Source organism: Eutrema salsugineum, unplaced genomic scaffold, assembly GCF_000478725.1.
Source record: "Eutrema salsugineum unplaced genomic scaffold, Eutsalg1_0 scaffold_12, whole genome shotgun sequence".
NCBI lineage: Eukaryota > Viridiplantae > Streptophyta > Magnoliopsida > Brassicales > Brassicaceae > Eutrema > Eutrema salsugineum.
The window spans coordinates 872,698-936,112 of NW_006256895.1; the positions used below are offsets into that span (position 1 = coordinate 872,698).

At 44.4% G+C, this 63,415-nt stretch overlaps 2 protein-coding genes and 2 non-coding genes across 4 annotated transcripts; 1 reads left to right on the forward strand and 3 right to left on the reverse strand.

Annotated features, from left to right (window-relative positions):
* Positions 1-6,535: 6,535 nt before the first annotated feature.
* On the reverse strand, positions 6,536-6,642 carry LOC112089363. The gene has a single exon (XR_002901000.1). It is a non-coding gene; the product is annotated as a small nucleolar RNA R71 (small nucleolar RNA).
* A 28,761-nt stretch (positions 6,643-35,403) lies between these two features.
* On the forward strand, positions 35,404-38,027 carry LOC112089278. Its single transcript, XM_024160348.1, has 3 exons — positions 35,404-35,565; positions 35,705-37,284; positions 37,433-38,027. Exons 1-3 carry the CDS (start codon positions 35,404-35,406, stop codon positions 38,025-38,027), a joined length of 2,337 nt encoding a protein of 778 aa, XP_024016116.1.
* A 1,368-nt stretch (positions 38,028-39,395) lies between these two features.
* Positions 39,396-42,006, reverse strand: LOC112089279 (uncharacterized protein At3g60930, chloroplastic-like). The gene is made up of 3 exons (XM_024160349.1): positions 41,076-42,006; positions 40,239-41,026; positions 39,396-40,166 (listed from the first exon to the last, which is right to left on the reverse strand). The coding sequence occupies exons 1-3, from the start codon at positions 42,004-42,006 to the stop codon at positions 39,396-39,398; spliced, it is 2,490 nt and encodes an 829-aa protein (XP_024016117.1).
* A 2,375-nt stretch (positions 42,007-44,381) lies between these two features.
* Positions 44,382-44,487, reverse strand: LOC112089524. The gene has a single exon (XR_002901162.1). It is a non-coding gene; the product is annotated as a small nucleolar RNA R71 (small nucleolar RNA).
* Between the last annotated feature and the right edge of the window lie 18,928 nt (positions 44,488-63,415).

Here is a 63,415-nt window from a genome sequence, read left to right on the forward strand (position 1 = left end):
ATCCTTCCTCCTTTGTTGTAAACAGTTATTCTCCCAAACTTAGATTCTTTCTGGGAATCAGAAAACAATCTCCAAAACTCCATAAAATTCGAACTCCAGTTGCCTTGGGACTTAGAATTCGACTTCTCTAGACTCTCTAAGGCTTTTATTTCCTTTCTTTTCTTATTTTCGGTTTTTTTTTTTTTGAAAAGGAAATGCCTTTTAAAGAGAGAGAGACTAGAGGACGAGAATGTACCAAAATTTGAGTTTTTTCTAAGGCAAACTGAGCTTCCTCTTGTGTTGAATCCTTCCGGGAACTTTTCCGGCAAATCGCAGGTCTCTGTCCTTGGTGACTGAAAACTGCGTCGTTCCTCTTTCTCTCCAACGTTTTTGCACTTATCTGCATATAAGACAATAGAAAACAAGAGTGCATGTGGGTTGGAAGAGGATTGGTTAAGGTGGGGAACTAGCTAAAGATGAACTAGCCATTCATGATCAACAGAGAGTGGTAAAAGGATAAAGGAGTCCTGAATGTATGATTCGTTTCCTTGGTCTAATGCTTCAATGAGAAAATTAAGTCCAAATTAAGTCCAAATAAAACAGAGCTAGTGTATCCCTTCATCTAAATCGAAATCATTCAAATTCCTCTGGGGTATTTCGTTTCAAATGTGCTTAGCTACCGCCTAGTCTAGTCCTAAGTCATGAATGAGCATGTCACTAGGAATAGTCTAAAGAACACAGTCAACTATCATTGATTCATGTTCACCATTCCCTTTAAAACATATTTTGTTTTGAAAACCGATTTTGAAAAATTTCAAGGAAAATGCAAAAAGTGTAGATAATGCAAGACTCATGAAAGAAAAGTGGATAGAAAGGGGTGAAATCCTCCCCAGACTTAAATCACACTGTCCTCAGTGTGAAACAAGTCGAGATTGGATGAGAAAAATGCATAGATAATCGAATTGGTAAGGCTAAGGAGAACTTACCTGGATCCGGGATGCTGGTGGATTGAACCGGATTCATTCGAAGAGGTTTGGGAAGGTGATTAGGTGGTGATGAAGGTGGTGGAGGGTGATGAATGAGGTGGAGTGGTGATTGGTGAGGTGAAATGAGGTGAAATGGGTGGTTTGGGGTCGGGTTTGATCTCAACGACCAATTGCCGCTGTCAAGAGCCACGCGACCGCGGTAAACAGGTGCTTGGCCGTGGTCAGAATCACGCGACCGCGGTCAAAGAGGCGTTTCCCGCGGTCAGAACGTCTGCGACCGCGGGGGCTTATTTCGCGGCCTCTTCCTGCTTCTTCTTGGTTCCTGCTGGGCCGAGCAGTCAGGGACCATCCTTCTTTTTGGTTTTTTCGGGTTTTTTGATTTTTTTGGCTTTTTTGCTTTATAAGAAACACCTGAAACTAAGAAAAAGAAAAAGATCAAAAGAAAAAGAAAGAAAAATCCTAAAGAAAATAATACCTAAATGGGTTGCCTCCCATTAAGCTCTTTTGTTTTAAGTCGTTTAGCTCGACTTTTGGTGTTGGACGTTGCTTAGTCTGATGAAGAAGACCTTGTCCTGAGACAAGTCTTTTTCGACATCTCCTTGCTTTGCCTAGCAGGTTCTTCGTCACTCCAAAGTTCTTCTTCAAACTCTTCTGTTGCAGAACGTTTTCCTGCTTTGCTGTTGTATGGGACCGCTTCTGTGAAGACATCTTTGTCGATATTAGCAAATGAAATCCTCCGGTTTGGCCAGTCCATTATAGCTCCGGAAGTTGCTAGAAAAGACCATCCGAGAATCACTGGATATGTTGCATCTCTCGTCTCGACAATGTAGAAGTCGACAGGCACTATGCAATCTCCTATTCTCAAAGGAATTTCATGAGCTATTCCTTGAGGTGTTGCATTGGAATCATCAGCTAGACTAATCTTTGCTCTAGTCCTGCGCAGGTGTTTAATACCAAGTCTCAAAGCAATTGCCTTGGACATCATGTTAAGACAAGCTCCAGAATCACATAACACGTTTTTAAACATTTCTCCTCTAATAGAACAAGAGATAAGAAACTGACCTGTAGTCTTGACCTTATGGAGAATTCGAACTTGCCTTTCTCTGTAGGTGTTGGCTGGTGTCTCGAACGCAGAATAGGATTCACAAAAGAAAGCTGCAGCGTCATATTCAATGATTATCTCGCTGCATGTCTGGTCTTCTTGGATTGAAGAATCAGCTGAATCTTCAACACATTCTTTTGCCATCATACAAGGTAATGATTCCTGCCAATCTGTTTCTTCATCTGAAACTTGGTTTTCTTCTTCCTGAGTTGCTTTTTTAGGTGCTGGAGGCTGAAGTTGGGACAGGAGATGTATTATTTTCCTCTCAAAACCCGGAGGTGCATCTGAACGACCAACTCCCGCGGTCAGAGGAGTCGCGACCGCGGGGAACAGGGCCTTGGCCGCGGTCGGAACGCTCGGACCCGCGGCCCCGGATGTAAACTGCTCATAGTCCATCTCTTCCTTCTTGTACTTGAAACGAACCTCTCCAGCTGCTTTATTGGGTAGACTAGCATCATATGAACTCATACCAGGGCGTTGTTGTGCATCTTCATCAGGATCTTTGGGAGATTTCTTAGAAAACCTCTCAATTTGCTCAATGTTGGGCATCTGTTCCATTCTTGCATCAATCTCCCGTGCTTTGAGCTCGAGTCTGTTCAGCCTGTGCTCGATCTCTTGCAACTCTTCGTCTGTCTTCTCTCTATACCAGGAGGCGGATTCTCTGACTTCTTTAATCTCCTGTTTTGATTCGACAATATCACTTGAGTTTTGTATGATGTCATACCCTTGTCTTGTCTGCTCTGTTGCGACTTGGTGGATCATCCCAGCTAGTGTTTGTGAGTCCTTGTGGGTTTGTTCTTCCAAAACTCGAACACGATTGGCCATATCATCAAATTTTTTGTTGAACTCTTCAGAGATTGAATCAATTTTCTTGAGCAGGGTGTTTTCGGTGAGAATCTGCTGATCAAGGAACTGGTTTATCATCCCTTCGAGGCGTCCCAAACGTCTGCTGATCCTCAAGTTGTCCTCTTGCTGACTAGGGTTCTGCAGTGGAGGATTATAGGTGTGTGGCTCGAAGTAGGTTGGAGGAGGACCATAAGGATCTTCCCGGCGTCGAACAGTCTCTCTGCGCCGGTGGTATGGATGGTTTGGCTGGCTGTATCGATCCATGTAGCTAAGATTTCCGGCTTGGTGTTCTTCACTGCGTCTGGTGGCTTGAGGATTGTTATAGAAACCTTCCTCATAGTGTGGATTTCGATTTATAGGATCCAATATCTTCTGAAATGGAAACAAAATAACCAAAAAATGGAAATATGCAGAAAAGGGGATTCTAGAGTCGATTTACCAACCTTTCTCGGGGTTTTGCAGAAAAGGAATGATATGTCTATATTTTACATCATTTAGATTGCATTATAGAGTCCTCATCATGTGCTTTCTCATGTAAATTGAGTCTTTAGGCGTCAAAATAAGACTTAGGGCTTGCATTAGGTCCCAAAGAGTTTTGCATGTTTTGAAGTCTTTATCAGGAGCTTTGGAGACCAATTGGAGCCTAAGAAGAGGAACAGAAAAGAAAACGGTGAAGAAAAGGGTCAAAAATGGTGAAAACCGCTTGGAGGAATTTCTCGGCCAAATCTCGTACCGGCTGGTCGGAAACCTCGGCCAAAATGTTTACCGGATGCTCATTACCGGCCAAAAACCTTACCGATCGGCCAGAATCGAGTATCGAGTGCAAAAATACCACGGGACAAGTTTTTGACCGAGGCAAGGATTTTTACGACCAAAAAGCTTACCGCGGTACACAGCCCTCGGCCATTTTCCTTACCGCGGGAAGGTTTTTACGACCAAAAGTTGTCCTTGCCCGCGCAATTCAGAGATCAGCAATCCGGGGAACCTTCCGGTCCGAATCAGTTGGCAAGGTCTTCACCAAAGTTGGAGATAATCAAGCAAAGATTCCAGAACAGTTGGAATCATCCAATTCGGACCAGTGGAGAGAAAGATATGGCTTCCGGAGCATACACCAGCATTGCGCGTACCCGAGAACTGAACGGCGAACTTCAAAGATCATGGCGGACGGAGCTCCTCCTGTCCGAACCAGCTTACCCGGTCTTCACCAAAGTTTGAGCTTATGAGTCATCTTGACTGTGGAACTGGTTCCAGAGCAATTGGAGTCGTGTGCTGAAAGTTACTGCTTCCGGAAGGTGACATGGTCGATACAAGCCTAAATGAGTTGCGATACGCGCTAAGTGTTTTCACAAGCCTCGGTATCTTTACCTTGGCATCACTCAAGTCGAGGCTCATATCTTGGAAGTATTCTGGACTAGACCTCGTGCCAAAGCCTTGGCATGATTAGATCGAGGCATGCATACGTAAGAACTGAAGCTGGAAACGACTAAGTGTTGAAAGTACACCTCAGTGTAATGACCTCGGCGTGCATGCCGGACTGTGTTCTCCCAAGCACCTCGACATCATGACCCCTCGACATTTTATCCCGAGGTCCCTTGTCACGAACCCAGAATCAAGAACAGAATGGCTCAAGAACACACACGTGAGGATGGATCAAAGACTAGGGTTCATGCATGTTCTTGACGTGTTCTTCACGAGATCTTCATCTGGATCCTGACTCACGTGCACACCTCGACATGAAGAACTCGGCTTCACTTTCCGACACACCATGGCACTCACCCATCAACCCAAGGAAGCGGTTCAGTACCCGGTTTGTTCCGGGCTGACCCGCGACACTTTCCCTTTGCTATAAATACATTTTAGGACCAAAAACCTAATCATCTTATCTCTTATCTGTTTTAGCTCTAAGAACTTGCCTCTTTTATGAAAGTTGATTAATCTAATCCGATATCTCGTTTTTGCATCAGAAATCTTGTTCTTTCTTTATTTCTTTTATCATTCAGTATTAAACTCCTTATCATGACAAGCTACACGTCTTGCAAAGGATTTAGTGAGCTCGTTATGATCAGTGAGTAGTCGTTTAAGAGGCTTTAGATAGGTAGATTAGGGTGCTTTCAAGATAGATTAATGGGTTTAGGTGTCTAGTCTTGCATGTTTCATTCCTTAACCGACAAGATCTCTAGGCTGGATCCAAGCACATCACTTGCGGTTCAGATCTTAGACATATCTCGCATCAAAAGTGTTCGTAGAAATGTCTGAACCACTCGGTTAAGGGTTTAAGAGTCTTTCATCGCGAGAGTGATAGTTTGTTCTCTTAAATGGCATTTTTGAACTGAATCTTATTGCTGACTGATTCATGCTTCTCAAAAGGGATTTTGGTATGACGGATCAGTTTAGATGCTTAATACTTTCATGAGAAGATTAACATGCCTTGAGTTCAAAGTCAAATGAAATCGCTTGATAAAATGTTTCATTAGCCCATTAGTTTAGCTTGGAAGCACCCGAGTCAAATATCCTGTCTAAGCTTCTGCCTTTATCATTCATTGTCATCATCCGAATCGTTTATTTGTCATTTGCATCTTAGCTTTGTTTAAATCTCATCATTTGCTTTACTTTTATGCTCATTCGCTTGTTACTTAGCTTAGTAAAAACCTTCATCGATCTGTCTTGACTTAAGTCAACAAATGACATAGATAGTGTCTCCACTACAAGCTTGGATTGATAACCCCTTGTACTACATGGACAGGGGTATTGATAACCTCTATAAAGAGTCAAAACTCTTAGTTATCAATTGGCGCCGTTGCCAACTTGTAGGAGCATTATTCTCTTGTTTGTTCTTAAGATCAAGACTTTACTTTCTTTTGTTTTACTAACTTTTTTGCAAGTTCTTGTTTTGTTTTCAGGTGCATGAATACCAGGTCTCGGAGCACAGGATCGCTTTTCCCATACGACGATAACATCGACAGATTAGAAAGGCGAGCTCGCAAGAGAGAACGGCACTTTGACAGACTTGGAATGGCAGAACAACAGCGAATGGAGCAACAGGCTCAGGCGGCCGAGCACCAGGCTCAGGCGGCCGAGCACCAGGCTCAGGCTAATCAGGCGCAGGCAGGAAGAAATGAACAACAAGCCTATGTTAATCAGCAACAGGCTCAAAGAAACGAACGGCTTGCTCAGCAAAACCAACACCAAGCGAACAGAAATGAGCAACAAGCCCATCATGTTCATCCGCCACCGCCACAAGTTCAGAGACAACATCCTCCAATCTGTGTTGGAGAGAATGACCGAGCTAATGCGCACCAATACCGAGCTGGGATTCAAGCTCCACCAGTTCAAAACAACAACTTTGAAGTTAAAGCTTCCCTGCTCAATATGGTAAAACTCCAAGTTCCACGGTCTGGCTGGAGAAGACCCTCTCGAGCATCTAGATCAATTTGATCGGGTTTGCGACTTAACCAAGATAAATGGCGTCTCCGAAGATAGCTTCAAGCTACGCTTGTTCCCTTTCAGCCTCGGTGATAAAGCACACCAGTGGGAAAAGAATATACCGAGGGGCTCTATACAAACATGGGAGCAGTGTAAACTGGCGTTCTTATCAAAGTTCTTTTCCACATCACGCACGGCTAAGCTCAGGAATCAGATCTCAATTTTCACGCAGCACAACAACGAGAGCTTTAGTGAGGCTTGGGAACGGTTTAGGAGCTATACTAACCAATGCCCACACCACGGCTTCTCAGAGGCATCCCTCTTGAGTACTTTATACCGAGGTGCACTCCCCAAGATCAGAAACCAACTCGACACAGCTTCAAATGGAAATTTTCTTGGGAAAGAGATCAATGCGGCAATGGAACTAGTCGAGAACCTAGCCATGTCCAATGACACGTATGGAGAGGACTTTGATAGAGCAAACCGTACAGAGGGATCTAGTGATGAACAGCGTATGAAAAAGGATATAAGAGAGCTTCAGAGCAAGCTTGACAAGGTTTTGATGGCGACTCAAAAGCCAATACACTTTGTAGGCGAGTTTGATGAGCAAGGGCCAAGTTTTGACAATGTTAATGAAGATGGTCTAACTCAGGAGGAGCTGAACTACATAGGAAATCAGCAAAGGTATCAGCGGTTTAACAACCACGGCAATAACCCAAACCTCTCTTATCGAAACCCGAATGTAGCTAACCCTCAAGACCAAGTGTACCCTGCTCAACAACACCAAAGCTATGCTCCAAAAACCCCTTTTCCGAATAACTTCCAGCCCAAGCAACAGTTCAGCGGGCAGCAGCACGGCTACACTCAGCAGAATCAAGCAGCTCAGGGTAACAACTTCAACAACCAACCGCAGCAACACAAGTTTCCACCAGGGTTCAATCCGCAGCCGATGGGTAATCAACAACAGATTCAGGGAACGGGTCAGAATCATATGGGGAACGATGTCTGTGGGATATTACAGCAACTGTTACAGGGCCAGCAAAGGGTTGAGAGCCGGCACGCGACAATGCAGCAAGATATCAGGGAGCTTAAGCAAAATCAGGCATCTACATCATCAAGAGGCCCGGCTTTACCAGGTATACCGGAGCCGAACCCTAAAGAGTATGTGAAGGCCATCACATTGAGGAGTGGTAAGGAATTACAAACTCCAACGCCTAAGACAAAGCTCATTGAGGCCAATGAGCAACTAGAGGGGGAGGCAGCCTCGGATGATGCGAATAAAGAAGAGGTCTTAGAGAAGGAACCGATCAAGGACAAAGGAAAAGAGGTGGAAAAGACAACCGAGCTTGAGAAGCCCTATGTTCCACCACCACCTTATCAACCCAAGATACCGTTCCCAGGGCGTTTCAAAAAGAAAATCTTAGATAAAGCCAAGGCGGTCTTTGAGAAACACTTGGAGAACACGCAACTCACCTTACCCATTATAGATGCTTTCTTATCTATACCCCAGCTTGGGAAGTTTCCAAAGGACGCGATCCTCAACAAGACAAAGGAGCTCAAGGGTATGGTGATACTGAGTCATGAGTGCAGCGCAATAATACAAAGGAGATCTATACCAAGGAAGTTATCCGATCCGGGCAGCTTTACTTTGCCGTGTGCTTTAGGTCACCTGAAGTTCTCAAACTGTTTATGTGACCTTGGAGCTTCTGTGAGCTTAATGCCTTACACGGTGGCCAAGAGATTGGGATACAAAAGCTACAAGCCGGCCAAGATCTCTCTTGTATTAGCTGATAGATCAGTTAGATTACCGGTGGGGTTGCTTGAGGATCTACCTTTGAGGATCGGTGAGATAGAAATCCCCACGGACTTCATAGTTCTTGAGATGGACGAGGAACCATTAGACCCTATCATCTTGGGCCGACCGTTCTTGGCGACCGCAGGAGCCATAATAGATGTGAGAGGAGGAATGATTGAACTACACATCAGTTCCGAGACTATGAAGTTCAATGTGAAGGAGATGATGAAGAAACCGACCATTGGAGGTCAGGTTTTCTATGTGGAGGTAATGGAGGAGCTAGCTGATGAGCTCCTTGAAGAGTTGAACGCAGAAGATCCGTTACAAGTGGTCTTAACACGGGAACAAAGCGAGCACGGGTACTTGAGCGAGGAAAGCGAGGTGTACAAGCTTCTTTTGGACCAACCGAAGGAACTTGGAGCTGAGGCGAGGTTTTCGGAGCTCAGGAAGAGTGGCCTCGACATTTCAGACAACGAGGGATCCACGGGAACAGAGGAGACACCTCGGGATATCATGGCCATGACAGTTTGTGTCGAGGCCGATGGTATACCGCGCGAGAACAAGGAAAAGGCCGAGGAAGCTGTTCCGGGCCAATGCAGCTTTGATGCCGATTTGAATGAGGCAGACGCACCCCCTGTTGAGCTCAAGCCTCTACCAACAGGGCTCAGGTATACGTACTTAGGTCTAAACTCTACTTTCCCTGTGATCATAAACGATAACTTGCTTGAGCATGAGGAACGTGCATTACTTAGTGAAATAAGGAAATTCAGGAGAGCCATAGGGTATTCCTTGGCTGATATTAGAGGGATCTCTCCTGATATATGAACCCATAGGATCCACCTGGAGGACCAAGCCATGTCTTCTATTGAGCACCAACGTCGACTTAACCCGAACCTCAAAGAGGTGGTTAAGAAGGAGATACTAAAGCTCCTTGAGGCAGGGATAATATATCCAATCTCTGACTCTCGGTGGGTATCTCCTGTACACGTTGTGCCCAAGAAAGGTGGGATCACGGTGGTGAAAAACGATAAGGATGAACTCATAGCCCAAAGAAATATAACCGACCATCGCATGTGCATTGACTATAGGAAATTGAATTCTGCATCAAGAAAAGATCATTTCCCTTTACCATTTATTGATCAAATGCTTGAACGGTTAGCTAATCATCCTTATTTCTGTTTTCTCGATGGATCCTCTGGATTCTTCCAAATACCAATAGATCCAAGAGACCAAGAGAAAACCACATTCACCTGCCCTTATGGCACTTATGCTTATAGAAGAATGCCATTCGGTTTGTGTAATGCACCGGCCACTTTTCAAAGATGTATGATGCACATTTTCTCTGATCTAATTGAAGAGAAAGTTGAGGTGTTTATGGATGACTTCTCCGTATACGGCTCTTCTTTCTCCGAATGTCTTGCTAATCTTTCTCAGGTTCTCAAGCGATGTGAGGAGCATAGGCTTGTCTTGAACTGGGAGAAGTGTCATTTCATGGTCCAAGAAGGCATTGTCTTGGGACACAAGGTATCAGAGAAAGGCATCGAGGTGGATAAGGCCAAGATCGAGGTGATGGTGAACTTACAAGCCCCGAATTCTGTGAAAGGAATAAGAAGCTTCCTTGGCCACGCTGGGTTCTATAGACGGTTCATCAAGGATTTCTCCAAGATATCCAGGCCCTTGACCAGGTTATTGTGCAAAGAAGTGGATTTCAACTTTGATGAAGAATGTGAGGAAGCGTTCAAGAGAATCAAGGAGGCTTTGATCAGTGCACTGATTGTGCAAGCCCCTGATTGGTCTTTACCATTTGAAGTGATGACCGATGCATCTGATTATGCTGTAGGAGCTTTCTCGGGGCAGAAGAAAGATAAAAAGATCCATGTGATCTACTATGCGAGCCGCACCTTGGACTCAGCTCAAGAAAAATACGCGACCACCGAGAAGGAAATGCTTGCCATCGTGTTTGCATTTGATAAATTCAGGAGTTATCTAGTGGGATCAAAGGTTACAGTTTACACAGATCATGCGGCCTTGAGATATCTGATGGCTAAGAAGGACGCTAAGCCGAGGTTGTTGAGGTGGATTCTATTACTCCAAGAGTTCGATATGGAGATACTTGACAAGAAAGGCATTGAAAACGGAGCCGCAGATCACCTCTCCAGGTTGAGGATTGAAGAACAGGTCCCAATTGATGATGCATTACCGGAGGAGACCCTTATGCTAGTCAGGTCTTACCTAGAAGTGGAGGAAGCCAACACGATCAAAGAAAGAAGCCTACCATGGTTCGCAGATCTAGTGAACTACTTGTCTTGCGGTTTAGAGCCACCGGATCTTGATACCTATCAGAAGAAGAAGTTCTTTAGAGATGTGATGAGGTATTATTGGGATGAGCCGTACCTTTACGTGCTTAACAAGGACCATCTCTATAGGCGATGCTTGGCCGAAGAAGAAATTCATCCAGTGCTACAAGAATGCCACGGCTCATCGTACGGTGGTCATTTAGGTGCGTTCAAGACAGTTGCCAAGGTTCTACAGAGCGGTTTCTGGTGGCCGACCATGTTCAAAGACGCCCAGGAATTGGTCTCGAGGTGTGAAGCTTGTCAAAGGCACGGAAACATATCCAAAAGGAATGAAATGCCCCAAAACCCAATCTTTGAAGTAGAAGTCTTCGACTGTTGGGGCATTGACTTCATGGGTCCCTTTGTAAGCTCGTATGGGAATCAATATATCCTTGTAGCGGTGGATTATGTGAGTAAATGGGTTGAAGCAGTTGCATCTCCGACCAACGATTCAAAAGTGGTGGTAAAACTCTTCAAGAGTATCATCTTCCCACGGTTTGGAGTACCAAGAGTAGTCATCAGTGATGGGGGAAGCCATTTCATCAACAAGACTATTGAGAGTCTTTTGAAGAAGCACAGAGTAAAGCACAAGGTGGCCACCCCTTATCATCCGCAAACCAGCGGCCAAGTGGAGGTTTCCAACCGTCAGATAAAGGCCATTTTGGAAAGGACCGTGAACTCATCCAGGAAGGATTGGAGCAAGAAACTTGACGATGCTCTGTGGGCTTACAGAACTGCCTACAAGACCCCCATTGGAACCTCACCATTTAACTTGCTCTATGGGAAGAGCTGTCATTTACAGGTTGAGTTGGAATACAAAGCCTTGTGGGCAGTGAAACTTTTGAACTTTGACATCAAGACCGCACAAGAGAAAAGAGTTCTACAGCTTCATGAGCTTGAGGAGATCCGGTTAGATGCTTTTGAGAGCTCTAAGATCTACAAAGAAAGAACCAAGGCGCTCCATGACAAGAAGATACACAAGAGAGAGTTCAAAGAAGGGGACCAAGTTCTGTTGTTTAACTCAATACTTAAGCTGTTCCCTGGGAAGCTGAGGTCTAGGTGGTCCGGTCCGTTCACGATTCTTGAAGTAAGACCCTATGAAGCCATAGTTTTGAAAGGAAAAGATGGACAAGGTTTTGTGGTAAACGGCCAGAGGGTAAAGCATTACTTGGCATCAGAATCAAAGGGGGAAGCTACCTCAGTTCCTCTACTTGAACCGGAATCAGCCTGAAAAGGTATGAAAAGTCAAACTTAGCGACGTTAAACAAAGTGCTCTTGGGAGACACCCCAAGCTTATCCATGTACATATTTCGTTTTTCATCTTCTTTTTCTTTTTGATTGAAGCTTTTTGAAGGGTTTGTTAAGTGTTTCAGGAGTTAGACAGTGAACCTTGAGGGTGAAAGTGAGAGAAAGCTTGAAAAAGACACGGCCTGATGAATTAAGTCAAAGAGCATACATAGCCTCGGTATCGAGCTCGGTATATTCATACCATGGTCATCTTTTACCGAGTGAAAGCTTGAGAACTTCAGCTAGATTCCTCGACTTAATTTCATCATGGTCGTATCTGAGAAGTGCTATGGTAAAATAACTAAGTGTGGGGGAGGCTCACGGTGTAAACACCTCGGTGTAAGTATACCGAGGGGCGATGTTCACTTAAAACGGTCAAAAAAAAAACCTTGATCCGAGGCCGCGACCAGTTTACACCAAGGCCAGCCTGTTTAAACCCCCAAGCTTCACGTGTTCTTTGCTAAAAACAAGTGACCTCGGCATGATGCCCTCGTGGTGGATCGTGCCGAGGTACTCAGTTTCAAGAATGATCAAAAGCAAGAACACATGAAACACTTAGAACGAAGAAGAGCCTTTGCGAGGTCCAAAGAAAAGACGTGAAAGCTATGGGGATTTACTCGTTGGCACGGGCTCAGACTACTCGGCTTGGTACCCTCGGGGTGGAACAAGTCGATGCAGCTCAGAGTAACACGAGAAAATTTGGCTTGGTCCGTACAGCCCACGTCATCCCCATACCGCGTTCATTTGAAGGGTTGCGCGGCATTTTGAATTTAAACACCCGGTCAAGGTAGTTTTTGGCGCGGTCAACGGCTGGAGCTGGAGCAGAAGGGGGGATCAGTCCCACAACAGTCCAAATGCCAGCTGGAAAGCGCGCTCCAGCCCATACCAACCTCCATACTTGGCCAAAACGCAGAGTTTGCCCTCTTGACTCTTTTCTCTGCATTTCACGAACACAACTCACTCATTTCTCGTTCATTTGGCGTGATTCCAAGCGTTCTAGACTCGTTAGGGTGTTGTCTACTCTGCATAAGCATCTCATTCAGCTTAATTCTTGCATTCCCAAAGGTATTTGCATCTTAAAGAACTCATCTTTTTTCTTCATTCTTTGCGAGCTTAAATGTTTTTAAAATGTGGAATCGATTCTTTTAGAGTATATCGGCCTTTGGGAAAATTTTTGTAAATTCCACCAGGGTAGACAACACACGAAAAACCAGTCTTTGCATTTAATATCACTTGCTCTTGAGTTTTTAAAATTCTTGAGAAAATACGCTTGGAATCGGTCTTAATGATGATTTGTGTGTTTGAGCTGAAATGTCTAGATAACTTGTCTCTAATCGGTTGTTCTGGCTTGTTTTTACTTTCCTTGATGTTTGAAAAAGCTATGAATACCAGTTCTGTTAGAGAAAAAGTTTTGTACTTGCCAATCTTGAGATACATGTGCTTAACGATATACTTGGTTCTGACGGTTTCTTTGAGAATCTCCCTTGCAGATGACCGGAGACCGAACCGTTCCTGCCCACGAGACAAACAAAAGTGCGGGCCAGAAGAGATTTTTTAAGGGTAAAGCCGTTGCCGTGCCACGTAGTGGAGAGACCAGCAAGAAACCCTCGATGCGACCCGATGACGAGCCAACCCCCAAACGAGCAAGAAATACTGAGCTCACTCTGGCACCAGCTCTCGAATCAAAAAGGAACGGGAAGAAGGAAGCTGTGGGATCGGATGACGACGAGCCCGGAGCCTTAGTCCCTTATGTGGACAACGGTGACAAAAAGTCCAAGAAAGAACCAAAGGCCGAGCCCGAGGAAGAACACTTCCCAACTAGTGAGGAATACTTGGACAACTTTAACTCAATAAGAGTGGCTCAAGGTCGATTCCCTGACTTGGAGTTGCTGAGGAAACTCGAGATACTTGATGACATGACCCTCATTTTTGAGAATATGGGCTTGGCAAAGTTCTTCGAGATGAGCGATGTTGCCTATGAAGGGATTACACAGCAGTTTCTTGCAACCCTGGAGGTCATCATCTACCCCAAGAGAGATCCAAAGCGTTTACATGGCAAAGGATTAGGCCACATTGAGTTTGAAATGGATAGCGTGCACTACAAGGTCTGTTTCAAGGAGCTTGATGAAATCTTTGGGTTTGAAAGGAATGGAAGCTCGCTTGACAAGTTTCTGTACCCTCGTGATGAGTTGGCCGCCTTGTGGGAAACGATATCTTTTGGACCTTACCTCGGAGGCAAGAGCAAGACAAGCTGCATAAGGAACCCTGCGATCAGATACGCAAACCGCGTCCTAGCATCAACATTCTTCTCGACCTTTAACCCTGGTGTTATTCACACGGCCGAGCTTGAACTGTTGGGACTCGGACTGAAGCCGTTCATCACTCAAATGAAGAACAAGAAAGAGTTCCAAGGGCCGCTGCATGTACCATCATTGGGTGCATTCTTTGCCATTCAAATGCTCACTTATCGACACAATGTATGGTGCGACCGCAAGAAGCGAGGAGCAAGAAGACTTCAGAACGGTTGGATAGTCACCAAGATCCTGAGGGCTCAAGGGTTTATATTCCCTGATTCACCAAAGAAGCCGAATCTCATTGATGAGTTATACCTAAGTAAAAGTGGTTTCTTCGGAGGCAAGTCAGGGGACAAATGGGTTTACAACTTCACCCTACTGTATAGAGACGGCACGCAGGTTCTGCTGCCTAACCGAAGCCTCACCATGCTCGACAAGCAGTGTAACGTCTCATTCTACGTTCTCAAAGACCAGTTGTATAACCCAGCTTTCGACCCACCAACACGCAAATGCACCAAGGCAGCACCTAGCAAACCCGAGAACACTTATGGCCCGGAAGATTGTGATAACGAGGAGCAGAGACACTATGAGAGAAGGATCGGAGCAGGCCGCTATCACTTTGATCCGCAAGTGTGGGGTGAGCCTGAATACCACACCAAGAAGCTGTATTCACGAGTGAACACCCTCCAAAAGTGGTGTAAGTGGCAAGACAAAACCATCCACGCATTGGTGGATTGTGTGAGGCATTTGAAGAAGAAAGTAAAGCAGCTCACGAGGCCATCCTCACCGGATAAGAACTCAGCGATCTCAACCGCACCGATTACAGAAGAAGGAGTTGGAGAAAGCTCAAACGCGAGGAACCCGGAGTTTCCACCAGGCAAAGAAGACTGGATCGATCCAACCACTTTCCTGCCTGAACCCTCAGAAAGCAGCCCACCACGTCAGCCCACTCCCTCCTGCTCAACATCGAATCCCTCGCACTACTTGGGATCCGACCTCTCCGACTAAGGTATCGACTTCAAACCTTGTACATATGCATCTTGTATATATCATCTTGCATTCGTTCAGTTTGTCTTTTCACTTCTCTCACACGCTTTTATAACACAAGGGACTGTGTTATCTAAGTGTGGGGGAGGAGCTTTGTGTTTGCTAATCTTGTTTTCTTTGTTCTTGTTTGACTTTTGCAGTCTTGAGCCTCATTTAGCTTAGCACATATGACAAAACCAAAAAACACAAAAAATACATCATTCTAGTTGCATCTCGCATTTTAAGATCGAGTCTAGTTGCATCATGTAGGATTGCATCAGTGCAAGGAGCAATGATAGATTTTTTCCTAGAGAGTAAATCACTTGAGAACTTGAACTAAATATGCTTGTGAAACTCATTATGTGCTTGTAAAGCTTGAAACGATTTGAATCCGAGAAACAAGTTTGAAATTGCACTCAACTCTAGCTAAGTGATAACCCTGAATCTGAATTGAAAATATCTTTTGATGCATTGCTTGAATAGGCTTGTGGATACCGATACACATACTTGAGCTAGAATCATCGTTTTTTTTACCACCCTCCTTCCTTAGCTCAAGTAGCTGAATCCGCATCATGGATCAGTTCCCTCTCCTTGAACCCATCTTTCTTTCAAGCCAATGTTTGCGTGTGAATTGTAAGGCCACCTTGGACTGAACTTGGCAGAAAGTGTTAGGTTTAGAGCGACAAGGGCTTGGCTCATTGAGTGATATGTTCCAACATCAAGGAACCAAGAGTATTGGTGAGAAATAAGTGTGGGGGAAAAGACTTGTTGGTGAGTGGAAAAAGGTGAGCTGAGTGGAAAAGTGAGAGTGGAAATAGCTAGGGAAATGAATGAAAATGAATTAAGTCTTGGATGTGAAAAGATAAGCTCTGAAATGAAAAGAAGCCAAAGGCTCAAGTGTTCTGAAATGAAAATGAAAGAGGCTATACGCTATGAAAGAAAAGAGCTGTGTGAATAAGTGAAAACCAAGGCTTGAAAATAAAAGAAAAAGGCGAGTCCCCTAGTGAAAAGAAAACGATTGTGAAGAGTGAGGATTCTGAGAGCGTGAGCAAGTGAGAAACGCTTTGAGTGGAGTGTGGGGTGTGATGAGTCTTGCTCTTGTATGCGTCGGTTGCTTTTTACCTTTAGCATTCTGCCAAAGTTTGGTCGTTCATAGAGAGATCCTTGTTGCATTGCACCCGCTTGAATATCGATGAGATCATTTGTTTAATACCAAGTCTCAAAGCAATTGCCTTGGACATCATGTTAAGACAAGCTCCAGAATCACATAACACGTTTTTAAACATTTCTCCTCTAATAGAACAAGAGATAAGAAACTGACCTGTAGTCTTGACCTTATGGAGAATTCGAACTTGCCTTTCTCTGTAGGTGTTGGCTGGTGTCTCGAACGCAGAATAGGATTCACAAAAGAAAGCTGCAGCGTCATATTCAATGATTATCTCGCTGCATGTCTGGTCTTCTTGGATTGAAGAATCAGCTGAATCTTCAACACATTCCTTTGCCATCATACAAGGTAATGATTCCTGCCAATCTGTTTCTTCATCTGAAACTTGGTTTTCTTCTTCCTGAGTTGCTTTTTTAGGTGCTGGAGGCTGAAGTTGGGACAGGAGATGTATTATTTTCCTCTCAAAACCCGGAGGTGCATCTAAACGACCAACTCCCGCGGTCAGAGGAGTCGCGACCGCGGGGAACATGGCCTTGGCCGCGGTCGGAACGCTCGGACCCTCGGCCCCGGATGTAAACTGCTCATAGTCCGTCTCTTCCTTCTTGTACTTGAAACGAACCTCTCCAGCTGCTTTATTGGGTAGACTATCATCATATGAACTCATACCAGGGCGTTGTGCATCTTCATCAGGATCTTTGGGAGATTTCTTAGAAAACCTCTCAATTTGCTCAATGTTGGGCATCTGTTCCATTCTTGCATCAATCTCCCGTGCTTTGAGCTTGAGTCTGTTCAGCCTGTGCTCGATCTCTTGCAACTCTTCGTCTGTCTTCTCTCTATACCAGGAGGCGGATTCTCTGACTTCTTTAATCTCCTGTTTTGATTCGACAATATCACTTGAGTTTTGTATGATTTCATACCCTTGTCTTGTCTGCTCTGTTGCGACTTGGTGGATCATCCCAGCTAGTGTTTGTGAGTCCTTGTGGGTTTGTTCTTCCAAAACTCGAACACGATTGGCCATATCATCGAATTTTTTGTTGAACTCTTCAGAGATTGAATCAATTTTCTTGAGCAGGGTGTTTTCGGTGAGAATTTGCTGATCAAGGAACTGGTTTATCATCCCTTCGAGGCGTCCCAAACGTCTACTGATCCTCAAGTTGTCCTCTTGCTGACTAGGGTTCTGCAGTGGAGGATTATAGGTGTGTGGCTCGAAGTAGGTTGGAGGAGGACCATAGGGATCTTCCCGGCGTCGAACAGTCTCTCTGCGCCGGTGGTATGGATGGTTTGGCTGGCTGTATCGATCCATGTAGCTAAGATTTCCGGCTTGGTGTTCTTCTCTGCGTCTAGTGGCTTGAGGATTGTTATAGAAACCTTCCTCATAGTGTGGATTTCGATTTATAGGATCCATATCTTCTGAAATGGAAACAAAATAACCAAAAAATGGAAATATGCAGAAAAGGGGGTTCTAGAGTCGATTTACCAACCTTTCTCGGGGTTTTGCAGAAAAGGAATGATATGTCTATATTTTACATCATTTAGATTGCATTATAGAGTCCTCATCATGTGTTTTCTCATGTAAATTGAGTCTTTAGGCGTCAAAATAGGACTTAGGGCTTGCATTAGGTCCCAAAGAGTTTTGCATGTTTTGAAGTCTTTATCAGGAGCTTTGGAGACCAATTGGAGCCTAAGAAGAGGAACAGAAAAGAAAACGGTGAAGAAAAGGGTCAAAAATGGTGAAAACCGCTTGGAGGAATTTCTCGGCCAAATCTCGTACCGGCTGGTCGGAAACCTCGGCCAAAATGTTTACCGGATGCTCATTACCGGCCAAAAACCTTACCGATCGGCCAGAATCGAGTATCGAGTGCAAAAATACCACGGGACAAGTTTTTGACCGAGGCAAGGATTTTTACGACCAAAAAGCTTACCGCGGTACACAGCCCTCGGCCATTTTCCTTACCGCGGGAAGGTTTTTACGACCAAAAGTTGTCCTTGCCCGCGCAATTCAGAGATCAGCAATCCGGGGAACCTTCCGGTCCGAATCAGTTGGCAAGGTCTTCACCAAAGTTGGAGATAATCAAGCAAAGATTCCAGAACAGTTGGAATCATCCAACTCGGACCAGTGGAGAGAAAGATATGGCTTCCGGAGCATACACCAGCATTGCGCGTACCCGAGAACTGAACGGCGAACTTCAAAGATCATGGCGGACGGAGCTTCTCCTGTCCGAACCAGCTTACCCGGTCTTCACCAAAGTTTGAGCTTATGAGTCATCTTGACTGTGGAACTGGTTCCAGAGCAATTGGAGTCGTGTGCTGAAAGTTACTGCTTCCGGAAGGTGACATGGTCGATACAAGCCTAAATGAGTTGCGATACGCGCTAAGTGTTTTCACAAGCCTCGGTATCTTTACCTTGGCATCACTCAAGTCGAGGTTCATATCTTGGAAGTATTCTGGACTAGACCTCGTGCCAAAGCCTTGGCATGATTAGATCGAGGCATGCATACGTAAGAACTGAAGCTGGAAACAACTAAGTGTTGAAAGTACACCTCGGTGTAATGACCTCGGCGTGCATGCCGGACTGTGTTCTCCCAAGCACCTCGACATCATGACCCCTCGACATTTTATCCCGAGGTCCCTTGTCACGAACCCAGAATCAAGAACAGAATGGCTCAAGAACACACACGTGAGGATGGATCAAAGACTAGGGTTCATGCATGTTCTTGACGTGTTCTTCACGAGATCTTCATCTGGATCCTGACTCACGTGCACACCTCAACAGGAAGACCTCGGCTTCACTTTCCGACACACCGTGGCACTCACCCATCAACCCAAGGAAGCAGTTCAGTACCCGGTTTGTTCCGGGCTGACCCGCGACACTTTCCCTTTGCTATAAATACATTTTAGGACCAAAAACCTAATCATCTTATCTCTTATCTGTTTTAGCTCTAAGAACTTGCCTCTTTTATGAAAGTTGATTAATCTAATCCGATATCTCGTTTTTGCATCAGAAATCTTGTTCTTTCTTTATTTCTTTTATCATTCAGTATTAAACTCCTTATCATGACAAGCTACACGTCTCGCAAAGGACTTAGTGAGCTCGTTATGATCAGTGAGTAGTCGTTTAAGAGGCTTTAGATAGGTAGATTAGGGTGCTTTCAAGATAGATTAATGGGTTTAGGTGTCTAGTCTTGCATGTTTCATTCCTTAACCGACGAGATCTCTAGGCTGGTCCAAGCACATCACTTGAGGTTTAGATCTTAGACATATCTCGCATCAAAAGTGTTCGTAGAAATGTCTGAACCACTCGGTTAAGGGTTTAAGAGTCTTTCATCGCGAGAGTGATAGTTTGTTCTCTTAAATGGCATTCTTGAACTGAATCTTATTGCTGACTGATTCATGCTTCTCAAAAGGGATTTTGGTATGAAAGAGGATCAGTTTAGATGCTTAATACTTTCATGAGAAGATTAACATGCCTTGAGTTCAAAGTCAAATGAAATCGCTTAATAAAATGTTTCATTAGCCCATTAGTTTAGCTTGGAAGCACCCGAGTCAAATATCCTGTCTAAAGCTTCTGCCTTTATCATTCATTGTCATCATCCGAATCGTTTATTTGTCATTTGCATCTTAGCTTTGTTTAAATCTCATCATTTGCTTTACTTTTATGCTCATTCGCTTGTTACTTAGCTTAGTAAAAACCTTCATCGATCTGTCTTGAGTTAAGTCAACAAATGACATAGATAGTGTCTCCACTACAAGCTTGGATTGATAACCCCTTGTACTACAAGGACAGGGGTATTGATAACCTCTATAAAGAGTCAAAACTCTTAGTTATCAAAGAAACGTGTGCCTTCCCCGGCAACGGCGCCAAAAACTTGATGTGTGGTGTTGTGAGGGTTGTCAAGTTTTACCCTAAATGAAATCAATAGCCGCAAGTGCACAGCTGATCGATTGTAGTACTTAGGGATCGAATCCACAGGGAAAGAGGATCTTTTCCTGCAAAAGCCTTCGAAAGAAATATAAAGTAAGGAAGAAAAATGGATATTCTAATTGCTTAAATGAAAATCTACTAAAAAGGAATGAGAATATTGAATTTAAGCTTGAAATAAAAACGGTGTGAATCTATAAGGAAGAAGGCGTTGGGGTTCAGGGAAGTTTTCTCAGAGGTACGAACGATTCAAAACATTGCTAGAGAGTAAATTTGATAAGATCTTAGCTTAAACTTTTCAAACTGGAGTCACAGACGTATGAATACGCCACTGTCGTGATCATAGACAACTATCTCTCTCAACCTTGACCAGTAGGTTTCCACTCTGGCCCTGGAAAAGAAGAGATGCATTATGTTTAAGACTTGTCAGCATTCACAAATCGCCCATAGGTAGGTTTCCACTCCTATGTTTGTTTTGCTCTCCCAAACTAGATCTGACACCGGATGAACACTTTCGTGTCACCAAGCATCTGGATCAGATTGTAGTTCATGACGCTACTCTCATGCAGTAAAAACGAATTCAGAAGAAAAAGTTCTAAGATTCGGCTCAAAAGCTCATGGAATCCTCATCGAACATATAAATCCCCATCGCAAATCCCTTAATCCCAACAATAAAACTACTCAGACATAATGAACGAAATCAAAAACATAGTATTAATAAGTAGAATAGAAACCGAAATTGAAAAAGAAAGAACAAGGGTTCAAGAGATAGATCCCTCTCTCCTTAAAACCTAAAACTTAAAAAGTATTCTAAAACAATAAGAAAGATAGCATATCTCGAAATAGGGTTCCTAAGACATGTATTTATAGTGCTCAAGACATCTCTGGACGTCACTTAGGGTTTCTCCAAATGAAGGAATCATTGTGGGCTTCAGAAATGGGCCTTTGGGCTCGGATATGGCTGGCCGCGGTCGGGAGGGCTGAGACCATGGGAAATGAACTGCTGGCCGAGGTCGGGATGCTTCTGATCGCGGGAAATGGATTGTTGGCCGCTGGTGGAAATGCTCGCCGGCTGGTTTACGGGACATCTTGCTCTTCGCGTATCTTTTGATTGAACCGTTGGATTGCTAAGCTGTAAAGTGTGCTGGAAAGCTGATACTTCCATCTTTAAGATCTCCAAATTTGAGCTGGATCAGACGGTGAGAAGGCCTTCAATCAGGGGTGAACTTCTGACGGTTTGACTCTGAGCTGAAATCTGGTTTTCTATCCATTTTGTTAAGCTTTTCCCTAAGTTACCTGAAAAGAGTCTTGGAACTACAAATACTAGAAAAACGTAATAAAAGTACTTAAAAGCAATTAAAAACATAGAAAAAGTATTTCAAAACGATCCATAAAAGTGGTCAAAATACGGTGTTATCACACAACTTATCCATTGGATAAATTTTTGCATTACGACGGCGTCTTTCTCGGTTCAGATAAACGGGGAGCTTACAGGTTATTTTTGCAGTGAGAGAGGGCTTAGACAAGGATGTTCGCTATCGCCATATTTGTTCGTTATCTGCATGAACGTACTTTCTCGCCAGCTCGACAAGGCGGCTCATGATAAAGCAGTCATCTATCATCCGGCTTGTAAAAGTCTAAAGTTTACCCATTTATGTTTTGCAGATGATCTGATGGTTTTTGTAAAGGGAGAAAAGCGCTCAATTGAGGGCATTCTAAAGGTGTTTGCAGGGTTTGCAAAAGGGTCTGGCCTCAAGATAAGTCTTGAAAAATCATTAATATATATGGCGGGAGTCTCAGAGGATACGTGAAACCAGATTCTTCTGCAATTTCCATTTGAATATGGGGAGTTGCTGGTTAGATATCTCGGGTTGCCATTAACGACTCAGAAAATGAGAGCTTCAGAATACCTGCCACTCATAGAAAATGTAAGATCTCGGATTGCTTCTTTGACGGCTAGATCACTATCTTTTGCAGGGAGGTTACAGCTCATTAGCTCGGTGATATTCAGCATTACCAACTTCTGGATACAGGATTTTAGACTTCTGAAAGCCTGCATTCAAGACATTGATAAGCTTTGTGCTGCATTTTTATGGTCCGGCCCAGCCTTGAACTCAAAAAGAGCAAAAGTAGCATGGAGTGACATTTGTACTTTAAAAACGGAAAGAGGTCTTAGGTTGCGATCGATTGAGGAAGCAAATAAAACCTGCTGTGTTAAGTTGATTTGGAGGATACTGTCTGCGAAAAACTCTCTTTGGGTGAACTGGGTTCAACAACAGATGATCCGAGAAGGGTCTTTCTGGGCAGTGAAAGAAACCACAACTTTGGGCTCTTGGATGTGGAAAAAATTGCTAAAGTATCGAACAATGGCAAAATGTTTCCACAAGATACAGGTGAAGAGTGGGCATGATACCTCTTTCTGGTTTGACTCATGGTGTGAATTGGGATGCTTGTATGACAGACTAGAGGATTGAGGTTGCATTGATCTTGGCATCTCGAAACAGAGAACAGTTGCAGAGGTCTTAGACAGACCAAGAAATAGACGCCACCGTCAAGCATTGGTCAGAGACGTGGAAGCAGAGCTTCATACACTCCGAGGGGAACAAAACCAACCAGGCATGTATCTGGCGCTATGGAAGCAAAGAGATGGGCAATACAAATCGCGCTTTAAGACAAGGTATACTTGGTGTCAAATCAGGCAGGCACTTCCCCAAGTTAGCTGGTATAGAGGAGTCTTGTTTTCACAAGCAACACCGAAACACAGGTTCATGACTTGGCTGGCTTTCAGGAACCGATTGGCCACAGGAGATCGAATTCAAAGCTGGTACACTAACATAGATCCGAGCTGCACTTTCTGCAACAACCAGATGGAAATCAGGGACAATCACTAACATAAGAAGTATAGGGAACTCTTGTCAAAGGTTTATTAAGGAGCAGATTCACAAGCGAATGGGACGAAGTGGTGGAGCTGATCATCAATCCACCGGGAAGTCGAACAGCTGCTTTACTCTTGAGATATGCCTTCCAAATGTCTGTCTACTCAACCTGGAGGGAGCGGAACAACAGAAAGCATGGAGAGTCGGGAGACATGCAATACGAAGATGGGTTACAACTTTGGTTTGCATCTAGATAGAATGTTTTAGATTCTTAAAAATTATTTCTCAAAACATTTCAGCAAAGTTGTAAAAATTCATTTTTTATTTTGAATATAATTTAACATTAGATTCAAAAAAAAAAAAAGACATTATGCAAAACAGCAAGAGAGGGTGGAGCTGTTGATATCCACAGTTTCCAGCACATTCTTTTTGCTTTAAGATTCTTGATCTCCTTTCTTCAGGTTCTCTTCATGACTCCCCCAGACTTAGATTTTTGTCCAAGTTTTAAAACCAATGCTCACAAATGAATAGTTGTAGTTCTTGCTTCAGATAATTTCGGCCACCCTAGACTCTTTTAGGCTTTTTGTTTTTCCTTTCCTTTCATTTTCTTTTTTTCGATTTTTTCTCTCTTTTTTTTTCTTCTTTTTTTTTTGTTTTGAAAGGAGAAAAATGTCTTTGGATGTAGAGTCTTAGGAAGCACAAAATTTACCTTTAAATTCAAGCTTTTTGAGGCACCATTCTGCTTTGATAGATTCTTGATGCTTCATTTTCCCAAATTTCTTCAGTCTTCTTCTTGAGTGACTGAAAACCATGTTGCTCCTATCTCTCCGGCGTTTTTGCACATATATGTCGATATAAACTAAAGAGAGAATGCATGAGGTTTAAACATAAAGGTTTGGGTAAAGGGTGTGGTATCAGCTAAAGATGAACTGGCCATATAGGACAACAAAGAGTGGTAACAATAAGGTGAATATGTCATAGATGTGTATCATGATGCCTGCTAAAACCAATGATGAGAAAGTGAGATGTCAAGATTATGTTCAAGTGAAATGAGCTAGTATATCCTGGCAGAAAAGATCTCTATAAATAGAAATTCTCTGGTGGGAGTTCGTAGTGCAAGTACTCTAACTACCGCATAGTCTAGTACTAACCACAAAAAGAACTAGCATGAAAAGTCTTGAAGCACATGGGTCTTACTCATCATAGTTTGTGTCAAACATTCCTGAAAAATACTCAAGGTTTTTTAATAAGCATAAATTTTTTTTAAAAATGCATAAAAAGATAAGAAACAAAGAAAAAAGATTAGTACGGATAAACATCCTCCCCCAGACTTAAATCACACTATCTCCAGTGTGAAAAAGTTGGTGAGAAGATGGTGAAATAAAAGACAAAAAAGTCTAAAACAAAAGAAAAAGAAAAATGGTGATAGAACCGTGGGTATGATGTGGTGATGGGTAGGCGCCTATGTCTCATGGCTGTCATCTGTCTCTGTGGCAGAGGAGTCATCATCACACCAGCGGTTCTTCAGTAGCCTCTTCTTGCGCCTGTTGATATTCTCTTGCTGGTCAAGCTTCTTCTTCAAAGCTGCAAAGTCTGCATCACTCCTAGTGGATGCTCTAATTTGAGAAGAACTGGCTCTGGATGAGGATGGTGCAGGCTGAAGTCTCCTGCTGTTTGCAGCTACCTCTCTCTTGGCTTTTGCAGCCAGAAATTGCTTCATAGTCAGAGGTAAGAGTGGCAAAGACGGTAGGAAGTCGCTAGTCTCTGGTTTCCATCCTGGGTCTGAACCATCTCGAGACGGGGCATTGAATCCGATGGTAGAAGGACCATGTACTCGGTGGAAATAGTGCAGAACTTGTAAGCAAATCCATTGGGTCCATCTTGGCCCTAGTGATAGTACTGTCTCTAGAGAACTGAGAGAAATCGAACCAATCCTCTCTAAGAGGTGTCTCAGCTGAAAAATCAACTCTTGCTGCTATCATAAGCGAATACTGATGCTCCCAAAAGCTGGTGAGTAGTCTTGACAATCAGATGTAAGCATCTCATGCTTAACATTCACTAGGTTACTTGCAATGATACTAGCAAAGCAAGGAAACCTAGGGTGATCTGCGAATGGTAGCTGTAGTGTCACCAACTCTGGCTTAAAGACATTCGCTTGGTTGGCTCGCGAAAAAACAGTGTTTGCTAGTAGCTTATGCATATAGCAGACAGCAGGATGAGAAAGTAATGTTGCCTTGGACCTTCCTTTGCCATAAAATCCATAACCCATCAGTTTCCAAAGATCCTCATCAGGATCCTTCTCCAATGCAATCTCATCACAATAAGGCAACTTCAAGGCATCACATATCTCTAAGATGGTAAGAGAGTATGGATGACCTCCAATTGAGAAAGAGAGTGTGCCATCTAGAGCTCTAGGAGTAGCTCTCTTCTTGTAGCTCAAAGTTGCTGATGCAAGGAACTCTTTGGTGTGGTTCTCATAGGTCTGAAAGTTCTGCTCCATGACTGATCTCATTCCAAGCCTATCAAGATACCATATCACATCTTCTCTGATTCCAAGCATCTCAAGAGTTGAGTAGTCAATTGCTGGAGTTGGCTTGATCTTCAGCCTCTCAAGCTGTGCCAAGTAGTTGATGTCTGGGTCAATGGCTTTACCAACAAACTTCACTTTCGGCCTAGAGGAAGACTTGAGTTTCTGAGGGAAAGATACCTGAGTGGAGGCTCACTCAATCTCTCCTGAAAAGATTATTCTTTGCGCGGCAATGAAGGTGGATATAGGTTCATCATCACTCAGTTGTGTCTCGTTCAATGTATCATATGTCTCCTGCGAAAGGGGCTTTTTTGCATGAGAACTCGTCTTGGTTCGAATCAGTCGAACTTGAGAGAGATCCATGACCTGCAAAAATGAAATTCTCGAGACAAAGAATGAATCAAGCTGCTTTGGTATCGATTTTTATGAACAAGGTGTTTATAGAGGTATCACAAACACATTACAAAGAAGCTGTAAATGTATCAAACATTACAAAATCTGAGAATTTCTGGTCAAGTTTGATATATTGATGTTCAACACATGAGATTTCTAAATCAAGATGATGTTAATGCTCACTCACATGTAATCTAATCTGGTTTTCTATCAACAAGAACCAAACAATCCAAATTTGTAAAGTTGTATTGGTCAATTGGCTTCTCTAACAACTAGTGGAACAATGTTTTCATCATTCCTTCTTCCTTCAGCATCGGCCTGGTCTTGTCACCTTTGATTATCAGCGGCTTGAGCAGGATTTAGAGGGACTCGGTTTCCCTCTTCATCGATTTGTGGTTGACTATCTTCTTCATGGGCAGCATCTTGGTCATCACCATGAATTGAATCTTGGTCATCATCTCCAACGTGATCCTCCTGATCACGGTTTAAAAGATTTTCCCAATGGGCATTAGGATTGGCCATCTTGAGCGTTCTTCGTCAGAGTTTCCTAAGTGCTCTTTGTATTTGTCAATCTTGTCTAAGGGCAATACGATGTCGCCAGGATTTCTCCTAGTTTTCATGCACCTGTGAGCAAAGAAAGCAAAAATAAAAAGACGAGTTAGAAAATCTCCAGCAGAACTCGAAAATCTTGAGGTTTAGGATTAAAATTAGATTAAGAAGTCAAGTCAACAGCAACAGATCCCCGGCAACGGCACCTAAAACTTGATGTGAGTGCAGTGGGCATCACAAGTTTTACCCTAGACAAGCTGCAAGTGCACAGCAAACGCCAGTAGTACTTAGGGATCGAATCCACAAAGATCTGTGTGTTGAGGACTTCTAACTGATGCAAAAAATAATCGTAAACCTAATCTAATAAAAAGGGGTTTTGGTTTGTCATTAAATCTAATTATGCAGAGAATTAAAAAGCTGGAAATAAAAATTGGTTGAAAACTATATGAAAAACGGTGCTGGGTTCAAGGTTCATCTTTAGGGTTCATGTTCTTAATTTAGGCAAGGATTTTCTGTGACTCTGAAACTAGGATAGACACATGTAAGATTAGCCAACTCTCATCACCATAATCATCTAATCACTTGTTCATGGCAATTAACTCTCTCTCTCATGCCAGAACAAGATCATACTTTGTAGATCGGAATCCATCTTGGCTTACATATCCTCTGTAGGTAGCTTTTGTCTTCTACGACAGCGACGTCCATAAGATCCAGTTCAGGCAACCCAGATACAACACTCTCGTGGCTCGGATTAAACCTAGGATCGGATTCTGGGTGATCAATCTAGAATTACCGCTTTGAGATTTGGATGAATGGGATAATCATGTTAAAAATCGAAATCCTCGTCCTAAAAACCTAGATGTCATTCGAACATGGAGTCCTTTTGGATTACCCTTTCATCCAACTAGGTGACTACTCAGACATGGCTGAGGTAGACATCATTATCGGTTTAGAACTAAGGAGAAGAAAAGTAAACGAAACAAAGTTGCAGAAAACTTCTCTTATTGAAGACTGAGTGGTGATGGAGAGCTTCTACAAATGCATAAAAATAAAACCTAAAACTACAAATGAGTTCTCTCTCAAAGAGAAGAAAGAGAGTCTCTTACAAAAGACCTAAAAATGAGTATTTATAGTGTTTCTCCAAGTCTTGGGCGTCTAGGACTTATAAAATGGGTGCAGGAAGTGTCTTGGGCCTTAGTTGGGCTTCTGAGGTTTGGACATAGATCCACCGGGGGTGAAACCTCTTGAGCCGCGGTGGGAAGAAGGCCGGCCGCGGGTGAAAGCACTTGTGCTTGACTGGATTTGTGTTGATCTGCCTTCAATGCATTGATGATATCTGGAGATCTAACCATTGGATTTCTTTGGTTCCAAGTGTATTGGAAAGCTGGTTGTCTCCTCTATAATGTCTCCAAATTTGGGGATGATCAGACGGAAATAAGGTCTTCATAGGTTGCCAAATTTCTGACGGTCTGAATTTATCCAAAAATGTACTTTTGCTCCAAAATGCACTCCAAAGTCCCAAGTTTCCTGAAAAACCTTTTAAAATTCCAAAATATGGAAAACACTTATAAAATCTTTAAAACTGAGTAAAAAAACTTGCATAAGATATTGTCCATAAAAGTGGTCAAAATCAGGTGTTATCAGTAAACCGCACAACCAAAGATCCTTAGATGGGAAATCTTTGGTTTTTGACCAATTGCTAATTGTAATGGGAAGTACTTGTGGTACGCACTTGGTCTTATCCGAATAAGTGCTTCTGCATGCAGAATAGCATGCCATCATATAGATGTTGGGAGTTTTGATTTCATAATCAATGGTCTTGCAATTAATTGCAGACGCTTAATTAATGATTCCGCCAAACCATTTTGTGCATGAACATGAGCCACATAGTGTTCAACTTCAATCCCCATTACCATGCAATAATCATTGAATGCTTGGGATGTGAATTCACCAGAGTTATCTAATTTAAATCTCTTAATGGGATAATCAGGAAACTGAGCTTGCAGTTTTATTATCTTAGTTAAAAATCTCGCAAATGCCATATTTCGATATAATAATACACAAACATGTGACCATCTGCTGGATGCGTCAATTAATACCATAAAATGTTGGAATGGTCCACATGATGGATGCATTGGTCCACAAATATCTCGTTGAATTCGTTCAAGGAACTTTGGTGATTCATTATTAATTTTGGTTGGCGATGGCCTTAAAATCAACTTACCAAGAGAACATGCAGCACATGTCATTTCATTTTTCTGATGTATCTCTTGGATTTTCATCGAATGACCATGTGAGCTTTCTATAATTTTTCGTATCGTTGATGTTCCTGGGTGACCGAGGCGGCGATCATTGATGGGCTTGCAGGCCTAGGGTTGTTTTTTAACAAGCCCGTTGGACCTCCAAAAGTTTTAAATTTATAAAACCCTAGTGTCTGCAAGTGCACAGTTGTACGTTATAGGACTTAGGGTATCGATCCACAGGGAGGATGTCTAATCTGCGAGAAACAACAAACTGGGAAGTAAGCAAAGTTATAAACCAATAAAAGTTTTGGGGTTTTTGATTAAGATCATAAACTAAACCTAATCTAATATTCACAAGAAATAAAATACAATGTGATAACACCGGATTTTGACCATTTTTATGGATCACTTTAATATATTTTACAGGTGTTTTTACTCCATTTTCAAAGGTTTTCAAAGGATTTCTATGTTTCCAGATTTTAAAAAACTTTTCATGTAATTTGGGATAAAGAGGCACAAAATGGAACAAAAAGACTCTTTTGGATAAATGCAGACCGTCAGAACTCTCATGGAGAGACGAAGACCTTCTCACCGTCTGATCACCCACAAAATTGGACAACTTATAGAAGAACCAACCAGATTTCAAATGCACTTGGTTTGGAGACATTCCAACGGTTGGATCTCAAGATATTCCATTAGCCTCGGAGCCACTCGAAGTCGGCCAAAAAGTCACGCGACCGCGGCCAACAACCTATTTCCCGCGGTTAGAAGCTTCCCGACCGCGGCCAACCAACCAATCCCCGCGGTCACGATACTCCCGACCGCGGCAATCAAGCTCCGAATTAAAGCCCATGTATCTGAAGCCCAAAGTCATTCTCAGCCTCAATTCCGGAACCCTAGAGACCATGGAGTATTGAAGACTATAAATACATGTCATTTAGGTCGTTTTTATGGAGAACCCTTCATACTTTACATAAACCCTTTTCCTTTAGCCGTTTTTATGAGATTTTTGTAGAAGATTGTTCAAGTCCGAGTTCTTCAATAGAGAAGCTTTCTTTATCTATTTTCTTTACTGTTTTTCATTACTTTTATTAAAACTGATGATGATGTCGACCTCAGCCATGTCTGAGTAGATCCCGAGTTGGGCTTAGGGTTCCCGAAAGGGGCTCTCATAATCGATTAAGAAATCTAGGTTTATAGATATGAGATTTCGACCTGTTCTCTGTTTATTCTTGTTCTTATTGCATGTATGATTGATTGATCACCTAATATCTGATCTAGATAGTTAGTGTTGTGAAAGTTTTCATTAAGTATCAGACCTAGAATGAAACAGGCGATTTTTTCGTAGGAGTGGAAACCTACCTGCGGCGAGATCGTGAGTATTGACGAGTCTTGTGCAGCTCTTGCGTTCTCTCCCTTCCAGGGCCAGAGTGGAAACCTACTAGTCAGGGTTGCGAGAAACAGTTGGTTATGATCACGACAGTGACATAGTCATACCGCAGTACTCTAGCTCTAGAACCCATATATCGTTATCCGTCAATCCCAATCTATTTACCCTAGTGTTAAAACCGATTATGATTCCTTAGAGTTCCCAAAAGCTCAGCGTTTTTAGCCATAGTTTACAATTCCATCGATTTTTATTTGCTTACTTAAACCTGCATTTCAATTCCCCTAGTTCGATATTTTACTTGCTTTACTAGTCTTTCATTCGATATTTTACTTGCTTTATTAGCCTTTCATTCGATTTCTATACTTGTTTTTAGGATAGATTTATTTGCTTTCTTTTGCTTTAGGTTAATTCGTGACAAACAAACAACCTTGAAAAAAAAACAATCTAGTCTAGACATAAAGTTAAAAACCGTAGAAGAATACCAGGCACACAAATCTCTGTGGATTCGATCCCTAAATACTACAATCGATTAGCTGTGCACTTGCAGCTTTCATTTGTTTTGTTAAGGATAAAACTTGTTCCCTCATGCAGTTGAAACGACATCAAGTTGTTGGCGCCGTTGCCGGGGATTTCTTTTGCTGCCTTTTGCTATTTTTCTTGTTTTAACTTCTGTTCTAGACACCTGATCTCTAGTTCTTTCATAAAGTTTTGCTGAATTATCTTTTCCTTCTTTTGTTTTTCTCTGAATTGCATGAATACCAGGCGCAGATCTGTAGAAAACATTCCAATTCTAGACGAGATAGACAGACACGAAAGAGAACTTCGAAGACTTAGACGAACGCAAGGAATGGCCAACGACGACCAGCCTGGAGATCCTATTAATCAAACTTTGAATATGGACCAAGACGGGTCCGAACATGGAGAAAATGAAGAGAATGATCACAGAGGAGGTGATCATGCTCGACAAGATGGAGAGGAGGATGAGGTTCCTCCAAGAAACCACCAGAACCGTGAAAGAGAAGAATGTGAAGACCTTGAAGCACCCATCAATGCAGCCGATGGTGACCAACAAGGAATGCAGCCGAATGGATGTGTTAACTGTTGGGGTCGGTTTTCACCCCACGTAGATAAGACCATCTCAAAATGACTAAGTATAGAAGAAAGACAAGCGGAGAGCCGTTCTCACCAAGTGGGAGAGCCGTTCTCACCAAGTGGGAGAGCCGTTCTCACCAAGTGGGAGAGCCGTTCTCACCAAGACAAGTGGGAGAGCCGTTCTCACCAAGACAAGTGGGAGAGCCGTTCTCACCAAGTGGGAGAGCCATTCTCACCAAGTGGGAGAGCCGTTCTCACCAAGACAAGTGGGAGAGCCGTTCTCACCAAGACAAGTGGGAGAGCCGTTCTCACCAAGTGGGAGAGCCGTGAAAATAGGCCAGTAGGGAGAGCCATGAGGAAAAGAGAGATGGGTCGAGCCGTATCACAAGAAATGGGCCGAGCCCCTCTCCAACACGCCTGGGCTGAGCCGCGCTTCGGTGAGGTGGACCAGCTCACGTCTCGACTCAAATGGCAAACGTCCCGAGCCGTGGAGAAGTTTAGATGGGCCGAGCCGTGGAAGAGCTTAGATGTCCCGAGCCGTGGAGAAGCTTATATGGGCCGAGCCGTGGAGAAGGAGAATGATGGGCTGAACCGTGGCCTTGGGAGACGAAGCCCATAAAAACCCTAGGCGAAATACAAAGGCGGTGAGCCGCACGAGGCGATAAGGAAATATTCCGAAAATCTCTCCCGAGATTCTCGGCTAGGCGGTTCAGAGAGTTAGTATAAATAGACGATCTATACAATTCATTCTGTAACTTTTGCAACCCTAAGCAATAAGAGCTAAACACTTTTACAGCAAGAAAAACTTTCTTTCGATCTTACTGTTCTTGACGATAAACCCTAGAAGTTTCCGATCCCTTAGTTTTCCTTAAACAAATTTCTGGTTGTGCGAGTTTTGGCTCACACAATTTGGCGCCATCTGTGGGGAATCGAAACTTTCTTACTCTAAATCGACAAGACTTTAAGATCCGAAGAACATGGCGAGCAACACCCCCGACGACAACAACAACAACAACACCGGTAACGGCGCGGAGAAGGACGCTCTGGCATCGGGCACAACGACGGCAACAATCAAAACCCAGGAGGAGATGCGAAACATGATGGCTGCGTTGATGAAGAAAATCGACGAACAGGATAAAAGAAACGAGGCGATTACGGAGAGGCTCGACGCGATGGCGGCTGAGCGACTGCACCCAACTTGGAGAGCCGGATTTCCCGACCCGATGGATGGAATCCGGAGATGCTTCGATTTCTCGGCACCTGCAGAAGCCTCAGGGAGCGGCGCAAGAAACCCCTCGGCTCCTCCTATGTCTCGTCTCCTCGAAGAACAGACCCCTGCGGTGAACCGAGTCAACATAACCGAGCCGCCCCCTCTCCGCCGAAACTCGAGGCGACGAGCCGGCGAAGAAGGAAACGATGCGATCGACATAGACGCCCAGCAGAACAACGGAACCACGAATCTGCAACAAACCGGCTCGGCTCGCCGAATAAGTCAAGAAGAGCTCGCCTCGGCACTAAACGGCATCCAAACTGACGAAGTCTCCGATCCGACCCGCGGCGACAATCCAACCGAGGAGGAAGAAAACCTCCAATGGATCGAGCAGGCAGAGCGCGAAGACGAGCCGAGGAGAGAGGAGCGGGAGCGACCTCCCCAATCAAAGGGAATGACTCACGCACAAACTCTTGAACTCAAAGAGCTGCGAGCCTCGATGGCTCGGACGGTAGCTGAAATACGCGCCATGAAATCCCAAGTGCACAATGCGACAAACGCCGCGCCCGAAATCGACCGAATGCTTGAAGAAACTCTAAGAACCCCATTCACTACAAGAATCACGGAGGCCAGGATTCTTGAGTCGGGGAAGGTGAGAATCCTGTTCTACGAAGGAACAACCGACCCGAAGGCACACATCACAGCGTTTCAGATAGCGATGGGACGAGCCTTCACAAAGAACGCCATTAAATTCACCGAGCGTGAAATAGATGCCGGATACTGCCTGCTCTTTGTGGAGCATCTCAAGGGAGCCGCACTCGAGTGGTTTTCGAGGCAGGAACGAAATTCAATTAGCAATTTTCAACAGCTCTCCGCTTTGTTCCTTAAACAATACTCGATGTTTATGGACAGAGGAACATCTGATGCCGACCTGTGGACATTATCCCAAGGACCGAACGAACCGCTTCGGGATTACATGGCAAGATTCAAGGCAGTCGTATCCAAAATAGAAGGGATAAGCGACAAGGCTGCGCTCGAGGCTCTGAAGCGATCTTTGTGGTACAAATCCGAGTTTCGACGGGAGATGGCTCTCAACACGCCGCAAACAATCCAAGACATTTTGCACCGATCATCAGACTTCGTCGTAAACGAGGAGGAAATGAAAAACTTGGACGAGCAGTACGAAGCAACGAAAGCGGCAATCCGAAGCTCAATTTTGCCGCGCCCCGCGAAGAATGGCAACCCATCGAGCAACACAACAACGCACAGCTCGGATGAACCTAGAAGCGGAGGCGCCCATAATTACCAGGTAGGCACCGGACGCGGAAGAGGAGAGCCGCGCAACAACACTTGGGTGAGAAAGTCCGCCAACTATGACGAGAAGGTTTTTTGCGAGTATCACCAGACCTACGGGCATTCAACGGCTCAATGTCGAACTTTAGGAGCAAAGCTTGCAGTAAAGATGGCAGCGGGAGAGCTCCAAAACGCGGTCAGCATCAAAGACCTCGTCCCTAACGAACAACAAGAGAGAACCGAGCCGAGCGGCGCGGCGGAACCCGCGAATCCTCCCCGACGAGGTGATAACCCCAAGCGTGACAGGAGAGGCGAACCTGAAGAGCGACCCGAGCCGAGGCAAAGGATCAATATGATCATGGGAGGATCCCAATACTATCATGATACCGTATCCTCCATCAAAGCCTATCAGCGATCTCCTTCGCCGAGGAGGAAACGGTAGGAATTGATCGACCTCATAACGATCCGTTGGTAATTGAGTTAACGATCAGGGATCATGACGAGCAAGGGTGCTCATCGATACTGGAAGCTCGGTGAACGTCATCTTCAGGGAAACACTCAGAAGAATGGGAATCGACCTCTCCGAGGTCGAAGCAATCCCAAAACCTCTAACCGGATTTTCAGGAGAAACGACGATGACTATGGGAACGATCAGGCTTCCTGTGGTAGCTGGCGGAGTCACTAAGATCGTCGAATTCTGCGTCACCGATCACCCAGCAATATACAATGTGATCATGGGAACTCCGTGGATCAACGAGATGAGGGCGGTACCCTCTACCTATCATCTCTGCCTCAAATTCCCAACCCCAGCAGGTGTTAAAACGATATGGGGGAGTCAGAATGAGTCACAAATCTGCTGCCTAGCCGAGCATAAGCTAAGGAACCCCGTCACCGACGCACGAGCAGACATCGACCGCAAAAAGATGAAGACAGACCGAGAGCCCACGAACGAGCTCTCGAAACTCTTATAGCAATTACAGATCACGGAGAGCCGCAAAACACGCGCCGAGCCAGTATGCGATGCAGTGGACTCAGTATGTATAGATGAGGCGCGCCCGGAGCGATGCATCAAAATAGGAACAAAACTGGAAGAGCCTCTGAGAAGCGAACTCCTTTCCCTCCTCAAGGAAAACATCAACACTTTCGCCTGGACAGCAGAAGATATGCCAGGCATAAGCATCGATGTGACCTGTCACGAGCTGAATGTGGATCCGACCTTTAAACCAGTGAAGCAGAAAAGAAGGAAGCTCGGCCCCGAACGAGCTAAAGCAGTTAACGACGAAGTCGCAAGATTACTCAAAGTAGAATCAATCGCCGAGGCCAAATATCCAGACTGGCTCGCAAATCCAGTGGTCGTGAAGAAGAAGAACGGCAAGTGGCGAGTATGTGTGGATTTTACCGACCTCAACAAGACGTGCCCAAAAGACAGCTTTCCCTTGCCACACATAGACCGGCTCGTCAAAGCCACTGCAGGGAATATACTGTTAACATTTATGGACGCGTTCTCCGGCTAAAATTAGATCCTAATGCATCCTGATGATCGAGAAAAAACGGCATTCATAACTGATCGCGGGATATACTGCTACAAAGTCATGCCTTTCGGGCTCAAGAACGCAGGAGCAAAGTATCAACGGCTCGCAATAAAATATTCGCGGCTCAGCTCGGAAAAACTATGGAAGTATACATCGATGACATGTTAGTCAAATCACTCAAGGAGGAAGACCACGTCGCGCATCTACGGGAATGCTTCGAACAATTGAACAAGCACAACATGAAACTAAACCCGGCAAAGTGTAGGTTCGCGGTCACCTCGGGAGAATTCCTCGGCTATCTGGTAACTGACCGAGGCATAGAAGCAAATCCCAAGCAGATCAAAGCTTTAATTGAGATGCCTTCTCCAAGGACAAAGCGCGAAGTGCAGAGGCTCACAGGAAGAGTCGCCGCGCTAAACAGGTTTATTTCCCGTTCCACAGACAAATGCCTGCCCTTCTACGACACCCTCCGAGGAAACAAAAAAATTTGAGTGGGACGAACGATGCGAGACGGCTTTCCAGGAATTGAAGGATTATCTAGCGAGCCCACCAATCTTAGCAAAACCAGTCGAAGGAGAGCCGCTCTTCCTCTACATCGCAGTGTCTGCTACAGCAGTAAGCGGAGTGCTTATCAGAGAAGAACGATCCAAGCAAAAGCCCATTTTCTACATCAGTCAGACATTGACCGACGCCGAGACTCACTACCCCCAGATCGAGAAGGTTGCCCTAGCCGTCGTAGTCTCGGCTCAGAAACTGCGCCCATACTTTCAATCACATTCGATTGTTGTGCTCGCTACGCTTCCACTGCGCTCGATCCTACACAGCCCTAGCCAATCCGGTCGGCTCGCCAAGTGGGCCATAGAGCTAAGCGAATACGACATCGAGTATCGGAACAGGTCGTCTGCAAAGTCTCAGGTGCTCGCAGATTTCCTCATTGAACTTCCCGTCGAAGCAACAAACGAGCCGACACTAGACGAAGTGTGGATGCTGCACGTCGATGGCTCGTCGTCTAAACACTGCTCGGGAATAGGAATCCGCCTCACCTCTCCCACCGGAGAAATATTGGAGCAATCTTTTCGCCTGAACTTCCACGCCTCGAACAATGAAGCGGAATACGAAGCATTGATCGCCGGCATACGACTAGCGCAGGGAATTGGAGTTCGAAAGATAAGAACCTTTTGCGATTCACAGCTCGTAGCATGTCAGTTCAACGGAGAATACGAGGCGAAGGATGGACGAATGCGAGCTTACCTCAAAGTTTTCCGAGAGTTGGTGCAAAAATTCGATGAGTTCGAACTCACTCGCATTCCCCGAGGAGAACACACCTCGGCCGACGCATTGGCAGCACTCGCTTCGACCTCGGACCCGGACCTCCGGCGAACGATCCCAGTCGAATTCATCGAACGTCCTAGCATCGAAGAGGTGGAAGGAGTTCGGCTGATAAATCCTCCTGAACAAGAACAAGAGGACGACGAAGCCTTTCCTATGGACGAAGACGCCTCACCGGCCGAGCCGGAGTACGGCTGCGACAAAGAATGGCTCGGAGCTATCCGAATGTATATCGCCGTTGGAGAGGTGCCAACAGACAAATGGGAAGCCCGCAAACTAAAAGCTCAGGCCACGCGGTATGTCCTCGTCGATGGCGAGGTGTTTAAGTGGAGATTTTCAGGGCCTCTCATGACATGCGTCGAAGGACCGGAGGCAAGAAAGATCATGCACGAGGTGCACAGCGGCGCGTGCGGGAACCATTCCAGCGGAAGGTCGCTCGCTATCAAGATTAAACGGCACGGCTACTTCTGGCCCACGATGGTCAAGGACTGCGAGAAATTTACAGCAAAGTGCGAGAAGTGTCAGCGGCACGCTCCAACAATTCATCAACCCACCGAGTTGCTCTCGTCAATTTCATCACCTTATCCGTTCGATAGACATCGTCGAACCTCTACATCGCTCGAAGCAGAAGCGTTTCCTGCTCGTCCTCACGGATTACTTTTCCAAATGGGTCGAAGCCGATTCCTACGCAAGCATAAAGGATGATCAAGTCGAACACTTCGTCTGGAAAAATATCATCTGCCAACACGGGGTCCCCTATGAGATAGTCACCGACAACGGATCCCAGTTCATCTCAACACGCTTCGAAGCCTTCTGCGAGAAGTGGAAAATCCGCTTCAGCAAATCTACGCCAAGATACCCTCAAGGGAATGGACAAGCTGAAGCAGCCAACAAGACGATCCTCGACGGTCTGAAAAAGAGGCTCGACGCCAAGAAGGGACGGTGGGCAGACGAACTCGAAGGAGTCCTTTGGTCTCATCGAACAACTCCGCGCCGAGCCACCGGGGAAACTCCATTCGCTTTAGTCTACGGATCGGAGTGCGTAATTCCCGCCGAGGTGGATTTCCTTTGTATTCGACGAAGACTTCTACCAGGACAGGAGGGCTTGAACCACTTAATGATGCTAGATGAGCTCGACCTAATCAACGAAAAGCGCGACAAAGCCTTAATTCGAATACAGAACTATCAACAAGCAACGGCGCGATACTACAACAAAAACGTTCGTAGCCAAAGATTCAAAGCAGGGGAGCTCGTCCTCCGGAAGGTCTTCCAAAATACTGCCGAGAAGAACGCAGGAAAGCTCGGAGCAAATTGGGAAGGTCCTTACAAGGTCACAAAAGTGGTTCGTCTAGGAGTCTACGAACTCGCGACACTAGCTGACGAGGCGATTCCAAGATCATGGAACGCAATGCACCTGAAGAAATATTATCACTAAGGATACAGCACGACCAACACGAACTACGAGACGGCTTGATCCCTGCAAAGGGTACGTAGGCAGCCCGTCCTCGGACGGGTTCAGCTGTCCCCCCTCCTAAAAAGGGGGGGGGAGTGGGTACGTATACATACCTCTTTTAACTCTACAATTTTAGCTTGCTCACTTAGGAACATCGCCACTTCGGCACATTCTCAGTTCGTTTTGAACCATCTACTATTTCACGTTTGTTCATTATCGCTTCGGCTAGTTTCTCATTCTTTCTAAATCAGCAACTTATTGTAACAAATTCGGATTTTTTAATTCTTTCACTCATCACTTCGGCGAGTAATCATGACCTGGTTACCTCGGACCTTAATCGGTCCTCAGTTTCAGTTCGGCAAACTAAGCCACCGAACGCCTCGTCTCGTTGCTGGCCACAGCGGGGCAACAAATACAAAGTTCTCTAAACGGGTTTTTACCACCTTTCCTAGGACGAGGGTGCAAGTTACATCCTCTATGGATAAAAATTAAGCGCGCTATACAAATATCAGACCAAAACGTATCAGGTCGCCACGGTTTACTATCGCACACGAGATTATAAGTCGAGACTACATCGCTTTCTCTAAAACCGAAGTAAACTCTTGAAACCTGGACACACATACTCATCCTCTCGGAAACGCCGGTCCATAGTCAAAATCAATAAGACTACCGAATCATCCTCGGTCAACAAAAACAAAACGCCTCGTTGTTTACACGGCTCGGCACTACGCAACGAGAAAAATGCCTCGTCGTTTACACGGCTCGGCACCACGCGACGAGAAAAACGCCTCGTCGTTTACACGGCTCGGCACAATGCAACGAGAAAAACGCCTCGTCGTTTACACGGCTCGGCACCACCCAACGAGAAAAACGCCTCGTCGTCTACAGGGCTCGGCACCATGCAATGCGAAAAACGCCTCGTCGTTTACACGGCTCGGCATTGCCAGCAAAAATTTGCCTCGACTTTCCAGCACCACCTAAAAGATGTTCCACAAAACTAACTTCCAGCTCGGGATTAAGAATCCAAACGAGATCCTTAAACGACTCGACCCTTAGCTCATATTTCTATCGATTTCGGCCAAGGAAAGCGATCAAAATCATTTTTGACGCGGCAGTTTTCATCCTCGACAATTTTCTCTAAGCCAACGGTTTTCACAGATATTCGTACAGATCGTTAAAAATAAATGCTTCAAATCCTAAAACGGCAAAGGGAAAGAGAATATATCCATAAGCGAAAATAAATGTCGGGTGGATAAAGCCGTCCAGGCACAAATTGCATAAAAAGTTCGGAAAGCAGACACAAATTGCATAAAAAGTATAGAAAGACAAAACAGAGAAAAGCAGAGAATATCAGGCCGCGGACTGCGTTTCACGCTCGGCAAGGAGGTTCGAGAGGACCGGCGTGCCCCCGTTCGATCCATTCGGATCAACGACGCCTAAGTTGGCCGCTGTCTCTTCGAGCGGCTCGTTACCTATGTTGGTGTCGACCGAATCCGGTGATACGGGCGAGAAAACCAGCTCGCCTTGGATCTCGGAGGCAATGCGCTCATACGCGTCGTCGTCAGCATATTCGCTCTCCCAGCTCTTTAGCTGCGCCTCCTCATCATCGAGCATCGGGGCGTCTGGTCTTTTCAGGACCGCAATCATCGCAAGGTTGCCCTTGATTTGCCCCAGATCGTTCTCGTCGTTTTTGGCCTTCTCGAGCTTGGCCAAACCCTCCTCCACCTTGGCGAGGCGTTCCTGAAACTTCGCCGTAACCTCTCGCCTCGCCTCCTTTTTCGCTCGCTTGACCTTGACGTCAAACAAGGCGTCCTTGGCCTCGATACGCCTCTTCAGCAATGCCACCTCGGCGCTTTTGGCTCTCCTTGCCTCCTCCAGGCGAATCACCGAGGCGGAAACTTTGTCAACGTTGGCGCGGAGAACTATTTTCTCCTCTTCCAGCCTCGACACTCTGGACATCGCCTCGTCGAGTTTCCCCTTCGCCGCCGTGGCCTCGTTCTGGGCCTCTTCCAGCTTCGCCTTTGACGCCGCGGTCTCGCCTCGGGCCTCGTCTAAGCGACGTTCGACCTTAGACAAGTCCGCCTCGTATTCGGCCATTAAGTCGTTTATGGCCGCAACAAACTGCACAGAACAAACTCGCGTTAAAAACTTCGTAAAAATTTGCGGAAATAAAGAAAAACAAATATAACATACCTTGGTACCGCGCTGTGCCATCGCGCCGTACGACCTCGGCCTTCTCAGCTTCTCCGAAGGAGGAAGGCGCGTGCTCGCGTTTTTTACACGCGAGAACATGACGACAGAGGCGTCGGGGTCGTCCACGACCAACTTGCGCGCGGCAGGGTCCCTGGGCGTCGGCTTCCGCCTCTTCTTGGATGGCTCGTCTTTCTGAACGGCGATGCCCTTCCGTTTGTCAGTAGCCGAACGTTTTGAGCTAGAGTCATGCTTCTGAACAACAGAAGTCGGTGGCCTCGTCGACTTCGGGAGGGCCAGGATGGCGGAGTGCGAAGGAGTCTTACTCCGCGCCGCCGAGCCTTCTCCGGACACCTCGGGGATAATTTCGCCCGGTTCCACCTCGGGCGCTGCATCTTTTTCAGCCACCTTTACAGTGTTGCCTTCTGCGACTCGGTCCATTACATCCCCTTCCCGGCTCGGCGGGTCGGGTTGAGGAACGGCCTCGGCTTGCGCTGAAACCGCCTCGGCTTGAACCGCCTCGGTTTGCGCATGAGCCGCCTCGGCAGCTCGTCTAGCGGCCTCCTCTTCCTCGCGCCTCTTCCTTTCTCTAAGAGCAATTATCACCATCTTCTCCCGGGTATCTCTTGAAGAACTTGAGGACGAAGAGCTGACGAGGACTCCGGCGAGGATGGCTAGCACTTTTTCTACTCTTTCGAGGGTGAAGTTCTTTCTCCAATTAACCTTCCGCGCCGAAAGAGAGTCTTGAACCGTAAAGAGGTCGTCAGGAATCGGGGGAAGAAAGCACCGAACTGCAAAACAAAGCAAAAAAGAAAAATTTTCAGAAAAGAAAGAAGATACCGAAAATAGTTCCGAGCCGAGGCAAAGCTTCGGGTCGGCTACCAAGTGGTCCCCAAGCGGTCTTGGTTCTTTGAACGTAATTCTCGCCGACCGACGCCTCGTTCACCAAGACGTAAAAGAAGTGTTCAGTCCAAAACAGATCCTTGCTGGGAAAACCGCCGATGATCCGTCGCTTCGCCTTGTTGGAAATATAGAATCTATTTCCCTTCGGAGCTTTCCTGACTTCCAGCAAGTTCAGTAGGTGATTCAGCTCGATATCAACTCCGCACTCGAAGCTTCGAACTAAGATGCCGATCATATGCCGTAATCCCCTCGGCATGATTTGCCCAATCGAGATCCCGTGTTTCCAGAGATATTCGAGGATCACTCCGGGGATCGGGAACCAGAGGAAGCAAAGCTCGAAGAACGCCTCGTACAGAGTGAAATGATTCTCTGGAGGGTTGTCGGCTCGGTCGCTCTTCTCTGGAACGACAAACTGCACCGCCTCGGATATCTCGAAGCGATGCCTCAACGCCTCGAGCGACTCAAGGGAGCAGAGTGTAGATCCAGGCGGGTCAGGTTTTTGTCTCTTAACTCTCGGCCCTCGCCCAGATGTGGAAGCGCCTCGGGACGCCATGAGACGTTCCAATTCAAGCTCCGCCTCGAAAAGGTCAAAGGGAAATGCCTCCTCCTCGGCCTTGAGTGCAGCGCGGTTAATGTCCTCATCAGGAACAGGATCCTGGGGACGGCTCGTCAAAACCGACAGCTCGCCATCCGGAGAGCCGACATCTGATGGGCTTGCATGGTTTGACGCTTCGTCAGATGAGCGATTGGAGGGGCTCGGCGAAACAGACGCCTCGGAGGATTCTGCCGTACCTCTCCCCTCGGCATCTACGCGGCTCGGCTCGTAATGAAAAAGTGAATCCAACGAATCGTCGGAGCAGCTCGACATAATTTACGACTTGTACAAGAGTTACAGCACGACTCGACGAGCCTCTACCGGAATAAGATCTGGAACGGCGGAGACCTCGGAAACCCTAGCCGGAAAATAAATAAACTAGAGAGAGAAAGAAGAGAGAAGGGAGAGCTACCTTTGGTAAAAACGAGTGAGTCTGAAGATAATGAGGAAGAATGAAGGAGCTCACCCATTTATAGGAAAACCAAAGCGCGTGAATTCCGCGTAAACCTCGGGAAACCTTCCAAACAGCGCGTGGAATCCGCAGTGAAATGCCTAGATCGAATTGCGTCGATCGCACGCGCCAATAAATGGGATATCCAAGTTTTCACCCGGTGTCTCACCAAAGAAAACGCCTCGTCGTTAACGAAACAGCTCGGCGCTAACTCTTGCTCTTGAAACGCCTCGTCGTTAACGAAACGGCCCGGCGCTAACCCTTGCTCTTGAAACGCCTCGTCGTTAACGAAACGGCTCGGCGCTAACTCTTGCTCTTGAAACGCCTCGTCGTTAACGAGACTGCTCGACATTAACTTTTCTCTCGGAACGCCTCGTCGTTAACGAAACGGCTCGGCACAAACTTCCTCTCGAAATGCCTCGTCGTTAACGAGACGGCTCGGTGTTAACTTTTCTCTCGGAACGCCTCGTCGTAAACGAAACGGCTCGGCACGAACTTCCTCTCGAAATGCCTCGTCGTTAACGAGACGGCTCGGCGTTAACTTTTCTCTCGGAACGCCTCGTCGTTAACGAAACGGCTCGGCACGAACTTCCTCTGGAAACGCCTCGTCGTTAACGAAACGGCTCGGCGTTAACTCCCTCTCTTAAAACGCCTCGTCGTTAACAAAAACGGCTCGGCACGAACTTTCCTCGAAACGCCTCGCCCTTTGTTCGGCTCGGCATAACCTTCTCAAATCGCCTCGGCTCATTATTACCAAACAAAATTGCCTCGTCCTTAAACTTGCCTCGGCACCCTCGGCACTCCCTGGAAACGCCTCGGCGTCATCATTCCCAAAACACCTCATCTGGGCTTATGTCATAACAGCTTGACTCGATGGTTTATCCTACGGTCAGGAGTAATGGACGTCGTCACTCTCGCCTCTGAAACTGACGAGCTGGGGGGCTAACTGTTGGGGTCGGTTTTCACCCCACGTAGATAAGACCATCTCAAAATGACTAAGTATAGAAGAAAGACAAGCGGAGAGCCGTTCTCACCAAGTGGGAGAGCCGTTCTCACCAAGACAAGTGGGAGAGCCGTTTTCACCAAGACAAGTGGGAGAGCCGTTCTCACCAAGTGGGAGAGCCGTTGTCACCAAGTGGGAGAGCTGTTCTCACCAAGACAAGTGGGAGAGCCATTCTCACCAAGACAAGTGGGAGAGCCGTTCTCACCAAGTGGGAGAGCCGTGAAGATAGGCCAGTAGGGAGAGCCGTGAGGAAAAGAGAGATGGGCCGAGCAGTATCACAAGAAATGGGCCGAGCCCCTCTCTAACACGCCTGGGCCGAGCCGCGCTTCGGTCAGCTGGACCAGCTCACGTCTCGACTCAAATGGCAAACGTCCCGAGCCATGGATAAGTTTAGATGGGCCGAGCCGTGGAAGAGCTTAGATGTCCCGAGCCCTGGAGAAGCTTAGATGGGCCGAGCCGTGGAGAAGGAGAATGATGGGCCGAACTGTGGCCTTGGGAGACGAAGCCCATAAAAACCCTAGGCGAAATACAAAGGTGGTGAGCCGCACGAGGCGATAAGGAAATATTCTGAAAATCTCTCCCGAGATTCTAGGCTAGGCGGTTCAGAGAGTTAGTATAAATAGACGATGTATACAATTCATTCTGTAACTTTTGTAACCCTAAGCAATAAGAGCTAAACACTTTTACAGCAAGAAAAACTTTCTTTCGATCTTACTGTTCTTGACGATAAACCCTAGAAGTTTCCGATCCCTTAGTTTTCCTTAAACAACTTTCTGGTTGTGCGAGTTTTGGCTCACACATTAACCGCCCTGTTCAGCAAGCAAATCAACACCGAAGACAAGCCAGAAACCATCGCATAGCTGATTTCGATGCACCTACTCAAAACTTTCAGAACCGATCTGCAATTCAAGTTCCATTTCCGAACCGGAATGAGTTTGAAGTCAAGCCTCAAATCATCTCATTGGTGAAACAAAACCAATTCCATGGAGTTCCTTCTGAACACCCAATGGACCATATCGAGCTCTTTGAAGAAATCTGCAGCATGATGAGAACAAACCAAGTTCCACCAGACTATTTAAAGTGTAAGTTGTTCCCTTTTTCATTAGCAGATAAAGCTCACCGTTGGTTGAAATCTTTGGGAAGAATGTAAAACTGATTTCTTGAACCACTTCTATACTAAGTCAAGGTCGAATCAGTTGAGAACAAAGATCTCAAACTTTCAACAAGGGCCAACTGAATCTTTCTATGAAGCCTGGGAGCGTTTTAAGGAGTATGAACGTGGTTGCCCTCACCATGGATTTCATGGATCAAGCCTGCTGAGCACATTTTACCGAGGTTTGCAACCAAAATACAAACTTTCACTTGATACAGCTAGCAATGGAGATTTTGGACAAAAGGCGATAGCCCAAGGAAAAGCCCTCATCGAAAATTTGGCTCAAGCCAATAGCAATGATTGTCCCGAATACGATCGATCGATGAAGCAAGCCGGAACAGACAACAAGGAGATAACCGAGTTGAAGAACATGGTGAGCCAGCTTCTGAAGAGCAACAATCGCCCAATCCATGCTTGTGAGACCAACAATGGCGCAGAAGATGAAAGACCTAGTGATATCGATCACATTAATCAAGCCTTTCAAGAAGAAGATGTGAACTATGTAAGAGCACTGGTGCCATATCAAAATCGCTCCAACAATGGTAACAACAACAACTTCCGGAATGCAAATTACAACAATCTCTCTTACCGCAATCCAAATGTGGAGAATCCTCAAGATCAGTACTACCCACCTCAGCAAAAATCCTCCAAAACAAGTTTCAAGGTGGAAACTTTGGAGGAATAGTACCATATCAACCACGACAACCATATAACTACCAAGGTACGGATTTTAACAATCAATTTGTACAACAGCAGGGAGTCACGACGAACCAGCTAGCTTCACAAATCGGTAGACTTGAACAGTCCATCCAGCAGCTCGTTATGACAAACGAAAAGCATCTAAAGACGTGAACGTGAAAATCGACTGCATGTACAATGATCTGAACGGTAAGTTCGAATCTTTATCTTCGCACGTCAAAAAGCTGGACGTGCAAGTCGTCCAAACAGCCGACTCTATGAAGAGGCAAAGTGGAGTTCTTCCAGGAAGAGTTGAAGATAACCCTAAGAAGTTTTGCAACGCCATAACCACATTGCCCGAAGAAGAGGCCGAAACCGATGGAAAGAAAGAAGAAACCCCAATCTTTTTACCACTGTACAAAGATATCGATCCTAAGCAGCCACCGTTTAAGGTACCTAATCGATCACCATTTCAAAGGCTTACAAAAGCCGATGATCCGGGACGTTTTGTTTTCCAATGTTTCATTTCAGGAATCAAGTTTACAGACTGCCTGTGCGATTCCGGAGCCAATGTCAACATCATGTCAAAGACATTTGCCGAGAAATTGGGCATAAAAACCTTAAGGGCATCGACGGTTAAGGTTATCTTTGGAGATTCATCTCAAAAAGATACTGAAGGGGCGATTCATGATCTACAAGTTCTAGTGGGAGATCAGATTGTTCCAGCAGATTTCCAAGTCCTGGAGATGGATAAAGACAAGGAGAGGCCACTCATTTTCGGGAGACCATTCCTAGCTACAGTAGGAGCAGTAATCGATCACGCAAACCGGCATGCTGTTTTCCTCAATGTGGATCGAAAAAGGTACTATCCGACTATCTTAGACGATTTTCCAAGCAAAGGAAACAGGCCAAAGGAGAAAGAGAAGGAGAAACCGAAAGCTTTTGCAAAGATCAAGATCATCATTCCACCAGATGCAACAGAAACTAGTGAGGACCGAATCCGGGAGCTGATCGAAAACACAAAAAGGGTTTTAAACAATATTAAAGTTCGAAAGAAGAGTAAAGGTAAAAAGACGGCTCCTCAAGGAGAAGAAGTAAAACCTCCAGCGATTGGAAGTGATAAAGGCACATCAAAGGGAGTGCCATTCAAACTAACCTGATTCTTCATGCCTGCGTCGAGCTAAACGACTTAAAACAAAAGCGCTTAATGGGAGGCAACCCATTTAGGTATTTTTTCTTTTAGTTTTCTTTTTCTTTACAATCTATGCTTTCTTTTTCTTTTAAGTTTCAGGTATTTTATAAAACAAAAACACAAAAAAATCAGAAAATTAGAAAAACCAAGAAGAAAAGGATAGGTTTTTAGCTGCTCCACCCGGCAAAGACCTGAAAGTTGGACGAAGGCCGCAGGAGGAGGAGCCGCGGTCGCGACCGACCGACCCGCAGCCAAGGGAGCATCGACCGCGGCACCGTGAATTTGACCGCGGCCGAGCCCTCGATCACCGCGGTCGCGCGTCTCCCGACCGCGGCCGTTGGTCGTTGAGGCAGAGACTCGGATTTCCGCCATTTTGCAAAAGGTTCCCGGTGTTGCCTGGTGATTCCCGGTGTTGCCTGGTGATTCCCGGTGTTGCCTGGTGATTCCCGGTGTTACTTGGTGTTTTCCCGGTGTTGCCTGGTGATTCCCGGTGATTCCCGGTGTTTCCAGTAATATTCCCGGTAAAACCCGTAAAGATCTTCCGTAAGTTTTCAACTTTCCTTATGTGCAAGACAAGAAAGGTAAGTTCCCGTAAACTTAAAAAAATTTCCAGAAATTTTCCGTTTTTGCTACAAAAACGCTTTTTAAAGAAAAGAAACAGACTTTTTGGATCAAAACTCCTTTTTTCTCTTCTCTTCCAAAAAGATTTGGATATTTAGGAGATAGAACACATTTTTCAATTCTTAATCTTTTTAAGAGGTTCTTCGCTCCAACCTCACTCTTTTTCAAAGCTGACTTCAATTCTGCCATCAAATCTCTCTTTCCAGCAAGGTATGAACCTCAAACTCGCCATTTTCAATTGATTTCAGAACTTAGGGTTTTCTTAAAAAGCTCAAATCTCTGTTTATTGATGGTGGAAATAGCTTAAGAACAATAGATTAAGCTTTTAGGTTATCTAAAAATCGTTTTTAACAGCTAGCTTAAGAGGAATTGAGATTTTTTTTTTTTTTTTTGAAATTTGGATTCTACATGCTTCATAAAAATCGAATTTGGAACAGCAAAATTGATGAATTTGATAAAGTCTTGTGTGATTAGTGATTAGTATTGGGTAATCTTTAGAATTTACATGGAAATTGCTCATAAAAACTGATTTTTAGAATATTTCTATGTTGAGAACATCAAAAATCAGAATCTGGTCATGAACTACTTGATTTCTCTGATATAATATCAATTTTGTTTGCTCATGGTTTTAATTAATCTCTTTATGCTAGTATTAGTATAACAGATCTTAATGTGTTAAAATCAGCATCCATATTCACTCTTTTTCCAAGAACCATTTCGTTTTTCAGAAAAATGGAACAAACCAGATCCCGAAGAAGCCGTCGCACTGGTGACAGCTCTGAGGACATTCACGATGATGCTACTCTAGGAGAGTACATGCTGAACCAAGCCAGACCGAGAAGGAGAAAATATGTGATGAGATTGCTCCAGCACTCAAGAGAAACACGAGCAGCTCATGAGCCACCACAGATTCGATACATTGGGAGGGAGACAAACCCGAGAGTGGACTATGCAAGACTTTTCAAGAAGCTGAACATCAAACCCACGCCCTGCATTGATTATCATACACTCGAGATGCTTGGAATCAGAGATGATGTGATCTGGTACATCGATGCACTTAAGCTGAGACCCTACATGGAGCTGAACCTTTCGACTTATCCTGAGCTAGTCCGATAGTTCTTAGCGACTATTACATTCCACCACACGAAGAGGAGGAACCCCAGAGCATCAGATGGCATCTTGTCATTCTCTATTTGCGGACAGCCTTACTCTCTCACCATTTCTAAGGTTTGTGAAGCTCTTAAGCTTCCATACACTGATGGCATTTACCTTGAAGATGAACCTGATCTTAACCTGTGGAGAGAGATGGGTCATGGAGTCTATGATAGCGGGAGATCGAAGTCAGCCCTTCTTACTCATCCAGCAGTGAGAGTTGTGCACAAACTCTTAGCACACACGATCTTCTCTAGAGCCAACATGGGAGGTGTTTTGAAGACTGAGCTCATTACACTTCAGATTCCATTTATGAACGATCCACGACTTGCCTGCTTTGCCTGGATCATAGCGCAGAATATGGTAAAGGTGAAGCATGATTTACATGGTTGCGAGGACGCTACTCCAGCTTACGGGAGTGATATTACAGCGATACTACACGCTGTAGGATTCGATTTCTCATCTGATGATCCACTTCCCGATGTCTGGTATGACCTACTTTATCTCTCTCGCGATCACACTATCTCTCGTGCCGCTTTCGATCCAGGCAGGTTTGGTTACAAGTATTGCACTGGCACTGAGGAGCACCGAGTCAGCCTGCCTTCAGCATCTATCCCGAGATTGTGTAACGGAGGACGTCCACGATGGACTCTGGAACCTGATGATTTTCTGCCATCTGTACCTCGTCTACCATTCACCATTGGCCAATACATAGTGGCCAAGGCAAAGCGTGATGCAGCTGCGGCCCGTGCTCACTTTCAGCCATCTGTTTCGACCGGCCACACCTCATCATCGACATCATCACACACACATTCTGATTTGGAGCGCAGAGTTGAGAGACAGGGACGGCACTTTGAGCGCGTTGTCACCTTCTTACAGGAGCAGCACCAGTTCGCAGACGACACATCAGAGGATGAGTGATTGATCAGCACTTCACTACCATCACGGTTCTATCATCATTTTCTTTTCTTTTATCTTATTTTATTTCGCTTTTATTCACCATCTTCTCACCAACTTTTTCATACTGGGGACAGTGTGATTTAAGTCTGGGGGAGGATGTCTATCCGTACTAATCATTTTCCTGCTTTCGCTTTTAAATTTCAAGTACCTTTTAAATTTTAATATGTAACCTATTCGACAGTAAGTATTTTTCAGGAATGTTTGACACAAAACTATGATGATTTAGACCTGCATACTTCTACACTATGCATGATAGCTCATTTGTGGTTAGCACTAGACTAGGCGGTAGCTAGAGTACTTGCACTACGAACTCCCACCAGAGGACTTCTATTCATGGAGATTCTTTCTGACAGGATATACTAGCTCATTTTATTTGACCTTAATATTGACATCTAATTTTCTCATCATTGATTTTAGGCAGGCATCGACATACACATCTAGGACGTCTTTTACCTTTACTTTTACCACTTTTTGTCGTCCTAGATGACCAGTTATCTTTATCTGGTACCATACCCTAAACCCGAAATCCTTGTTTTCAATCCTCATGCATTCTCTCTTTATTTTATATCAGCAGATATGTGCAAAAACGTCGGAGAGAAGAGGAGCGACGCAGTTTTCAGTCACTCACAAAGGAGACTGAATGGAACTGGGAAGGAAGAGCATCAGAAACATCATGAAGCTTTACAAGACAGATATTAACTGGTAATTTCGTGCTCTCTAAGACTCTATATCTAAAGGTGTTCCCTTATCTCAAAAAAAAAAAAACGAATGAAAGAGAAAGGGAGACAAAAAGCCTAATGAGTCTTAGATTGTCGAAATTTGTGGAGCAATAAGCAACCACTATTCGTTTAAGGAGCTATGGTTTTGAAAGATTTACAAAAATCTAAGTCTGGAGGAGTTAGGAGATAACCTGAGGAAGAAGACCAGGAATCTATGGCAAGAAGAAAGTGACTGAAAACTGTGGATACCAACAGCTTCACTCTCTCTTGCGGTTTTGCATAATATCCTGCATCCTCCAGATCTTCAGGTAACCCAACACTTTAAGCCTTACCCCTAGAATAATCCTTTTTGACACCTAGCCTAGATTGCCTTGCCTAGACTTTCTTTGATGAGAACCACCGAGATTTTTAATGAATGTTAAGAGCTAGTTGACTGGAAGTTAGATCTTAGTGCATAGATTTCCGCATGATGGATTAAAGGACTAGTTATGCCTGTATTGCTAGTGAGAATTTTCTATGCTATTCCCGATTGATGCACACCGATAGATATTAGTCTAGAAGTTTGGTCCCTGAGATCTTGTTTAGTTCCTGTGTTTTCAAACCTCTCACCGAGATTTAGCCTTTGTTTTGTTTGAGGACAAACAAAAGACTAAGTCTGGGGGAGTTGATAACACCGGATTTTGACCATTTTTATGGATCACTTTAATATCTTTTACAGGTGTTTTTACTCCATTTTCAAAGGTTTTCAAAGGATTTCTATGTTTCCGGATTTAAAAGAATTTTCAGGTAATTTGGGATAAAGAGGCACAAAATGGAACAAAAAAACTCTTTTGGATAAACGCAGACCGTCAGAACTCTCATGGAGAGACGAAGACCTTCTCACCGTCTGATCGCCCTTAAAATTGAACAACTTATAGAAGAATCAACCAGATTTCAAATGCACTTGGTTTGGAGACATTCCAACGGTTGGATCTCAAGATATTCCATTAGCCCCGGAGCCACTTGAAGTCGGCCAACAAGTCACGCGACCACGGCCAACAACCTATTTCCCGCGGTCAGAAGCTTCCCGACTGCGGCCAACCAACCAATCCCCGCGGTCACGACACTCCCGACGGCGGCAATCAAGCTCCGAATTTAAGCCCATGTATCTGAAGCCCAAAGTCATTCTCAGCCTCAATTCCGGAACCCTAGAGACCATGGAGTATTGAAGACTATAAATACATGTCATTTAGGTCGTTTTTAGGGAGAACCCTTCATACTTTACATAAACCCTTTTCCTTTAGCCGTTTTTATGAGATTTTTGTAGAAGATTGTTCAAGTCCGAGTTCTTCAATAGAGAAGCTTTCTTTATCTATTTTCTTTACTGTTTTTCATTACTTTTATTAAAACTGATGATGATGTCGACCTCAGTCATGTCTGAGTAGATCCCGAGTTGGGCTTAGGGTTCCCGAAAGGGGCTCTCATAATCGATTAAGACATCTAGGTTTATAGATCTGGGATTTCGACCTGTTCTCTGTTTATTCTTGTTCTTATTGCATGTATGCTTGATTGATCGCCTAGTATCTGATCTAGATAGTTAGTGTTGCGAAAGTTTTCATTAAGTATCAGCCCAAGAATGAAACAGGGGATTTTTCCGTAGGAGTGGAAACCTACCTGCGGCGAGATCGTGAGTGTTGACGAGTCTTGTGCAGCTCTTGCGTTCTCTCCCTTCTAGGGCCAGAGTGGAAACCTACTGGTCAGGGTTGCGAGAAACAGTTGGTTATGATCACGACAGTGACGTAGTCATACCGCCGTACTCTATCTCTAGAACCCATATATCGTTATCCGTCAATCCCAATCTATTTACCCTAGTGTTAAAACCGATTATGATTCCTTAGAGTTCCCAAAAGCTCAGCGTTTTTAGCCATAGTTTACAATTCCATCGATTTTTATTTGCTTACTTAAACCTGCATTTCAATTCCCCTAGTTTGATATTTTACTTGCTTTACTAGTCTTTCATTCGATATTTTACTTGCTTTATTAGCCTTTCATTCGATTTCTATACTTGCTTTTAGGATAGATTTATTTGCTTTCTTTTGCTTTAGTTTAATTCGTGACAAACAAACAACCTTAAAAAAAAAAAAAATCTAGTCTAGACATAAAGTTAAAAACCGTAGAAGAATACCAGGCACAGAATTCTCTGTGGATTCGATCCCTAAATACTACAACTGATTAGCTGTGCACTTGCGGCTTTCATTTGTTTTGTTAAGAGTAAAACTTGTTCCCTCACGCAGTTGACACGACATCAAGTTGTTGGCGCCGTTGCCGGGGATTTCTTTTGCTGCCTTTTGCTATTTTTCTTGTTTTAACTTCTGTTCTAGACACCTGATCTCTAGTTCTTTCTTAAAGTTTTGCTGAATTATCTTTTCCTTCTTTTGTTTTTCTCTGAATTGCATGAATACCAGGCGCAGATCTGTAGAAAACATTCCAATTCTAGACGAGATAGACAGACACGAAAGAGAACTTCGAAGACTTAGATGAACGCAAGGAATGGCCAACGACGACCAGCCTGGAGATCCTATTAATCGAACTTTGAATATGGACCAAGACGGGTCCGAACATGGAGAAAATGAAGAGAATGATCACAGAGGAGGTGATCATGCTCGACAAGATGGAGAGGAGGATGAGGTTCCTCCAAGAAACCACCAGAACCGCGAAAGAGAAGAATGTGAAGACCTTGAAGCACCCATCAATGCAGCCGATGGTGACCAACAAGGAATGCAGCCGAATGGACGCGTTAACTGTTGGGGTCGGTTTTCACCCCACGTAGATAAGACCATCTCAAAATGACTAAGTATAGAAGAAAGACAAGCGGAGAGCCGTTCTCACCAAGTGGGAGAGCCGTTCTCACCAAGTGGGAGAGCCGTTCTCACCAAGACAAGTGGGAGAGCCGTTCTCACCAAGACAAGTGGGAGAGCCGTTCTCACCAAGTGGGAGAGCCATTCTCACCAAGTGGGAGAGCCGTTCTCACCAAGACAAGTGGGAGAGCCGTTCTCACCAAGACAAGTGGGAGAGCCGTTCTCACCAAGTGGGAGAGCCGTGAAAATAGGCCAGTAGGGAGAGCCATGAGGAAAAGAGAGATGGGTCGAGCCGTATCACAAGAAATGGGCCGAGCCCCTCTCCAACACGCCTGGACTGAGCCGCGCTTCGGTGAGGTGGACCAGCTCACGTCTCGACTCAAATGGCAAACGTCCCGAGCCGTGGAGAAGTTTAGATGGGCCGAGCCGTGGAAGAGCTTAGATGTCCCGAGCCGTGGAGAAGCTTATATGGGCCGAGCCGTGGAGAAGGAGAATGATGGGCTGAACCGTGGCCTTGGGAGACGAAGCCCATAAAAACCCTAGGCGAAATACAAAGGCGGTGAGCCGCACGAGGCGATAAGGAAATATTCCGAAAATCTCTCCCGAGATTCTCGGCTAGGCGGTTCAGAGAGTTAGTATAAATAGACGATGTATACAATTCATTCTGTAACTTTTGCAACCCTAAGCAATAAGAGCTAAACACTTTTACAGCAAGAAAAACTTTCTTTCGATCTTACTGTTCTTGACGATAAACCCTAGAAGTTTCCGATCCCTTAGTTTTCCTTAAACAAATTTCTGGTTGTGCGAGTTTTGGCTCACACAATTTGGCGCCATCTGTGGGGAATCGAAACTTTCTTACTCTAAATCGACAAGACTTTAAGATCCGAAGAACATGGCGAGCAACACCCCCGACGACAACAACAACAACAACACCGGTAACGGTGCGGAGAAGGACGCTCTGGCATCGGGCACAACGACGGCAACAATCAAAACCCAGGAGGAGATGCGAAACATGATGGCTGCGTTGATGAAGAAAATCGACGAACAGGATAAAAGAAACGAGGCGATTACGGAGAGGCTCGACGCGATGGCGGCTGAGCGACTGCACCCAACTTGGAGAGCCGGATTTCCCGACCCGATGGATGGAATCCGGAGATGCTTCGATTTCTCGGCACCTGCAGAAGCCCCAGGGAGCGGCGCAAGAAACCCCTCGGCTCCTCCTATGTCTCGTCTCCTCGAAGAACAGACCCCTGCGGTGACCCGAGTCCACATAACCGAGCCGCCCCCTCTCCGCCGAAACTCGAGGCGACGAGCCGGCGAAGAAGGAAACGATGCGATCGACATAGACGCCCAGCAGAACGACGGAACCACGAATCTGCAACAAACCGGCTCGGCTCGCCGAATAAGTCAAGAAGAGCTCGCCTCGGCACTAAACGGCATCCGAACTGACGAAGTCTCCGATCCGACCCGCGGCGACAATCCAACCGAGGAGGAAGAAAACCTTCAATGGATCGAGCAGGCAGAGCGCGAAGACGAGCCAAGGAGAGAGGAGCGGGAGCGACCTCCCCAATCAAAGGGAATGACTCATGCACAAACTCTTGAACTCAAAGAGCTGCGAGCCTCGATGGCTCGGACGGTAGCTGAAATACGCGCCATGCATAGTCATCCAAAGTACAATTCTGGGGCTTGACCATTGACACGGCCTGAATGCCACGGTCTAGGACTTGACCGTGGAAACTTCTGCAAACCTTCGGCGATTGGCACGATCTTCATGCCACGGTCTTGGACTTGACCGTGGCAAACAAACACCTGGCTGGGAAAGACTTTACGAGCATGCGGGTTTAGACACGGTCTGAATGCCATGGTCTGCGGCTTGACCGTGGCAACTTTTACACATCTTCGGCGTTTGACACGATGACTTGCCACGGGTTTCGGACGAGGCTTGTTAGACCGTGGCATCAAAATGCAGCCAAGAACACGCGAGAAAGCTTTGACACGGTCAGATTGCCACGGCCACACCAAGAACACACTTGACCGTGGCAAACCCATCTTCACCCACCAAGACCGGGTCAGTACCCGGTTTGTTTCGGGTTGACCCGGTTCGCCCAAGACTCCTATATATTGTTTTTAGACCTAATTTGGAGAACACCTTTTATCTACTTTGAGTTTCTTTTCCTCTTTGGTGAAAAACCACTTGATACACCTTGTTTTTAGAGTTTAATATCGATTTGAAGTTTCTTTTCATCTTGTTCCATCATTTCTTATCATCAAATCACACTTCTAATCATGATTAACAACACATCTTGCAAAGGATTTAGTGTGTTGATCATGATTAGTGAGTAATCCCATATTAAGGTCTTGGATATGTAGATTAGGGTGCTTAAGTGGTAGATTAGTGAGCTTAGGGGTTAGATCATGCATATTCCATTCTCTACAACTTGTTCTCTATGCTAGATCCATACAAATCATATGTGGTCTAGATTCTGGGCATTTCATGCACCAAAAGTGTTTGCGAAATGCCTGAACCAAGGTTGTAGAGGTTTAAGTGTTATTCATCATGGGAATGATTGTTTATATGCTTAAATGACAGATTAAACTGATTCTTAATGCTTGTTAACTCATGTTTCACTGATGATGATTGGGTTAGAAACTGTTTTAGCATAGGAATTAATACCTTCATGCGAGGATTAACTTAATTAAAGGTGTTTATGTTGAATGGTTTGCTTGATCATATGATTCATTAGCTCATTAGTTTATCACTGAAGGCACCCTAATCCACTATCATGTCTAAGACCTTTCTCATCATCATTCATACATTCTCATCATTTGTCATTGTTTAGTTCTTGCTTAATCATTTCATTAGTCTTTAATCCTGTTTAAATTTGTAGTTGTCTCTAGATAATCAAAACCCACTCTTGTTTGCTTGAATTAAGAATCTGATCACATAGTTTAGTGTCTAACACCACATCTGGATTGATAAACCTCTTTGTGCTACTTTGACAAGGGGATTGATAGCCCTGAGACCCTAAAAAGTCCTTGAGCCTGTTGCTCATGAACTGGTTGTTCTATGTCTACCACGTGATCTCCTTGTTCTGCCATGTCAGCCTGATTAACTTGTCTACCACGTCTGTCCCTTCTCCTCCTTGGTACCAAAAGATTGATATTGTCGTTGAGAGGTAAAGGTGGACCACAGCTTCTTGATCTAGACCTGGTGTTCATACACCTGAAATCACAAACAGTCATTGAGAGTAATCAGTAAAAATAAGAAAGTAAGCACTTGATCTCAAGAACAGATCAGAGCTTAATGCTAAACAAACCACAATTTGGCAACGGCGCCAATTGATAGATAGGACTTTTTAGGGTCTCAGGGCTATCAATCCATTTGTCAAAGTAGCACAAAGAGGTTTATCAATCCAGATGTGGTGTTAGACACTAAAATAAGTTAATATCTTATTTACTATTTTGTATAAATAATAACAACTCAGTTTTATAATTTTGATAATTAATCCTAACTATATCTAAGAAAATCTAAACTAACTGAATTAAAACTTAAAATTTTTTGAAATTAATTTTAAAGATAAAATTCAAATTTATTATTTTATTAATTTTTAGAAATAAATAAAACAGATAAATGAAATTAAAATTTTTGTTTGGCAACATAAATTGTAAATATCCAGAAGTAAAATAGTAGAAAACTAAAAAAAAAACTGTTTGGACACAAAACATACTTCTGTTTTAATAGAGAATATTATTTGGTAATGAAGTTGTTGTTGTCAGGCCGATTTTGTGGCTAAGCCACTCTGGTTTTGGTATAATGTTAGTTTGACTTGAAACTTTTTACAATACTTCTTATACAAATAAAAAACTTTTTTAAACAGATACCAGAGAAATTAGAGCTATTATATGAATGCGTAAAATATGAAAATGCTCATACTGGTGCAATAAGAGAGAAGTTGGTGTAATTAGTAAGAAGCTAGATTGGGTGCTCATAAATATTGTCTGGTCTCAATCATTTTCGAGATCATACTCTGTTTTTGAACCAGGTGGATGTTCATATCATGTTCGATGCAGAATCCACTTGGATGTACCAGAAGTGGCTTCTAAGAAACCATTCAAATTCATGAATGCCCTTACTGAGCTCGAGGAATTCTAGCCGAATGTGGCATCATTCTGGGCTTCCTCTCCTGGTCTGTTCCGCTCAACATCTGCACTATATCGGCTCTCAAACAAATTAAAGCTGCTAAAGCCAACTCTTCGAGACTTGCGAATGGAGAGATTAGGCGATCTAACAAAGAAAACAGAGCAGGCTTATGTTACTCTTTGTGACAAACAGCAAGCCATATACACTAATCCTTCAGATCAGGCTAGCTATTCAAGAAGAAGCAGAGGCCTTTAATCGATGGCAGAGAGTAGCGGGACTGGAAGAAAATTTTCAAAAACAGAGGTCTAAACTACATTGATTGAACATCGGGGATGGAAAAAACAAGGTTTTTCATTTGGCAGGAGGGAGCTGAGAAACTTTATTCAGGAAATTCAGTGCCCAAATGGTGAAATAGCTAAGACTTAGGGTGATATTAAGGTGGAGGGGGAAAGATTTTTTAGAGAGTTTCTCCAGCATAAGCCAAACGGTTTTGAAGGAATTACATTGGAGAGATTGCGTGATCTACTGCAATTTCAGTGCTCAGAAGTGGATCAAATGAGTTTGACGAGAGATGTATCAGAGGAGGAAGTGTGAAATGTTGTGTTTAAGATACCTAATGATAAATCTCCGGGTCCAGATGGATATACTACGGAATTCTTCAAGTCAGCCTGGTCTACTGTGGGAAAAGAATTTACGGTTGCAGTTCAATCCTTTTTTATTAAAGGATTACTTCCTAAAGGGGTGAATACAACCATATTGGCGCTTATTCCGAAAAAGACGATGCAAAAGAGATGAAGGATTACCGTCGAATTTCCTGTTGTAATGTGTTGTACAAGGGGATCTCGAAAATTATTGCAAATCGATTAAAAGCTATCTTCCCAAAGTTCATTGCTCCAAACCAATCGGCCTTCATGAAAGATAGATTTTAATCAAAAATCTCTTGTTGGCAACGGAGCTTGTAAAGGACTATCACAAGGAAGATGTATTCCCGAGATGTGCCATGAAACCTGACATTTCAAAGGCATTCGATTCTGTTCAGTGGACTTTCCTCTTGAACACATTGGAGGCGTTGAATTTACCGGCGAAATTCGTCCACTGGATTAACCTTTGCATAATAACGGTGTCTTTCTCTGTTCAGGTCAATGGAGAGTTGGCAGGCTTCTTTAAGACTGATAGAGGTTTGAGGCAGAGTTGCTCGCTTTCGCCGTATCTCTTCGTCATAAGCATGAATGTTCTGTCTAAATTGCTTGACAAGGCTGCACATGATCAAAAGATTGGGTTTCACCCTGCGTGTAAGAACCTAAGTCTTACTCACATGTGCTTCGCTGACGATCTGATGGTGTTCACAGATGGTAGATTGAGATCAATGGATGGTGTGATCGAAACTTTTGATGAGTTTGCAAAGTTATCGGGGTTCTAATTTAGCTTGGAGAAATCAGCGGTTTACATGGTGGAATTCCTGGAGGAGTAAGAGTTGCAATTGAATAGAGGTTTTCTTTTGAAATTAGAACACTTCCTGTTCGATATCTGGGACTGCCGCTAACAACAAAAAGGATGACAAAGAATGATTGTCTACCTCTGTTGAAGAAAATCCGCTCGAGTATCAAATCATGGAGAGCTCGGTTTTTGTCTTTTGCAGGTCGGCTGCAACTAATAAAGTCAGTCATCGTGAGCCTCACCAATTTCTGGCTGCCTGCATTTTGTTTGCCAAAGGAACGCATTGAGGAGATTGAGAAGCTTTGCTCATCTTTTCTCTGGTCCGGCCCAGAGTTGAATTCGAGAAGAGCAAAGGTGGCATGGACAGAGGTTTGCAGACCGAAGGAAGAAGGTGGTTTAGGCCTCCGACCGATCACAGAGGTTAATAAGGTCTGCTGTCTAAAGCTTATCTGGCGAATAATCAAATAATCGTCTCTTTGGGTCCGATGGTTTCAGGAGTATCTTCTACCTGCAAATCCTTCTGGTCCATTCAAGATTCATCAGCTGTGGGTTCATGGATATGGAGGAAGATTCTGAAATACCAAGCTCTGGCAAGTGGTCTGTACTGAATTGAAGTGGGGTCAGGACACTCGACGTCTTTTTGGTTTGATAAATTGTCGACGCTGGATAGATTAATTGATGTCACAGGCGTGAATGGTATTATTGGACTGGGAGTTCAGCTGCAGGACACAGTGGGTTCAGTATTGAACTCGCATCAAATAAAAAATCACAGAGTGGGTCTCTATAATGATATTGAAACTGCTATTGCTGGTTTACGGCAAGCGCAGGGCAAAGGAGAAGACAAACGATTATGGAAGGCTTGAACTGATAAATTCAAGAGCGCTTTTCCTCGCAGGATACCTGGCTTAACATCAGATGTGTGCACCCACAAGTAGATTGGTACAAATGAGTCTGGTTCAAGGATGCAACTCCCAAGTACTCATTCATTGTATGGCTTGCAATTCGAAACTGTCTACTGACAAAAGACAGAATGGTTTGCTGGAATAGTGTGATCAACACAGAGTGTGTACTCTGTGGAGGCCCATTGGAGACCAGAAACCACCTTTTTTCTCTTGTCGATTTACGAGAGAAATCTGGACAAAGCTGGTGAGCAAGCTTCTCGGTGATTGATTTACGGGAGAATGGGAAGATATTATCGATCTCCTGTCAGACTCGACACAATATCCTACTCCTCTATTCTTGTTCAGATATGCTTTTCAGGTGACTATTTATAGTCTTTGGCGAGAACGTAATAGGAGATGTCATGGGGAACAACCATCCACAACGTATCTCTTCTCTCGTTTCATCGACAAAAACATCTGAGATCGTCTCTCATCTCTCAGGCTCGTGGGCACCAATAGAATGGAAGATGGAATTCAATGGTGGTTTGCCACCAGATAAAGTATTGAAATTTCACTAAGTAAACTAGAGATTATAATCTAGATTAGCTTTTTCTAAAAATTCAAACTCTGAGACATTTTTTGCAAAAAGTTTTTTTTTATGAATAAATTTTACATTCTTCAAAAAAAAAAAAGCTCATACTGTGTTCTTAATTAGACTATTAGATTTCTATAATCTAAAACAAACCATCTCAGGATCTAGTCATTCCATCCATAAGTTTTGTTGGATCCTGAAGCTATGATCAATCAAGTGCAGTTGGCTAAAGTGTCTAACTATATTAAAAAATTCTGGAAGAACAAGGAATTGAAGCACTAAGACAATGTCCGCTGAATTTTCGTACCTTTGTTATAGAGTTGAGTGTGAGGCAATATCGTGATTATGATATGCTATTTTCTGAAATCGAAGTTGGGGAGGATTGTTTCGTTGGAGAGTTCGATGATGTATGCAAAATATCTTTTATCTATAAGAAAATCTTCCGTTTCATAGACTATATGCATTATGTCTAAATTTTTTAGAGATTTTTTATGTAAACACATTCCTTTTTATGTAAACACATTAGGTAGACACGCATTCCCTTTTATTAATATCCATACGTTTTTGAAACTAAGAAAACGACTCATGAAATGGTATATAGAATAATCAACTGATGAAGTAAAATGGAGACAAGATAGAAATAGAAGTAAGAAAAATACCCTCTATAAAGTGACTGCAATAACAACTTAGTGTAAAACAAAAGGAGATTCCATAAAAAACAATTTGAATAGGGTCTGCAAATAGAAACCAGAGAAATATCATAAACTGAATAATACATTTTGAAGCTGCAAACAAGGCTGGAGCAGCACGGGTAGCAGTCGGACTAGCTCAGGAGCTGACACGGAGAAGACTTGCGAAGCAATCTATACACGTGGAGGTGAGCTGGTAGCTGAGCTGGAGCTGCAGGACGTGTTGGACACTTCAAGAGACGAAAAGCTGACTTGTATAAGAAGCTTGGAGTATCTTGGAGGATTTTGAAGAAAATATCGAGTTTCCTTTATCTTAGGAGAAGATAAGGAAGGTGAAGATTCTCTTGAAGATTTGGAGAGTCAATGCTAGGGTTAACCGCAAGTCCTATTATGTATAAATAGGTGTGTGTGAACCTTGTAGGGTTTCAACACAACTAAGAGAATTCTTAGCAAAGGGTGAGCGAAATTCTTGTAAGAGTTAGTGAGCTAGAGTGCTAAGGATTTTAGGTAAGAGGTTCTTGACTAACGTATCGATTCAAGAACATGGAGAGGCTAGTGTAGCAAATCAAGGAGTGTCTTGAGTTTGCTCTCTATCGGGGTCTGTATACTTGTAAGTTACAAACAGATTTACTAGTGAAATATTCTTGTAGGAAAAATGTTTGTGTTGTGTTCTATTATAGTTCCCGTATTACTGCTCTTGCATTTTCATTTGGTATCAGAGCAGTCATATGTGTGTATTACAGGTGAGATCCTGCAGAGAAGATGGAGAGATATCAGGAGATGGTGAATCATCCTGGATGCTGGGAACTACGGATTTTGGAAAGCTAGGATCAGATCCAAGATCAAAGGGATCGATCCATTGGCATGAAGGGTGTGATAGAAAAATGGGAAGAACCAATGGCAGCTGATGCAGCAGGAGTCTTTCATTCAAAACCAGAAGAAAGTTGGACTGAAGAGGAGTCAAAAAGTGCGAAGTACAACTCGAGAGCTTTGACCACCATACACACCAATATTTCAAGGAAGATATTTGAGCTGATTCAGGGTGTTGAGACTGCCAAGGAGGCGTGGGATATTCGAAAAATCCAGTTTGAGGGGACCAAGAAGGTTCAGAGCTCAAGGAAGGACATGCTGGCATCAAGGTTTGAGAATCTTAGGATGGAAGAGCATGAGACTATTGCTGACTTTAGTTCAAAGCTTAGTGCTTTGGCTCAGGAAGCGGCTGTGTTAGGTCAAAAGTACAAGGACAAAAAGCTGGTGAAGAATTTCCTTAGATGTTTGCCATCAAGATTCATGGGATACAAGTCTGCACTCAGCGTATCAAGTAACACTGAGAATGCTCCAAGCTCACGAGATGGAACTGGATAGTCTGAAGAAGCCTAGAAGTCTGGCTTTGAAGTGTGAAGAGGAAGATGATGATCCTATCAGTCTTCTTGTCAGGAAGTTTGATCGTGCACTACAAAAAGCTGGAAAGCCTTAGAAGAAAGTCACCTCGTTCAAGAGAGCATCTGAAGGAGACAAGTCATACAAGAAGAGCGATGTGCAGTGTCATGAGTGCAAGGAGTATGGACATCTTAAAAGTGACTGTCCAACAATCAAGCGCCGAGAGATTCAGTGTTTCAGATGCAAGGGATATGGACATACTCAGCTTGAATGTGTCAATGACCAGAATCGGAGGAAAGAGAAATATATGCTTGCTGAAGAAGATTCTGATGATGAAAGCGATGACGATTCAGTTGAAGAGGTCAATAATTTCGTCACCTTTGTCGGTATCACTGAGTTTGTGGAAGGTCAAGAAGAATCTGAGTTAGAGTCTGATGAAGAAAATGAGGATGATCTGGTTAACAGCTACAAGGAGGTACGCGAGGTACTTGTGAGCATCAGCAAAGAGAACACTGAATTGAAAAAAGAAAATCAGAGGCTGACGGAGCTGGTAGATACACTCAGCTTGGATCTTGAAGTAGCACAGCGCTTAAGTCAGGAAAGTGCAGGTCTAATCAAGGAGAAACTGGCGCTCGCAAACAAAGCTGAAAATCTGAGACAGCATCTGAAGACAGAGAAGAGGATATCAGAAGATCTGGAATCAGAACTGGATCAACTGAAGAAACAGATTCAGATGTTTGCCGGGACTAAGCAGCTTGACAAGATCTTGAGCTATGGACGGCAATCCAAAGTGAAGCATGGACTGGGCTACACAGGATGGGAACAGAGAGACTCAGATGAAATCATTTTTGTTTCATCGGGATATGTCAATCGAGAGGGTCAAGGTACAAGCACGAGAACTTGAAAGGGTAAGGAGTGCTACTTCTGCAAAAAAAGTGGGACATATCAAGGCGTACTGCTACAGCCGCTGGAATTAGATAAAGCAACTGAAAAAACACGGCAAGTTCAACTGGAATGGGCTCAAGAGTCAGAAATGGGTAAAGAAGGAAGATCTGAAGTACGAACCCAAAAAGTCAGCAGAAAATCAAAGGATGGGGTCTAGAAGATTCACTGTTCAGGAATCAATGAGGGTCGATCCAATGTCCAGGATGTGGTATGGTGATATGTTCATAACTTGCATCATTTAGGTTGCATAATTCATTCTAAATCATGTTTTATTCCATGCATTTTAGGCCCTTAAGGTTTGTTTTAGAACTTAGGAGATGCATTAGGTCCCAATGAGTCTTTGCATGTTTTGAGTGTTTATCAGGTGTATTTGGAGCTGAAAAGATGAATCAAGGAGGTGGAATGGTGATCAAAGATTGAAAAGTGATAAAATTAGGTTGTTGGAGGTTATCGGTCATTCTCGCCCACCAGGAAGGTTTTTCTCGGCCATTCTCGCGTACCAGGCAATATCAGCCAAAACACGTACCGCGAGTGGATCTTATCGGCCAAAACGCGTACCGGCTAAAGGATCTCTCGGCCAAAATCTTCGAGTGCAGACACATTTCCGAAATCGCCTGTCCGGGGAACCTTCCGGTCCGATTCAGATGTCGGGTGCTTCATAGAAGTTGGAGAGGATTGGATCACGGATTCATAGCATGTGGAATCATGGAATTCGGACGCGTGAGCAGAGAGTTAAGCTCGTCGGAAGAAACCCCTGTCTCGCTGCTGTTTTGGACCAAGCCGATAAGCTCTGAAGAATGCAAAGGACGGTGCATTTCCAGGCCGATTCAGTTTCCGGGGCCTTCATGAGA

Excerpts from the sequence above, each read along its gene's own strand:
- LOC112089278 (XM_024160348.1), top strand. The coding sequence starts at position 35,404 with ATGGAAGTATACATCGATGACATGTTAGTCAAATCACTCAAGGAGGAA. Across the intron at positions 35,566-35,704 it reads GAGAATTCCTCGGCTATCTG|ACAAATGCCTGCCCTTCTAC; the intron begins GTAACTGACCGA and ends CCCGTTCCACAG. Across the intron at positions 37,285-37,432 it reads CGAAGCCGATTCCTACGCAA|CAAATCTACGCCAAGATACC; the intron begins GCATAAAGGATG and ends AATCCGCTTCAG.
- LOC112089279 (XM_024160349.1), bottom strand. The coding sequence starts at position 42,006 with ATGTCGAGCTGCTCCGACGATTCGTTGGATTCACTTTTTCATTACGAG. Across the intron at positions 41,027-41,075 it reads TCGGCTCGGAACTATTTTCG|TTCGGTGCTTTCTTCCCCCG; the intron begins GTATCTTCTTTC and ends TTTGTTTTGCAG. Across the intron at positions 40,167-40,238 it reads TGGCACAGCGCGGTACCAAG|TTTGTTGCGGCCATAAACGA; the intron begins GTATGTTATATT and ends TGTTCTGTGCAG.